Consider the following 72,089-nt stretch of genomic DNA (forward strand, 5'->3'; position numbering starts at 1 on the left):
GTTCTCCGACAGTGACAAATGGTGCTACATGGCACTCTTTCTTTCTGAGAGTGTAGGCTACATTGTTTGATCTAGCTGAAAACACAAACCAACAATATACAAAATGGCCATCTGCGAAGAGAACAATTCAGTTACCATTCATCCTCACTCACCCTGTGGGTTGGCCAGGAAGATGAGGCACCACAAGCAGGAGATGTTGCAGAGAATGAGGCCCACGGCCAGCACCAACCTCTCGGCTGTGCTGCGGATCAGTCAGTGGACAAACAGGAAGCCTGTGATCATCTCCATACAGTCACATTATTGTGTCTAATCATGTCGATAGTTTAAAAATACATTTAACAATTTACTATTTTTTAAAGGGGCGGATCAGCTTAATATTGTTGTTTGATATTGTTGTTTCCATCTATTTAATTGTCTGCATCATTTCCAATCCCCCATATTTTGGGGGGGTAAATATATATCCATATACATACATACACGCATGCATACATATACACATATATACATACACATATACATACTTTTTTAAGAAAATACCTTTATTATTCCCTGCCACCCTTCCCCCAATTCCCCCCCAAAACACTTAGGCTTCTACCTTCAGTTTATACATCTTATCCACATTTTACAGACACAATCTATTTTACAATAGTTATATTTGGTTTGTTTTTAATCCTTCCTCTGCTGGTCTATTTCTGATGTCCACTCCAGTTTGATTTCTATTTGCAACTGTGCTTTTTCATAAAACCTCTGACCCTATATACATTTTACAGACCCCTTATGTTTTACATTGGGTATCTTGTTATTAGTTCCACCCTTCAGCTCCATTCAACCCCTCCCATCTATCTCTCAAGATAATCCATTTTGGATTTCTATTTGCCATATATTTTTTAACTATACTGTGATGTTTCACAAAAGTACTGAACCTTTCTATTCTCATAGCTTTCGCTTTAGATGGTAGTTCTCTCCCCAAGATTCAGCGTGAGGCTGCCTTTAACCCTCACTGTCTCTGGTAATCAGATCAGATTGTAAATAAAAAATACAAAATGTTGCAAAGATAATTATTATACTATTGACCATGGTTTTTAAATCACCCAGTATTGCTATCTGCAGCGTTAGTTCTAGGCAAATGTTGCAATTCTTCAGCCATTCCTTATTCTATTGGTTGCAAGAATTTTGTAAAGTAATTTACATTGAAAAATTCAAAGTTTTGAATCCGGCGTTGTTTTGCATATCAATTCATAAAACATGTGCCATGGAATGGGTACATTGATGTCAGGTTCCTCTCCTTGTTCGGGCGGCGTTCGGCGGTCGGCATCACCGGTCTTCTAACCATCCTCGATCCAATTTTCATTTTCCATTTGTTTTGTCTTGTCTTGTCTTCCCACACACCTGATTTCAACTCCCTCATTACATGTTGTGTATTTAACTCTCTGTTCACCCCATGTCGATGTCCTTGTCCGGAATAGTTTTTTCTAAGTGCATGTTTATCTGGTGTGCGACGGGTTTTGAACCCATTGATTGTTTTTTCTGGATGCCGGTGGTTTTATGTTGTCACGTTCTGACGTTAGTTCTTTTGTTATGTCTTTGTTTTAGTGTGGTCAGGGCGTGAGTTGGGTGGGATGTCTATGTTTGTTTTTCTATGAGTTGGTATTTCTGTGTTTGGCCTGGTATGGTTCTAAATCAGAGGCAGCTGTCAATCGTTGTCCCTGATTGAGAACACGCACCAGCCCTCTGGTGGCAGCCCCCCGCACCAGGCTGTCTCTACATCTCTTCCCTACAGGTGCTCCAGCCTGCTCAGCGCTATCAGTCTCCCGTCTGTCCTGAGCTGCCAGAGTCTCTCCCGTCTGTCCTGAGCTGCCAGTCTTCCGTCTGTCCTGAGCTGCCAGAGTGGCCCGTCTGTCCTGAGCTGCCAGAGTGGCCCGTCTGTCCTGAGCTGTCAGGAGCTGCCAGAGCCGCCGGTCAGTCAGGAGCTGCCAGAGCCGCCTGTCAGTCAGGAGCTGCCAGAGCCGCCTGTCACTCCGGCGCTGCCGGAATAGCCCTTCACTCCGGAGCTGCCGGAGTCTCCCGCCTGTCCCGTGCTGCTGGAATCTCCCGTCCATTCGGGAACCATTGCTAGTGTCCCCAGTCTGAGGTCGACGGCGAGGGTCGCCGCTCTAAAGAGGCCACGGAGGCGGATAAAGAGGCGGCAAAGACTATGGTAGGTTGGGGTCCACATCCCGCGCCAGAGCCGCCACCGCGGACAGACACCCACCCAGACCCTCCCCTATAGGTTCAGGTTTTGCCGCCGGAGTCCGTACCTTTCAGGGGGGGGGGACTATCACGCTCTGACCTTAGTTCTTTTGTTACGTCTTTGTTTTAGTATGGTCAGGGCGTGAGTTGGGTGGGTTGTCTGTTTGTTTGTTTTCCTATGAGTTGGTATTTCTGTGTTTGGCCTGGTATGGTTCTCAATCAGAGGCAGAACCATACTTAGGCAGCTTGTTTTTACCTGTGATTTGAGGGTGATTATTTTCTGTTCTGTGTTTCGCTTCACCGTTCAGGACTGTTCGTTTTGTCGTTTTATTGTTTTTGTTCAGTGTTCAGCATTCGTATTAAAACAATATGGACACTTACCACACTGGTCCTCCTCTTCTTCCATCACAGATGAGCGTTACATATAATTGGGTTGTCATCCCAATGCCTGGCAGATAACCCCCGACCCCCCGTATCCCATAGCCCTGAATAGACCGGGATCCATCCTTCGAAAAGAGCACACAGTGCCATTTACAGAACAGAAGTAGATTAACTGCCAAATGCATTTCCATCGCCCTCACCTCGATTTGTATTATATAAAGCCATCAATATATATATATATGCACACTGCTAAAAAAAATAAAGGGAACACTAAAATAACACATCCTAGATCTGAATGAATGAAATATTCTTATTAAATACCTTTTTCTTTACATAGTTGAATGTGCTGACAACAAAATCACACAAAAATGATCAATGGAAATCAAATTTATCAACCCATGGAGGTCTGGATTTGGAGTCACACTCAAAATTAAAGTGGAAAACACTACAGGCTGATCCAACTTTGATGTAATGTCCTTAAAACAAGTCAAAATGAGACTCAGTAGTGTGTGTGGCCTCCACGTGCCTCCACGTGCCTGTATGACCTCCCTACAACACCTGGGCATGCTCCTGATGAGGTGGCGGTTGGTCTCCTGAGGGATCTCCTCCCAGACCTGGACTAAAGCATCCGCCAACTCCTGGACAGTCTGTGGTGCAACGTGGTGTTGATGGATGGAGCGAGACATGATGTCCCATATGTGCTCAATTGGATTCAGGTCTGGGGAACGGGCGGGCCAGTCCATAGCATCAATGCCTTCCTCCTGCAGGAACTGCTGACACACTCCAGTCACATGAGGTCTATCATTGTCTTGCATTAGGAGGAACCCAGGGCCAACCGCACCAGCATATGGTCTCACAAGGGGTCTGAGGATCTCATCTCGGTACCTAATGGCAGTCAGGCTACCTCTGGCGAGCACATGGAGGGCTGTGCGGCCCCCCAAAGAAATGCCACCCCACATCATGACTGACCCACCGCCAAACCGGTCATGCTGGAGGATGTTGCAGGCAGCAGAACGTTCTCCACGGCGTCTCCAGACTCTGTCACGTCTGCCACGTGCTCAGTGTGAACCTGCTTTCATCTGTGAAGAGCACAGGGCGCCAGTGGCGAATTTGCCAATCTTGGTGTTCTCTGGCAAATGCCAAACGTCCTGCATGGCGTTGGGCTGTAAGCACAACCCCCACCTGTGGACGTCGGACCCTCATGGAGTCTGTTTCTGACCTTTTGAGCAGACGCATGCACATTTGTGGCCTGCTGGAGGTCATTTTTCAGGGCTCTGGCTGTGCTCCTCCATGCACAAAGGCGGAGGTAGCGGTCCTGCTGCTGGGTTGTTGCCCTTCTACGGCCTCCTCCACGTCTCCTGATGTACTGGCCTGTCTCCTGGTAGCGCCCCCATGCTCTGGACACTACGCTGACAGACACACAAACCTTCTTGCCACAGCTCGCATTGATGTCCCATCCTGGATGAGTTGCACTACCTGAGCCACTTGTGTGGGTTGTAGACTCCATCTCATGCTACCACTAGAGTGAAAGCACCGCCAGCATTCAAAAATGACCAAAACATCAGCCAGGAAGCATAGGAACTGAGAAGTGGTCTGTGGTTGCCACCTGCAGAACCACTCCTTTATTGGGGTGTCTTGCTAATTGCCTATAATTTCCACCTGTTGTCTATTCCATTTACAGAACAGCATGTTACATTTATTGTCGATCAGTGTTGCTTCCTAAGTGGACAGTTTGATTTCATAGAAATGTGATTGACTTGGAGTTACATTGTGTTATTTAATTAAGTGTTCCCTTTATTTTTTTGAGCAATGTATATATTTTTTATCTTGATTCATATTTTCCGTAATTAACTATTAATATTTGTAGAAATGTATACAATTTAAGCAAAGGATTTTACCACAGCAATACATTGGTTCTGGTATATACAACCATTTCATTTCTCACCCAACACCACACTTTCCCAAACATAACACACAAAAAAACACACCACACCATTCACACATACTGTGCCTTCTGTTTACTGAGTTTTGATCTTCACCATGTTGAATTAGTGCTTGTGTGTTCCAATACGTTATATTTGAAGACATAGAAAAGCTATATTTTTTATTGTACAATCCATAACCGGGCTAGAATTGTGATTCATTATTCTCCTCGTCTATAAGAACTTTAATTTTTAAAATAACCATGGAGTACACCTATGTGGCTCTGAACAACTGGTTATCAATACATAGTTTATCGACGACAAGAGCTACTCGTTTCCCTTTTAATCTATTTTCCTTGACAATTGGATACAGAACTTTACGCCGTTCTGCAATTTCCTTCGGGAACTGGTCATTCAAGCCAATTTTGGTCCCAGCAAGTCTTTTACCAAGGCTTTTAACCATTTTTTAAAATCTTTAACTTGTTATGGCTGCAATCCCACTAACGGGATAAGTGTCATCAACAACCGTTGAATAGCATAGCGCTACATTCAATAAATATTACTACAAATATTTATATTCATGAAATCACAAGTGCAATATAGGAAAACAACAGTTTAGCCTTTTGTTAATCCACCTGTCTGGCAGATTTTGAAATTATGCTTTACAGCGAAAGCAATGCAAGCGTTTATGTAAATGTATTGATCGCATGACAAAACATTAAGTTCACTTAGCATCAGGTCACGAAAATCGGAAAAGCAATCAAATTAATCGTTTACCTTTGATGATCTTCGGATGTTTTCACTCACGAGACTTCCAGTCACACAACATGTTCCTTTTGTTCCATAAAGATTATTTTGGTATCCAAAATACCTCCGTTTGTTTGCCGCGTTATGTTCAGAAATGTCCACAGAAACATGTCCAACATTTTTAATAATCAATCCTCAGGTTGTTTTCAAAATATACAATCGATAACATATCAACCGCAAATGTCTTTCACAGTAGGAGAGGGAAAAGCAATACCTATCCAAACTCTGTTGCGTGAGCGAAACTCATGTGACCACTTGACTCAATGTTATCGTTCTGGTTGATTTTTCAAAATAAAAGCCTGAAACTATGTCTGAAGACTGTTGACACCTTGAGGAAGCGATAGGAAAAGGAATCTGGTTCATATCCCTTTAAATCCAGCAAAGGGAGGCTATGGAACATGAATTTGTCAAAATAGAAGCCACTTCCTGTTTTGATTTTCCTCTGTGTTTCGCCTGCAATATCAGTCCTGTTATACTCACAGACAATATTTTGACAGTTTTGGAAACTTTATAGTGTTTTCTATCCAATACTAATAATAATGTGCATATATTAGCAACTGAGACTGAGGAGCTGGCCGTTTACAATTGGCACCTTTTCATCCAAGCTACTCAATACTGCCCCTGCAGCCATAAAAAGTTAACGGAAGCACATTTGGCAACGATTTGTCATTCATACTTTTGCCCTCTCTGTCCGAAGAGGTGTACATGTTTGTCGATAGCTTCGCGTGGAATCTGAAGTGCTATAAGGAGGAACTCTAATTACAGATTCAGGTTCTTCTCCTTCTATCCCTTGGATACCTGTAAGTACCAGATTCTCTCTCATGGATCCTGTCTGTTTGTCAAGTAAGGCTTCTCTAAGAACGGTGTTCTCTTTAAGTTAATTCACTTCGGTTTCAATCTTATTGACTGTCCCTTTTAACTTTGTGTTTCCTTCTCCAATGTCGCAGCTTTTTCATCATCTCGAGGCTTGCCTTCAACTCTTTTATATCTTTACTGACTAATTCAAGTATACCCAGTTTGTAATTTATTGATATTAACAGATCGGTTTTAACCTTTACCATTCCCGTTGGTGAAAATATTAAATCGTCAGTGTCCGTAGAAGAGTCATGTTATCATTTTGAAATTGGTTCCCCTGTCTTACTCTGTCATGTTTGGGTGTTTCTTGTTTTTGTTATCCACACCTACTAATCATATGCATATCATATATTCCTGGCATGAGTAGCAGGAAGTTGAAATTGGGCAAGCCATTGATTCAAAAGTTAAAATGCTGCCCCCTATCCCAAAGAGGTTATTAATGCAACCGCTGTGTCCAATAAAAAAACGTTACGAAAAAAGTATACCATGCAATAATCTGAGATGGCGCTCAGAAGTAAATATATTTCTCCACCATGTTGGGGTCAACAGAAATATGAAATTAAGTAGAGAATCAATCTTCACGATGTTATTATCATATATATCCAATAATGTTCCAACCGGAGCATTCGTTTCTGTCTACAGAGTAATGGAACGCAAGACGATATAATAACTTCTGCGCGTAGCCAGGAACTGGCATTCTGCCAGACCAGTGACTCAAATAGCTGCCATCCGGTCCCACATCACACTCATTCCAGGTTCTACTGACTGTTGACATCTAGTGGAAGGCGTAGGAATTGCGAACAGATCCATATCTTATTTGGATGTGAATAGGCGATGAGTTGAAAATCAACCAGCCCCAGAATTTCCACTTCCTGTTTGGAAGTTTGCCTGCCCTATGATTTTTTTTATACTCACAGACATAATTCAAACTTCAGAGTGTTTTCTATCCAATAGTAATAATAATAATAATAATATGCATATATTAGCATCTGGGACAGAATAGGAGGCAGTTCACTATGGGCACGCAATTCATCCAAAGTGAAAATGCTGCCCCCTATCCCTAAAAGGTTTCAAAGAGATCACAGTTCCAATCCCCTTAAAGTTGGAATCCTTAGCGGTGAAACTGCCACGTCTGTTTACGATATCAAACAACAAAGACGTTACTTCAAACAACGAATACAGTTTTTTCCCCTCTGACATCATTGTACATCATTGCATCCACAATAGAACAGCACAGTATGTAATAATTGTTTTTTAACATGATGCTATATACTCATCTCTTCCATTTAAAAAACAGAACAATGGGCCTCCCAAGTGGCGCAGCGGTCTAAGGCACTGATCAGTGCCACTACAGTGTGTCACTACAGATCTGAGTTCCAACACGGGCTGTGTCGCAACCAGCCGTGACTGGGAGACCCATGAGATGGGGCACAATTGGCTGTCTGGGATGTCCTTGTGTCTTCCTCTGACAAATTGGTGTGGCTGGCTTCCAGGTTAACTTCTTGATACTACCCATCCCGCATGACGGAGCGTAATTATAGCTTCAAACTAATTAGCATAACGCAGCGGCCATAAATATCCCTAGAAAATGTTCCTATTCATGAAAATCACAAATGAAATATATTGAGACACTTTTGTTAATCACACTGTCATCTCAGATTTTCAAAATATGCTTTACAGCCAACGTTAGACAAACAAGTTTATCATGACATAATGCTATGCTAGGCTCTGCTACCAGCAGGCAACATTTTCACGAAAATAAGAAAAGCAATCAAATTAAATAAATTTACCTTTGAAGAACTTCGGATGTTTTCACTCAGGAGACTCCCAGTTAGATAGCAAGTGTTTATTTTTTCCAAAAATATAATTTTTGTAGGCGAAATATCTCATGGCTCTCGACCTTCGCCTCTCTCAAGTCCTTATGGGAGTTGCAGCGATGGGACAAGACTGTAACTACGAATAGGATATCACTGGATATTTCTACTCAATAATACGTTGTTCCACTACTGAGTAGTAAGTCAGTACTGAAGATTTTGTAATTTGAGTAGTGATGAGAAGAGTTTTAGGACATGCCTACTGGTGAACACACATTTCCTATTCGCATAAGAACACAATTCCAGCTTATTGGCTGTTTTTATTGGGTATTTTGGAATCTAATACTTAATAGCTATGAAAAAGCATCTTGCTTCAGATTAGCAGCTTTAGTTTCGCTGGTCGGGAGAAGGGTGGGTGGGCTGTGTGAGGACAATGGCATATGAAGGCCACCAGAACATCAGGAGCACAGCTACTGCTTGATAAAGCGGAATATTGAGGGCTCCCGTGAATGATGTGATTGGCAATAAAATCTCTGGAGGTTGTTGCAGAGAAAAAGTCACAATGTAGAACTTGCGCCAATGCAGGATGCAGCGTTGTGTCTTTCCCCCTTCATGTGTGTAACGGCTTTCGTCTGGTGGAAGAGAAGCGGACCAACATGCAGCATGGTGGTTATTGATGTTCTTTAATAAATGACTCGACATTAAATAACTAAACAAAACAATAAACGACTGTGAAAGCCTATACAGCCTATTTGGTGACCATAAACACAGAGACAGGAACAATAACCCACGAAATACTCAAAGAATATGGCTGCCTAAATATGGTTCCCAATCAGAGACAACGATAAACACCTGCCTCTGATTGAGAACCACTCCAGACAGCCATAGACTATGCTAGATACCCCCACTAAACCACAAACACAATCCCTAACAAAACCCCAAGACAAAACACACCACAATAAACCCATGTCACACCCTGGCCTGACCAAATAAATGCAGACAAACACAATATATTTCGACCAGGGCGTGACAATGTGGCTCTTCAGTGCTGATTCACCCATGCTCGTAAAGTGTTGGTCCCATGTTCTGAAATAAATATCCCAGAAATGTTCCATACGCATAAACGGCAGGCTTGAATTTGCCCAGCATTTTAGCTATTGGTGTGATGTTTAGCAGAGCTTAATCAGTCAGTTCTGTACCTTCCTTGCTGAGTGGCAGTGTGGGTGGAATGAGCGAGCTCGTCTGGCAACCACGAGACGCAAAACACTTGAAAAAATAAAACTCAGTAGTCTGCCTGGAAATAAATAATCGCAAGCCCAATCCATTTTTCGAAAATGTTTCATAAACACATTTGATCATTGCCTTTTCTCCTCTCATTTTAATTCAAGTACTTTTCGTAGTAACAACTTGAGAAAATGTCTTATTTTCAAGGTATTTCAGTACTTGAATTCAAGTACCTTGTGCGAATCTTGATTAAGACAGAATAGGTATAACAGATTAGAGTCATGGGAACTCTGTTGAAAAACAAATTGGTTATGGCAAAGTCACAGTTGTTCACTTGAAACATAGTTGTCAAGGAGAAGCAGTACAAATACCTTGTCTCAAAGTCATGAGCAGCTGTCCGGATCTTTCTCAGGCAGAAGGCAATGTTTTGCTGGGTCTCTTCACTGATGATGAACGTTGTCACCACGAAGGCATGCCCACTTTCATTCCTGACAACTAGTTCGTAGACTGCATAAACATATGCCGTGAGGCCTGAACTATCATGGTAATATTATTGATGCATCTGTAATGTACTGTATAATACAAATTGTTTTACCTTTTTTGGAAGTTTAGGTGTAAAGATATAGCCATACTCACCCGAATTTGAAGCGTCCATGAAAAGTAGATTCTGCCCCACACTAACATTTTCTGCCTCTGCTCTGCATTTTTAAGTACAAGTATCAGTGGTGACCTGTTGCTCTGCAGACAGGCTGATAGTACAATGTCTCACTCTTAAGATTTGTTTTCACAAGTGAGTCGACACTCAAGGGGTAATTTTCATGATGCCTGTCCAGGGTTTTCATTCGATTCTTTAGGTGCAGGATGTCCCTGAGAGATGGGAAGAGTCTCATGTCCACCATGTCAGGGTACCTGCCGCTCTTCACCATGTTCACGATACTGTTGGCAATTTCATGGCATGCCTTGAATAGCCAAGATCTCAATATTTGCGACCAGGTCTGGGTGGATGTGGTGTGTCACATTCTGAGTGTGAATTCTCATGGCCCTTTTGCTCCAGCATCTTTCTGATGATACATACTTTTGAAGTGGGCCCATCCATGAAGGACTCATAGGCTTTACACCTGGTTGCCCTGGTGTCCTGTGGCTGCCGTGTTGACTATTGCCTTGCTGTGTTGTTCACAGTAAAAATGAAAGGGTTGTGTACATATGACATATGTACCCATCAAGATCACTGATGTAGCTTTCAATATACTCTTCCATCTCAGCCACCTTCACCTCTGCCCAACGACTCCTTTTGATAATGCTCTCTCTTAATTAATAAAAAAACATACTCGTCAAGTAATCCATTCTAGAAGATTATAACAAATACAGCATATCATTTCACTCCTCTACCTTCCCCATGTCCTTAACCTTATAAACCTCCTCTACCTTCCCCACAATCCTATTTGTCTTCAATGTCCAATTTGGGGTTAGTAGGGCCCCTCAACAGTATTTTTGAAACGGCCTCCCAAATCACTATTAAGGTCTCAACCAAAAGCTACTGTAATGCTTCCCATTATATATCAGTCCATTGTAATGATGGGTCATAAATCCTAGACAATCATATTTTCAAACTATTATAACTATTTCCATCAGTCACTGAGACTTCACTTACGTTCTCCAATAAATATATTCTTACACAAGTCTCACTACAAGTGCACTTCTGAGTGGAAGACACAGGGGGCAGCTGATTGGTAGATTATTATTATTCAAAACCCATACCAGGAAGTTATTAAGGTACACCCTCTCTAACCTGTGAAAAACCCACCTAAATCAAATGAAAAGACCCCATACAATAAATCAAACATAGTATTAACACTACTAAAAAACCTTTCATAAAAGGTGGGTTGTGTGTGTGTGTGTGTGCTGGTGTATGTGTGGTAAAACATAGGACAAAACAAATAGCCAGGCCTTACTTAATTGGGAGCTCCCTTTATGACCAGATGTGCGTACATTTATGCCTAATAGAACTGCAGAATTTCACTAGGCAACAGCCTCCGGAAACTTTTCAAAGGGAGAGATTTGGACACCACATCCTATCCTAAAGAGAAAATAAACATTTTGTGAAATCTTAATCAGTCTAAACAATTCAACATTGTAATTCTTACTTTCCAACTAACTTCCCATTTCCTTTCTTTCCCAATTTCTTTGTTACTTTCACAAGTCTACGTATCTGTTTACTTCAACTCAGAAGCCCTCTCTTCCACTCAAATACTTGTTTCCATCTACAAACTCTCCGTCGAAGGTTACTTAACCAGGTGAACAAAAAGTTTTAAATTATAGACAAAACAAAACATGACACTTCTGTTAACAGGGAGGCCACTGTCCTCCCCCTTTAAAAATGTATGTCTATTATTTTAAGATGAACATGTAATGCGCCAAATTTATAAAATACATTTGCCAATTTCAGAAGGGAAAATATAAACTTTGGTGGGAGCTTACTTTCTAATGTAACTCTCGAGACTAGGTTTCTTTCTGAATATAACTTTCACTATAACTGGCTTTGCACTGTCCATCAGTCCCCTGTAGATGGCGCTCTTTGTCCATAATAAGGCTGGTGCTTGAGATGGTGTAGACATGAAATCAGACACATGTTCAACATTTCAATGATTCCATTTAACAGGGCATATGTTTTTTCAAAATGTGTTATCAGGATGGAGGAAATACTATAAGCATTTATAGTTTTATAGGTTAGGGGTATGTGCAAGTTTGCATATTATTATTATTATTACTTAATATCTCCAGTAAACAATTATACACACATACAATTTCATTTCTTTCTTCATGCCTACACAGAATCCATATATAACGTTATAATCTTAGCTACTTACGTCAACACCACTCCATGTGCATTCCAATGACTCTCCACTGCTGCAAAGTTTGAGCTGTGCAACCATAATTCCCCCAGGAACCCAAAGACTTTGGTGTCCCGGACGGTGCCCGGCTGGTCATCGGAATAATGCACCACGTACCATGATATTACTAAAATGGGCAGTGATGGATGGAAACCCCTAGATAACCATCATACAGTGGGGCAAAAAAGTATTTAGTCAGCCACCAATTGTGTAAGTTCTCCCACTTACAAAGATGAGAGAGGCCTGTAATTTTCATCATAGGTACAATTCAACAATGACAGACAAAATGAGAAAAAAAAACAGAAAATCAAATTGTAGGATTTTTAATTAATTTATTTGCAGATTATGGTGGGAAAAAAGTATTTGGTCAATAACAAAAGTTTCTCAATACTTTGTTATGTACCCTTTGTTGGCAATAACAGAAGTCAAATGTTTTCTGTAAGTCTTCACAAGGTTTTCACACAGTGCTGCTGGTATTTTGGCCCATTCCTCCATGCAGATCTCCTCTAGAGCAGTGATGTTTTGGGGCTGTTGCTGGTCAACACGGACTTTCAACTCCCTCCAAAGATTTTCTATGGGGTTGAGATCTGGAGACTGGCTTGGCCATTCCAGGACCTTGAAATGCTTCTTACGAAGCCACTCCTTCATTGCCCGGGCTTTGTGTTTGGGATCATTGTCATGCTGAAAGACCCAGCCACGTTTCATCTTCAATGCCCTTGCTGATGGAAGGAGGTTTTCACTCACGATACATGGCCCCATTCATTCTTTCCTTAACACGGATCAGTCGTCCTGGTCACTTTGCAGAAAAACAGCCCCAAAGCATGATGTTTCCACTCCCATGCTTCACAGTAGGTATGGTGTTCTTTGGATGCAACTCAGCATTCTTTGTCCTCCAAACACGACGAGTTGAGTTTTTACCAAAAAGTTCTATTTTGGTTTCATCTGACCATATGACATTCTCCCAATCTTCTTCTGGATCATCCAAATGGTCTCTGGCAAACTTCAGACGGGCCTGGACATGTACTGGCTTAAGCAGGGGGACACGTCTGGCACTGCAGGAATTGTGTGTGTTACTGATGGTAGGCTTTGTTACTTTGGTCCCAGCTCTCTGCAGGTCATTCACTAGGTCCCCCCGTGTGGTTCTGGGATTTTTGCCCACAGTTCTTGTGATCATTTTGACCCCACAGGGTGAGATCTTGCGTGGAGCCCCAGATCGAGGGAGATTATCAGTGGTGTTGTATGTCTTCCATTTCCTAACAATTGCTCCCACAGTTGATTTCTTAAAACCAAGCTGCTTACCTATTGCAGATTCAGTCTTCCCAGCCTGGTGCAGGTCTACAATTTTGTTTCTGGTGTCCTTTGACAGCTCTTTGGTCTTGAGGTTGTGGACAGGTGTCTTTTATACTGATAACAATTTCAAACAGGTGCCATTTATACAGGTAACGAGTGGAGGACAGAGGAGCCTCTTAAAGAAGAAGTCAGGTCTGTGAGAGCCAGAAATCGTGCTTGTTTGTAGATGACCAAATACTTATTTTCCACCATCATTTGCAAATAAATTCATTAAAAATCCTACAATGTGATTTTCTGGATTTTTTTTTTCTCATTTTGTCTGTCATAGTTGAAGTGTACCTATGATGAAAATTACAGGCCTCTCATCTTTTTAAGTGGGAGAACTTGCACATTTGGTGGCTGACTAAATACTTTTTTCCCTCACTGTATATAGAAACTTATTATTCAAATTTCAATCAGTTTATTATGCAAATGTAAATCTCTTGTTATCCAAAATTCAAATTCTCTCACATATCACATTCACAATAGTACTGTTCCCAAAACACACTAATCATTTTGTTGTTTTATACAATGTATTTTTTTTTATAACAAGCAGGAATATTTTCTAATTTTTATCTCAGGGTTAGATCCTGGCATACCGTAACTCATACATTTACATTACCTATATTTGATCTAATCACTGATAATATCCTACACCCTAGGGTTTTAATCAGTTTCAGCATCACTAGTCATAAACCCTTGTGAAACAATTCACACCAAAGGCTTTTGGCTTAACCTCACTAGTCATACATGTTCACAGAGTAGTCTCACTAGTCATACATGTTCACAGAGTAGTCTCACTAGTCAAAGACGACCCTTTTACAGAACTTCAGAACTCTGGGGGACCTTTGTCTTGTTCCCTGTTAGTTACAAGGATGACACTGAGGACTATTTCAGGATGTTTTGTGGACATTTTTAGGACATGAAATGTACTCGTCCTTAGGATGTCGCGTGATGTTCTCAAGGGAACGTTCTCTGAGAGACCTATGTCTAGTTCCCAGTAACTTACAAGGATTTCACTGAGGACCATGTCAGGACATATTGAGGAAAATCTCAGGACTTTTATTTTACTAGTCCTTAGGACATGGGACCATCATTCAAAGGGAAAGTTCTCTGGGGATGTTTATTTATTTCCCTGTAAGTCAACATGATGTCACTGACAACCATATCAGGACCTTTTTGAGGACGTTCTCTGGACTTAAATTGTACAAGTCCTTATGACATTGCCTGATGGTCACAAGGGAATGTTCTCTGAGAGACATTTGCCTAGTTAACTTCTTATGGCTGCAGGGGAAGTATTGAGTAGCTTGGATGAAAAGGTGCCCATTTTAAATGGCCAGCTCCTCAGTCCCAGTTGCTAATATATGCATATTATTATTAGTATTGGATAGAAAACACTAAAGTTTCCAAAACTGTCAAGAATATTGTCTGTGAGTATAACAGAACTAACAGGAAGTGGCTTCTATTTTGAAAACTCCATGTTCCATGGCATCCCTTTGCTGGATTTAAAGGGATTTGAACCAGATTCCTTTTCCTATTGCGTCCTCAATGTGTCACCAGTCTTCAGACATAGTTTCAGGCTTTTATTTTGAAAAATGAGCCAGAACGATAACATTGCGTCAAGTTGTCACAAGAGTTTTGCTTGCGCAACAGAATTTGGACAGCCATTGTTTTCCCCTCTCCTACTGTGAAAGACATTTGCGGTTGATATATTATCAATTATATATTTTAAAAACAACCTGAGGATTGATTATAAAAAATATTTGACATGTTTCTGTGGACATTATGGAAACTATTTGGAATTTGTCTGCGTTGTCGTGACCACTCTTTTCTGTGGATTTGTGAACATAATGTGCCAAACAAACGGAGGTATTTTGGATATTAAAATAATCTTTATGGAAGAAAAGGAACATTTGTTGTGTAACTGGGAGTCTCGTGAGTGAAAATATCCGAAGATCATCAAAGGTAAACGATTAATTTGATTGCTTTTCTGAAATTCGTGACCAAGCTACTTAATGCTAACTGTACATAATGTTTTGTCGTGTGATCAATAAACTTACACGAACGCTTGGATTGCTTTCGCTGTAAAGCATAATTTCTTGGGACCATCTGACATGACAGGTGGATTAACAAAAGGTTAAACTGTGTTTTCCTATAAATGAATATAAACATTTTTAGTAATATTCATTGAATGTAGCGCTATGCTATTCAGCGGTTGTTGATGTCAATTATCCCGTTAACTTGCTATGGCTGCAATCCCGTTAACTGTAGGTTCCCAAGACATCACTTAGGACCATGTCAGGACCTTATTAGGATGTCCTCAGGATTTTCATTTTACTAGTTTTTAGGATGTTGCGGGATGGTCCAATGGGAACGTTCTGTGGGGGACCTTTATTTTGTACCCTGATAGTCACCAGAATGTCACTGAGGACCATGTCAGGGCCTTTTCAGGACTTTCTCTGGACTTCAAATGCACTAGTCCTTAAAACATTGCGTGACAGTCCCAAGGGAACGTTCTCTGTGGGACCTTTGTATAGTTCCCTGTAAGTTGCCAAGATGTCACTGAGGACCATGTCAGTACTTCTGAGGACATTCTCAGGAATTTTATTTTACAAGTCCTTAGGACATTGAGTGACGGTCCCAAAGGAACATTCTCTGGGAGACCTTTATTTTGTTCCCTGTAAGTCACCAGGATGTCACTGAGGACCATATCAGGCCCTTTTCAGGACTTTCTTAGGACATAAAATGTATTAGTCCTTAAGACACCATGGGATGGTCCCAGGGTTACGTTCTCTGGGCAACCTTTGTCTAGTTCCCTGAAAGTTACAAGGACGTCACTGAGGACTATGTCAGGATCTTTTGAGGACCTTCTCTGGACATAAAATGTACTAGTCCATAGGACGTCGCGTGATGGTCCCAAGGAAATATTCTCTGAGAGACCATTGTCTAGTTCCCAGTAAGTTAACCTTTCTAGCGCAGGGGTACCGCTAGCGGAACACCTCGACAACATTCCGCTGAAAAGGCAGTGCGCGAAATTCAAAAAAAATTTTTTGAAATATGTAACTTTCACACCTTAAGTCCAATACAGCAAATGAAAGATAAACATCTTGTTAATCTACCCATCGTGTCCGATTTCAAAAATGCTTTACAGCTAAAGCACAACATATGATTATGTTAGATCACCGCCAAGTCGAAAAAAACACACAGCCATTTTTCCAGCCAAAGATAGGAGTCACAAAAAGCAGAAATATAGATCAAATTAATCACTCACCTTTGATCCTCATCAGATGGCAGTCATAGGACATCATGTTACACAATACATGTATGTTTTGTTCGATAATGTGCATATTTATATCAACAATCTCAGTTTACATTGGCACCTTACGTGCAGTAATGTTTTGATTCCAAAACATCCGGTGATTTTGCAGAAATACTAATAATAAACATTATTATATGTCTATTACATGTTTGAATTGATACAGTTCAGATTATATATGAATTATATTATATTATATGAATATGCATGACTTGAGACTGATGCATTTATTTACTGAGTTCTATTAGGTCTAGATGCACGGTCAAGAGGGCTTGCAGAGGATGAGAGACATTTGGAGAGGAAGAAAGCAATGGTCACTCTGACGGAGCTCTAGAGTTTCTCTGTTGAGATGGGAGTACCTTCCTAAAGGACAACCATTACTGCAGCACTCCACTAATCAGGCCTTTATGGTAGAGTGGCCAGACGGAAGCTACTCCTGAGTAAAAGGCACATGACACGATGCTTGTAGTTTGCCAAAAGGCATCTAAAGACTCTCAGACCATCAGAAACCAGATTCCCTGGTCTGAAAAAAACAACATTGAACTCTTTGGCCTGAATGCCAAGCATTACATATGGAGGAAACCTGGCACCATCCCTAAGGTGAAGCATGGAGGTGGCAGCATCATGCTGTGGGGATGTTTTTCAGCGGCTGGGACTGGGAGACTAGTCAGGATCGAGGCAATACGAAGTGGGCAAAGTACAGAGAGATCCTTGATGAAAACCTGCTCCATAGTTCTCGGGACCTCAGACGGGGATGAAGGTTCACCTTCCAACAGGACAACAAACATAAGCACACAGCCAAGACAATGCAGGATTGGCTTCAGAACAAGTCTCTGAATGTCCTTGAGTGGCCCAGCCAGAGCCCGGACTTGAACCAGATCTAACATCTCTGGAGAGACCTGAAAATGGCTGTGCAGCAACGAGTTTGAGAGGCTCTGCAGATAAGAATGGGAAAAACTCCAAATGTTTTACATTTTACTAGGCAAGTCAGTTAAGAACAAATTCTTATTTTCTATGACGGCCTAGGAACAGTGGGTTAACTGCCTGTTCCTGGGCAGAACGACAGATTTTGTACCTTGTCAGCTCATGGATTTGAACTTGAAACCTTTTGGTTATTAGTCCAATGCTCTAACCACTAGGCTACACTGTCGCCCCAAATACAGGTGTGCCAAGCCTGAGGAGTCATATCCAAGAAGACTCAAGACTGTCATCACTGCCAAAGGTGCTTCAACCAGGTACTGAGTAAAGGGTCTGAATACTTATGTGAATGTGATTTTTCATTTTTAATACCTGTTTTTGCTTTGTCATTGTGTGTATATTGATGAGAGGTGGAAAAACAATTGAATCCATTTTAGAATAAGGCTGTAACATAACAAAATGTGGAAAAAGTCAAGGGGTCTGAATGCTTTCTCCTGAATGCACTGTACCTATCCAGGCGTTGTAAGATCTGGCAGGTTTCAGGGTCTGGGCAGCGGAACACCCCAGTAATTCTGCTCATAGATTATGCATGCATGAAATACACACTGACACAAACACCCAGCCCAAAACGTGAGGTTTAAAAAACACTGACATAGTTTAGCACAGTTTTCCAAAGTCCCAGGGCATGTGTTTAACTATTTACTATAGTAAAGTAGTCCGAACTTCTTTTTAATTAATAATTAGTGCAATAATCGACGGTTGCAGAACTAAAACCTAAAGTTTAAGCAAATCCAGAATGTGCAATTAAATACCCACACCTATCAGCTAACCTGCCATTTGACCACATATTTGACCCTGCAGTTACAATTACATTCCCACTACTGTATCGGTATATGAGTGTGGATTGTTCTATATCCAAGCATGAGTGGCCCATTGGACATACATATTCGAGTATGTATTATTGTATGCCCGTACATAAATACACAGATTCCATTTACGGAAAATGCTCGTTTATTATAGCCTAGCAAATGCCACTCAACGGCAGCTAAACTAAATACGACTGCAATTTGTTGGAACCGCCATCCCCCACCAGGGAACTGGGCGAGTCCGGTGAAAGCCGAACAGCCGTGCAATCGAATCTCTGTAAAATGATGAAACTGCGCTGCATGAAGAACGATGAATTTTATGCCTATCTCTGAATATATTTGAAAACTTCCTTCAAAGATAGTTGTATAAGGTTGCTTATACCATCTCAAGGTAATTGGGTAACCTTACTTTACTTTTGCCAATAGCTTAAATGGAGTTTTCTATTGAAGCGTTAAAAATAAACGTTAACGGTATTGAGCAGCATCTTGGACACGACAGGACTGGATAGCCCTAACCGTCTTCAAAGGATAATACAACTTCGAAAGCCAGGACCAAGTATAAAACTTTGAATTTGTTGACAGTTCGATATCTATTTTTGTCGGTTTATGTACTCGATGTTGGTTCAATCAGATGACTAATTTGGCGATGCATTTACGTGCGTAATTACGCGTCCTTCAGACTAGTTTAAAAAATTGAAACTTTCTTGCCATGGTGAGAAACAGTATCTGATATGCGTATGTAGTTTATCTTGGCACAGTGGTGTTTTTGCCTGGAGCAGAGAGAATCTCATATGGGGTTATGGGCCAGGAGAATAGAATGGCATATTATCTGTTGTGGCAATTGTCAAAATGTATGTTATAGTTTTTTCAGGAATTATAAAGTGATGTAAAATCCAAAAATGTGGGAAGATTATGGATGAAGTCAGTGGTGTAGTGGAGGGTAAATGAAGTTTACACACTTTTTTGACCTACCATTTATCCACCTTTTGGGGAAAAATGCTTTGAAACGAGGTCTATAGGGAGCGATTTTTTCTAAAATCCGCGACCCGTGATCAGAGTTTAACCACCTACGTTTTTTTACCACTTCACTGATGAAGATGTCGTATTCTAGCATATATTGTCACATTGTGTCATATCTGACAGTATTTTTTTCAAGTCACTATAATTTATTTGGAGACAGTACAGGTATAATTTATAGAAATAACACACTTAACTACTATGCGGTTCTAAACTCTCCATTTCTGTCTGCAGTGAATTGAACGCTGTGCCCTGTTGAAGTTGTGCTCCAGTTGGGTAGTTACTGCCTCTTACCCTACATAAACCAGCCTTAGAACTGCTGGTGTTTCCGTGGAGACGGGTGTGTCAAGGGACTATAGGCTACTCCCGATTCTCTGACACTGCCTCAGTAAACCTCACACTCACGGATGGAAGTGAGAATGATTTGGAAATGCCTTTTCTCCTTCTCAACCAAATACTGGGTCACCTCCTTCCCTAGTTTTTCTCAAAAGTCTCTTCACAGTCAACTTTGATGGAGAGATGTGACCAAGTCACTTTGAAGTTAATCCACCATATCAGTGGAGGCTGCCATGGGGAGAACGGGTTCATAATAATGCCCAGAATGGAGCTAATGGAAAGTAATAGCATTAAACACATGGAAACAGTGGGTTTAAGGTATTTCATACCATTCCACAAATTCCACTCCAGCCATTACCACGAGCCCGTCCTCCCCAATTAGGGTGCCACCATCCTCCTGCTCCATTTACCAGTTCATTAGGCCCCAATTCCGACCTGGTTAAGTGCATGTAAATTGAACATTATTCCTTTTTATGCACCTTTCTCTCTAGGCACGTTCTTACCCACAACTTAAGCATTAGAATAGCATGCTATTCACCCCGCTATTCATTCAGGATGGAGCTCTAAGAAATGAAGGTGTGGTGGAGAGGTGTCTATTCTGACCAAAACTTAATTCCCTGATAACTCCACCACCTTTATGTGCGAGCAAACCATGAATAAGGTTGAGCGAACCTGCCGGTTCCAAGTGGAAAAAGACTTTATTCTTTCTGATAGAAATAACAGCATTATCCATGCAGTGCAATTTATAAATAGATAAGAGCTATTTAAAAGAGCTAGGAAAATAAGTAATCCCTTTGGAGAAGGGGATTGTAAAAACAGCAATTGTTTTATATTATTTTTCCTTATGATCACTGGAGGTGAATGTGAAATCAGCCATATGGAAGCAAACTGAAAATCATATCAACATGACATGTATTGCGGCCCCTTCTCCACAGTGAAATAGGTTCTAAATAGCTGTGCCATTATTTCCTAATTTTAATTGTGTGCCCTCATAATTTGCATGGATGAAATTTGAACACCCAAGCTCTAGGTTTATGTATGGCTGAACCTGCTGAGTTGATGTAAGCTCTTTAGAATGTTTTCATTATAGCCAATGCCTGGGCTTTTCTCCATTTTCTTTTACAATTTGTAAAGCAATCATGTTAAATATTTGCCACTATCGGGAGCTACTGCCAGTAATACCCAAATCCATTTATAACTGTCACTTTAGTATTAGTTTTCTTCCATTTGCATCCTTCCATTACGTTCCGTTCATCTTTCTTCTGTCACGTCCATGCAAGTTGTTCCTCAGGGTTGCTAGAATTAGTGGATCATTTTAGGCTAACGTTGTGCAATAATTTGGCATAAGTAGCCTATTTGAATCATTATGGAACTCAGACCACACGTGGCAGGTTAAACCTGGAGTCTGGTGCACGGTTCATGATGACTGGACCGTTGTCACACAGTTCTATTATTAGTGAGAATTAGGCTAGATTTATAGGACTATTGTTCAACCTCTATTGTACACTTTTTTCCACCTTCAAATATTACATGGCTTGAACTTGAATATGACACATTTCAGGATGAATCAAACCACTGTATTTATTTATTCATTCATATATTTTGCATGTCAAGGCTCTCCAAACTTCTTTTTTTTTAATCTGCATTGTGTAATTTTTTGGGCGACCTGACAAAATTCACATAGAAATGTGATTTATAGATCTGTCATTCTCATCAAAAGCAAGTCTAAGAAGCAGTAGATTTGTTATATGTGCACTATTTATATGCTTCCCGTTCTTTTTGTGTCTTTTACTTTCGGGTTTGTACACCAGCTTCAAACAGCTAAAAATAAAATATTTTTGGTTATGGAAAATATATTTCACAGCGGTTTAGATGGTACAATGATTGTCAACACTATACTTGCTTGATTTGTCACATAAACTGAAATTAGGCAAACTATTAGAATTTTAGCAACCAGGAAATGGCGGGAGCGATTTCTGCATCTTTAATGATTCATACAGTATATACTTTCCTAACCCTAAAACTTGCCTAAATAATCTACAAGATCAGAGTATTTTTTAAATCTACCAGTTGGTGCTGAAATGGAGAAAAAGATGCATAGATGGCATTCTTTCATCGATCCCTATTTTCTGAACCCGTTCTCTCAATGTATTCTAATCTGTCAATAAAATTGTAATTAAATGTACATTGTATTTAAAGGGATGGCAATAAATATACTGAAAACCCTATTGAATGAAAACTCCACAAGAAAATCTGTCGGTCAGCAAGTGGGAGGGTTTTAAGCGATTGAATGACATATATTCAGTGCACTCAAAGCCTGTTACGCACGTTAATGAGGTAAGTCTGAATACCAACCACTGAGAAATGCGTAGGAAAGGTTTGTGTAAGAAAGCCGTCATTTCCTAAGTTGGAATCGGGCCCTAGTAGCCTACACATTACCAATAAAATCCTAGTCCTACATCATTGAAGCACAGTCGGCTTCACAGCACGCTAAAGTAATGAGCTTTTCAATGCTAGAAGGCTGTCAAGTTTAGCCTGTGTACTAGTCTCTTTAGCTAATCCACTCCCTGTACTTCATGCCATTTGCCAAAAAGACTGGCCTATCTGCCATCTTTAAGTATGAATATTATATAATTAATGAGCGCGAGGAGAACCAAGGATTTGATCCTGATTCGATCACCTTTACAGCTATCCTCCAATCACAACGATTATGCAAATATTTTAACTCTGTATGCTAAGCAACCATTTTTCGTTTGTCCAGATGAAACCAAATCTGTCCAAAGTAAATACATACTGCAATTCCAACCTTTTTAGCAATTGCAGTAATTTTGAGGCTCCACATGTTTTCATGGAAAATATGAATGTTATTTCCAACAACCAATCAGCAACTCCACTGTAAATCCAGCGCATATTGAACGTTGAGATTGCTGAAATGGAATGTTAGCTAGAGACTGTTACTCAGAATATTTCAAGCTTGGTTCTCTGCCCAAAGCACATCACATGAAACTACGTCATTTTGCATTCCTATCAAGACGCTACCATAAATACAGACGGCCCAAATATTTTCTCAGTTCAATCCATCTCAGCAGCAGTATTCAGCGATAGGAGATGTACATGTTGACCCCCTTGACAGACATCATTAAATGGAGCGCCATTAACAACAATGCTATTCCGGGGGTATGCAGCCGGCTGTTTGTTTTAACTGGTCATCTGGCTGAATTGAGTTGGAGAAATATGGTGCTTTACGTTGGGGGGGGGGGGGGGGGGATATTTTGACACTGTCATGTCATGATGTCACTAAGCCTACCTGTAGCCAGGGGATATGTTTAGCATAGCAAGCTCTAAGGCAACGATCGCCAATACTGAGGTTAGGGGTTTCTAGAGTCATGTTTAATGTATCATTTACTGGACATGATGATATTTCATATACCTGTCAGTGTGAGAGGATGCGGACACACGCACGTACACAGGCAAACATGCACACTTTTTAACTCAAATTAGGTTTATGGGGTTTTCCTGGATGCATGGATAAATTAGCTCTGGCTGCCTGGACACATGAAGGCTAATGATTGTCTTGTGTGATCCTATTGTTGGTGGCATCCAAGGGAAAAACTATGTTTGTTTGCCTGCGAGTGGAACTTTAGGGGAGTCAGAGGTGGGACAGGGCAAGGACTCCCAGTTGGCCTTAGGGGAAACACATGCCGTGTGAGTGTGTGGAATCTGGAAGCTGTGTGAAATGTTCTCATTAGCTAGTGGAAAAAGTGGAACCATAACAGCCACAGTTATTGGGGAAGAGTTGAGAGGGATGGGGGCAGGGCGGCGTCTTCAGACTACAGTAAGTGGCAGAGCCAGACCGACAAGGGAAAGACTGTTGCAGTGTAACTGAGGGGATAAGCAGATGTTTTCTGTGTCCCAAATGGCACCCTATTCTCTATGTAGTGCACTCCTTTTGACCGTGGCCCATAGGGCTGAGGAAGGAATCTAGGCTCATTAGGGATAACCTGTTTCACAATCTCAAAACAAAGGCCTAATGGATTTCATTGGCGGTCATATGTGAATTTAGTAAGGCCTGTTCTTTTCCCCCTAACATATACAAAGTGTGGTTCTATCCGCAAATAAAAACACACACTAACCAAAAAAAAACAATGAATTGAGTGGAAAAGTATAATCTCACCTCAGATAACGCAACAAACCGTCTGCACGAAATGGAGTCCTACTATATTTAGATAGAGAACATTGAATAGAATAAAGCTATGTCTAACAGAACAAAAATACAGATAGAACCTTATAGTCCCAAGTTCTCTAACAAAGACGGGGATGCCCTTTGGTTTCCATTGGGGGTTGATTATTGTTACAATGTCCGTTGGTGCGTGTGAGTACCTGTGCTGTGTGTTTTGTGCTTTCGTGCCCTTGTGGATTGCGCAGATGATTACGGGTCTCGTCCAGTGTGTTAATCATCGTGCGAGTGTATTATTTATTCAAGGTACTCGTCGCTCTTTTGTTTTGGGTTACTACCCTGTGTTTTTGTTACGTGTTTGTTTGGTCTTCGTCCCCTTGCCTTTACATGGCACACCATCATTTGGGTACAGTAAAAAAAAATATTACGCATTTCTGCGCCTGTCTCCCATTGCTTTTTACAAACCTATGATTATCAACCTTGCGGTTATCTTTTGTCCTGCACTGTGTGTGAACCTGCATTGTTATCAAGCAAATCTCCATCTTTGAAAATACTACATGCTATCTTTGCAATAGAAATGGAATGCATTATCATACAACTGTATAATAAGTGTATAAGTGTATAACGCCATCTTTTGGAGTGTAGGCTACTAAGTGTTCTTCTACACAACTTTAAAATTAGAACAAAAAACCAGCCACCGGGAATATCCCCCCTTTTTGGACGTTCTGTGGGTTTGTGTGCAGGGAGAGAATAAATAGCAACGCCCGTGTTTATGTCTGTCCTGGCCCCACAGTGAGATTTAGTGGAAAACTGTCCATGTGACCATGCGACCCAGTCCAGGGGAGGTGCTGCCAGTTGCATCCTGGTCCTGTTATGCTCTGGGCCAGGGGGTGTGGTCGGGTTCTGGATGGGCGTGTGCTCGTGTGTGTGTTTGTGGCTGTGTGTGGTGTCTCATTCCCAGCTGTGCACTCCTGTAAGCCTGGCAAAGCAAGCTAAGGGTGGTGTTGGTGTGTCAGAGGGAGTGTAGGCTACTCCCAGTCCGCTTTCCCCCTTAGAGCTCTCATCTTGCATTGTGTAATTGCAAGTCAGACCGAGGAAACTGCAGGAAATCACATTAAAGAATTCGGAGTGTGAACTCGACTCTTTCTAGAAAGCTCTTGGAGCACAGTCAGACACAAACTAACAATTAGTTGCTGTCCTCCTTTGTCCTCCACTCCAGTCTCTGATATAATCTGTCCTGGGCCAATAATCTCAGAGAGGAGAGAGAGAGAGAAAAAAGGCAAGCAGAGAGAGAGAGAGAGAGAAAGAGAGGTAAAGCAAGAACAGGGTCACGTGACCGTTTCTCTCTCTGGCCAATAAAACCTTTATGGGTAAAGCAGAGGGAGTGGAAGTGTTATATGACGTGTCATTAAATGTGTGCATGATGGTTTTTCCACCTATGTGTTACTTTTCCAGTAACATTTAACACACGTACAGCTGAAAACGTATGCCTGTGTGTGTGACTGTCTCCCATGTGGCATCCTAACCTAGGTGCCTGGATTTTCTAATGGTTACCTGAGTTCTGAAGTAACAACCTGAGCTTCTTGTGCCGTGCTGACCTTTTGAGGCAACAGACTGAGGTATTGAAGCCTGGAATGATCCCGGACACTCTCCCTCCACCACTTGGCGAACGGTCAATAAATAAATTCTCACATTGCGAGGGGATGTAAATGGTGTCCATGGAGACCAGGTCTCACCCTCCCATGTGGCACTCAGAACATCTCAGTTGTCATCTTATCAGTATCACTCTGCCGCTGCTCATATGCTGTTTAAAGCCTCTACAGTCAAACATTATAATAACCATAATTCAATATGAATCAACATTGGGCTATTTGAGGTGGTTCTTCTACCTCTCGAGTTACAATGTAATGCAACATCCAGATGCGGTGTGGGTTAAACCAATTTATCACTTGAGTGTTTCACTTGATGTTCCTAATAAGAGTGTTCTATCTCCTGTAGGAACAGAGGAAGAGGACGCAGGTTGAGCAGCCAGCAAGCCAGCCAGCAGACAGACATCTTAAGGAGAGCAGAAGGGGACCTACAGTCCTGCGTGGTGGAGATAAGGCTCCAAGACTAATAGCAGAGCTGACTGTGAGAAGCTCCACATTTCATTTCACCTTCCTTTAACCAGAAAAGGCCCTTGAGGTTTGAAACCCCGTTCCAGTGGGCCGTCATGGGGAAACAGAACAGCAAACTGCGGCCTGAAGTGCTGAACGACCTGCGCGAAAACACAGAGTTTTCCGACCATGAGCTCCAGGAGTGGTACCGAGGCTTCCTCAAAGACTGCCCAACGGGCCACCTGACAGTCGAAGAGTTCAAGAAGATCTACGCCAACTTCTTCCCGTATGGCGACGCTTCCAAGTTTGCTGAGCACGTCTTCCGGACGTTCGACACCAACGGCGATGCCACCATCGACTTCCGGGAATTCATCATTGCGCTGAGTGTCACATCGCGCGGCGGCCTGGAGCAGAAGCTGCGCTGGGCCTTCAGCATGTATGACCTGGATGGGAATGGCTACATCAGCCGGGCTGAGATGCTGGAGATCGTACAGGTGAGTTGAGATGAGAATGAGTTGGTTCCGGTGGTTCAATGGATTAGAAACTGAGCACGCTGCAGGTATCATTAAGGGTTTGATTCCTGCATGGACCACATACTATGAATATGTTCACTGTGGATAGCTTACAGTTTTGTAAGTTGCTTGGGATAAAAGTGTTTGCTAACTTCCTGTGGTGGATTTTACAGGTGGATTTAGTCAGAACACCCTCCGATATGTTTTCTGCTCACTTCAGCGTCTTCTTTTTTACTCGTCTTTGTGTTTAATCTAATGAATGATACGTTCTTTATTACTCACGTCCATGATAGCGTAAACATATTTTCACCATGGACATTGGCTGCAACTCATTCTATTTTTGTTTCATATTTGCTCCCCCCCCCCCCCCACCCACTGTGGCCAGAGCAGCATGTCCCGTATCAGTGTTGACTCAGGCGATTGTGTGTGGTGGTGACACAAGTGAACAAATTCTCTTGTTAATGTCCTCAGACCATTTTTTTATGTATTTTCATTTCACCTTTAGTTAACCAGGTAGGCCAGTTGAGAACAAGTATCATTTACAACTGCGACCTGTCCAAGATAAAGCAACGCAATGCGATACAAACACCAACACAGAGTTACACATGGAATAAACAAACGTATAGACTATAACACAATAGAAAATTCTATATACAGTGTGTGCACATGAAGTAAGATTAGGGAGGTAAGGCAATAAATAGGCCATAGTGGCGAAATAATATACATTTAGCGATGGATGTGCAGAAGATGAATGTGCAAGTAGAGATACTGGGGTGCAAAGGAGCAAAAAATAAATAACAGTATGGGGATGAGGTAGTTGGATGGGCTATTTACACATGAGTTTGTACAGGTGCAATGATCTCTGAGCTGCTCTGACAGCTGATGCTGAAGTTAGTGTGGGAGATATGAGTCTCCAGCTTCAGTTATTTTTGCAATTCATTCCAGTCATTGGTAGCAGAGAACTGGAAGGAAAGGTGGCCAAACAAGGATTTGGCTTTGGGGGTGATCAGTGAAATATACTTGCTGGAGCGCGTGCTATGGGTGGGTTCTGCTATGGTGACCAGTGAGCTGAGATACGGCGGGGCTTTACCTAGGAAATATTTATAGATGATCTGGAGCCAGTGGGTTTGGCGACGAATATGAAGCGAGGGCCAGCCAACGAGAGCATACAGGTTGCAGTGGTGGGTAGTATATGGGGCTTGGTGACGAAATGGATGGCACTGTGATAGACTGCATCTTATTTGCTGAGTATGTTGGATGGTCAGTTTTACGAGAGTATGTTTGGCAGCATGAGTGAAGGATGCTTTGTTGCGAAATATGAAGCCGTTCTAGATTTAATTTTGGATTGGAGATCCTTCATGTGAGTCTGGAAGGAGAGTTTACAGTCTAACCAGATGACTAGGTATTTGTAATTGTCCACATATTCTAAGTCAGAACCTTCCAGAGTAGTGATGATAGACGGGCGGGCAGGTGCGGGCAGCGATCGGTTGAAGAGCATGCATTTAGTTTTACTTGCATTTAAGAGCAGTTGGAGGCCACAGAAAGAGAGTTGTATGGCATTGAAGCTCGTCTGGAGTTTAGTTAACACAGTGTCCAAAGAAGGGCCAGAAGCATACAGAATGGTATCGTCTGCGTAGAGGTGGATCAGAGAATCACCAGCAGCAAGAGCGACATCATTGATGCATACAGAGATAAGAGTCGGCCCGAGAACTGAACCCCGTGGCACCCCCATAGAGACTGCCAGAGGTCTGGACAACAGGCCCTCCGATTTGACACACTGAACTCTGTCTGAGAAGTAGTTGGTGAACCAGGCGAGGCAGTTATTTGAGAAACCAAGGCTGTTGAGTCTGCCGATAAGAATGTGCTGATTGACCGAGTCGAAAGCCTTGGCCAGGTCGATGAATATGGCTGCACAGTATTGTCTTTTATCGATGGCGGTTATGATATCGTTAGGACCTTGAGTGTGGCTGAGGTGCACCCATGACCAGCTCGGAAACCAGATTGCATAGCGGAGAAGGTACGGTGGGATTCGAAATGGTCAGTGATCTGTTTGTTAACTTGGCTTTCGAAGACCTTAGAAAGGAAGGGTAGGATAGATATAGGTCTGTAACAGTTTGGGTCTAGAGTGTCTCCCTCTTTGAAGAGGGGGATGACCGTGGCAGCTTTCCAATCTTTGGGGATCTCAGACGATACGAAAGAGAGGTTGAACAGGCCAGTAATAGGGGTTGCAACAATTGCGGCGGATAATTTTAGAAAGAGAGGGTCCAGATTGTTTAGCCCAGCTGATTTGCAGGGGTCCAGATTTTGTAGCTCTTTCAGAACATCAGCTATCTGGATTTGGGTGAAGGAGAAATGGGGAGGCTTGGGCCAGTTGCTGTGAGGGGTGCAGTGCTGTTGACCAGGGTACTGGTAGCCAGGTGGAAAGCATGGCCAGCCGTAGAAAAATGCTTATTGAAATTCTCAATTATGGTGGATTTATCGGTGGTGACAGTGTTTCCTAGCCTCAGTTCTTATTCTCCATGGACTTTACAGTGTCGCCGAACTTTTTGGAGTTTGTGCTACAGGATGCAAATTTCTGTTTGAAAAAAAATGTACACTGCCTGTGTATATTGGTTCCTAACTTCCCTGAAAAGTTGCATATCGCGGGAGCTATTCGATGCTAATGCAGTACGCCACATGATGTTTTGTGCTGGTCAAGGGCAGTCAGGTCTGGAGTGAACCAAGGGCTATATCTGTTCCCGGTTCTACATTTTCTGAACGGGGCATGCTTATTTAAGATGGTGAGGAAAGCACTTTTAAAGAATAACCAGGCATCCTCTACTGACGGAATGAGGTTAATATCCTTCCAGGATACCCAGGCCAGGTTGATTAGAAAGGCCTGCTCGCTGAAGTGTTTTAGGGAGCGTTTGACAGTGATGAGGGGTGGTCGTTGGACCACAGACCCATTACAGAAGCACGCAATGAGGCAGTGATCGCTGAGATCCTGGTTGAAGACAGCAGAGGTGTATTTGGAGGGCAGGTTGGTCAGGATGATATCTATGAGGGTGCCCGTGTTTACGGATTTGGGGTTGTATCTGGTAGGTTCATTGATCATTTGTGTGAGATTGAGGGCATCTAGTTTAGATTGTAAGGCGGCCGGGGTGTTAAGCATGTCCCAGTTTATGTCACCTAACAGTACGAGCTCTGGAGATAGATGGGGGGAAATCAATTCATATATGGTGTCCAGGGCACAGCTGGGGGCAGAAGGTGGTCTATAACAAGCGGCAACAGTGAGAGACTTGTTTCTGGAAATGTGGATTTTTATAAGTAGAAGATCGAATTGTTTGGGCACAGACCTGGATAGTATGACAGAACTCTGCAGGCTATTTCTGTAGTAGATTGCAACTCCGCCCCCTTTGGCAGTTTTATCTTGTCTGAAAATGTTATAGTTAGAGATGGAAATTTCAGTTCCTGTCTCATTGGTGTTAGGCTCAAATACCTTGATTTTTTATAAAGCCAGAGAACCGTGATGAATTTTCCAGGTGGTAACCTGACTGCATAGGGTAACTAGTTGAATAGTTCCATTCTGACAGAGAATATTGTATTATTTGTTAAAGGCACTATTTGGAAGTTACTTTGTTTTTTAATGGTCATTAGTGGTAGACTGTATACACATTCAAGAATGTTGTTTCTAAAACCTTATGAGCTTTGTGCAACTCTCTTACCCAAGGTCAATTGTTCTTCCTTCTGCAGGCGATTTACAAGATGGTGTCCTCAGTGATGAAGATGCCAGAAGATGAGTCGACGCCGGAGAAACGGACAGATAAGATCTTCAGACAGATGGATGTAGACAATGATGGTGAGTCTTGTTTGTTTTTCAACCTCTAATTCGACCTTTTATAGTGACATGAATGATTTACATTCCAGCATGGTAATAACCAGGTAGGAACTATGTAATTACCACTAGTAGTTACCATGTTGTTTCAACCAATCCTCCTTCCTGACATCCCAACCAGCCCATGGTTGTTACCTGGAAACAGAGATGGTAGTTCTATGTAATAACGATGAACAGTGCTGGAAAATGCAACATTACCTGTTTCTCTTTAGTTCTACTGTTTTATCCCTTTAAATATCCCAACCAGCCCATGGTTGTTACCTGGAAATAGTTAAACCATTATATCCCTTCCCCATAACAAACATAACTTAGCAGTTATATATGTCATTGTAAAATGACACACAATTGCTATGACATGACAAACAAAGCACAGTTTACAACCAGGGCCTGGTTTCCCAAAATAATCTTATAGTTAACGATGAACTTATAGTTAACAATGAACTTAAGATGCTTTTAGGAAACAGGGCCCTTGGAATGGTGAGTTGGATGATCATTCAAAACGATGTTTCCCAGTTTGAGCTTGTTTTATTTATTATTATTATTTATTTTAAACAGTGTCGCTAGAACACGTTTATGTATATTTCAGGAATCCTTTCCTAATGTTGTGATTGTAGCATTATGTAAGGGAGAATCAACAAGGGGCTTACCTTCCACAGAGCTGCATTATTTTCCAGAGAACATCAAGAGGCCCGGGTTGATTATCTTTCATATCAGGCTATAATTTAACACATTTCCCACTAGAAATGTGTTCATTTGCAGGTAGAAATGTGTTCAACATCCACTGAAGTAGCTAGCAAGTTTACTTGATTGCAACAGTAGCTAGTTGCTGTAACGACGGGTGAATGAGCGAAGAGTCAGATGCAGAGAGATGCAGAGAGCGAAATGAACGGGAAAACGCTTTAATGTCCTTCAAATCGTAACAGGTCCAAAACATGGGTGAATGCCCAAAACACTGGCGCTAAACCAACCCAAAACCTAGACGCACACTGGACAGCGAAAAACCCAAAACACTGGAGCTAAACCAACCCAAAACCTAGACACACACTGGACAGCGAAAAACCCAAAACACTGGCGCTAAACCAACCAAAAACCTAGACGCACACTGAACAGCGAAAAACCCAAAACACTGGAGCTAAACCAACCCAAAACCTAGACACACACTGGACAGCGAAAAACCCAAAACACTGGCGCTAAACCAACCAAAAACCTAGACGCACACTGAACAGCGAAAAACCCAAAACACTGGAGCTAAACCAACCCAAAACCTAGACACACACTGGACAGCGAAAAACCCAAAACACTGGCGCTAAACCAACCAAAAACCTAGACGCACACTGGACAGCGAAAAACCCAAAACACTGGCGCTAAACCAACCCAAAACCTAGACGCACACTGGACAGCGAAAAACACAAAACACTGGCGCTAAACCAACCAAAAACCTAGACACACACTGGACAGTGAAAAACCCAAAACACTGGCGCTAAACCAACCAAAAACCTAGACACACACTGGACAGTGAAAAACCCAAAACACTGGCGCTAAACCAACCAAAAACCTAGACGCACACTGAACAGCGAAAAACCCAAAACACTGGAGCTAAACCAACCCAAAACCTAGACACACACTGGACAGCGAAAAACCCAAAACACTGGCGCTAAACCAACCAAAAACCTAGACGCACACTGAACAGCGAAAAACCCAAAACACTGGAGCTAAACCAACCCAAAACCTAGACACACACTGGACAGCGAAAAACCCAAAACACTGGCGCTAAACCAACCAAAAACCTAGACGCACACTGGACAGCGAAAAACCCAAAACACTGGCGCTAAACCAACCCAAAACCTAGACACACACTGGACAGCGAAAAACCCAAAACACTGGCGCTAAACCAACCAAAAACCTAGACGCACACTGGACAGCGAAAAACCCAAAACACTGGCGCTAAACCAACCAAAAACCTAGACACACACTGGACAGTGAAAAACCCAAAACACTGGCGCTAAACCAACCCAAAACCTAGACACACACTGGACAGCGAGAAACTCAAAACCAAAACATGATACATCAAATGTAACAACCAACAAGCCCGCACAAACACCAGCGGGCAAAACGAACTTACATAACATAACACCCATCCCAAAACCCCAACAATCAACAGGTGAAAACAATTAGACAAAAACAAATGAAAAGGAAAAAGGGATCGGTGGCAGCTAATAGACCGGCGACGACGACCGCCGAGCGCCACCCGAGCAGGAAGGGGCGCCACCTTCGGTGGTATTCGTGACAGTACCCCCCCCCCCCTGACGCGCGGCTCCCGCAGTGCGCTGACTACCGGCCTCGGGGACGACCCGGGGGACGAGGCACAGGGCGATCCGGATGCATGCGATGGAACTCCCTTAGTATAGTGGGATCCAATATATCCCCGACCGGGACCCCGAACCTCTCCTCCGGCCCGTACCCCTCCCAGTCCACGAGGTACTGCAGGCCCCTCACCCGGCGTCTGGAGTCCAGAATGGACCGTATCGTGTACGCCGGGGACCCCTCGATGTCCAGAGGGGGCGGAGGGACCTCCGGAACCTCACTTTCCTGTATGGGACCAGCTACCACCGGCCTGAGGAGAGACACATGAAATAAGGGGTTAATACGATAATATGAAGGGAGTAACAATCGATATCACACCTCGTTTATTCTCCTCAGGACTTTAAATGGCCCTACACACTGCGGACACAGCTTCCGGCAGGGCAGGCAGAGGGCCAGGTTTCGGTTCGAGAGCCAGACCCTGTCCCCCGGTGCAAACACGGGGTCTCACTGTGGTGACGGTCAGCGCTCTTCTTCTGCCATCCACTCGCCTGATGCAATGACTCCTGGATGGCTCTCCAGGTCTCCTTAGAGCGCTTATTCTCCGGGTGATAACCCGAGGTCAGGCTGCCAGAGACCCCCAGCCGCTCCATAAACGCCTTCCATACTCTGGACGTAAACTGGGAACCCCGATCAGAAACGATATCCGTAGTGCCGAAAGACATGGGTGAATAGTGCCTCCGCAGTCTGCAGGACCTTTGGGAGTCCGGGCAACGGGATAAGACGGCAGGACTTAGAGAACCGATCCACAATGACCAGGATCGTCGTGTTCCCCTGAGACAGGGGAAGATCCGTAAGAAAAATCCACTGATAGATGGGACCACGGCCAGTGTGGAACGGGGAGGGGTTGTAATTTCCCTTGTGGCAAATGTCTAGGAGCCTTACTCTGAGCGCATACCGAACAGGAGGATACATAGAATCGCACGTCTCTCACCAAGGTAGGCCACCAGTACTTCCCTCTAAGACTTCGCACAGTCCTCGAAATACCCGGGTGACCTGATGAGGGTAGACTATGTGCCCATCGAATCAATTGATCACGAACAGCGTGCGGCACGTACCTACGACCCTCCGGGCACTGTGGAGGCGCAGGTTCCTCCCTTAGTGCCCGCTCGATGTCCGTGTCCACCTCCCATACTACTGGTGCTACCAGCTTGGCAGCCGGAATGATGGGAGTAGGATCGATGGACCGGTCATCAGTGTCGTATAGGCGGGACAGCGCGTCGGCCTTAGTATTGAGGGAACCTGGTCGATACGAGATCGTAAAACGAAATCGGGTGAAATACATGGCCCACCTTGCCTGACGAGGATTCAGTCTCCTAGTTCAAATCAAAATCAAATCAAATTTATTTATATAGCCCTTTGTACATCAGCTGATATCTCAAAGTGCTGTACAGAAACCCAGCCTAAAACCCCAAACAGCAAGCAATGCAGGTGTAGAAGCACGGTGGTTAGGAAAAACTCCCTAGAAAGGCCAAAACCTAGGAAGAAACCTAGAGAGGAACCAGGCTATGTGGGGTGGCCAGTCCTCTTCTGGCTGTGCCGGGTAGAGATTATAACAGAACATGGCCAAGATGTTCAAATGTTCATAAATGACCAGCATGGTCGAATAATAATAATGCAGAACAGTTGAAACTGGAGCAGCAGCACAGCCAGGTGGACTGGGGACAGCAAGGAGTCATCATGTCAGGTAGTCCTGGGGCATGGTCCTAGGGCTCAGGTCCTCCGAGAGAGAGAGAGAGAGAGAGAAAGAGAATTAGAGAGAGCATATGTGGGGTGGCCAGTCCCCTTCCGGCTGTGCCGGGTGGAGATTATAACAGAACATGGCCAAGATGTTCAAATGTTCATAAATGACCAGCATGGTCGAATAATAATAAGGTAGAACAGTTGAAACTGGAGCAGCAGCACGGCCAGGTGGACTGGGGACAGCAAGGAGTCATCACCTTGCCTGACGAGGATTCAGTCTCCTAGTTCAAATCAAAATCAAATGAAATTTATTTATATAGCCCTTTGTACATCAGCTGATATCTCAAAGTGCTGGCCCCCCAATGGTGGAACAAACTCCCTCACGACGCCAGGACAGCAGAGTCAATCACCACCTCCGGAGACACCTGAAACCCCACCTCTTCAAGGAATACCTAGGATAGGATAAGTAATCCCCCCCCCCCCCCTTAAATGATTTAGATGCACTATTGTAAGTGGCTGTTCCACTGGATGTCAGAAGGTGAATTCACCAATTTGTAAGTCGCTCTGGATAAGAGCGTCTGCTAAATGACTTAAATGTAAATGTAAATGTAAATCATGTCAGGTTGATCAGATATACTCCAGGTTACGATGGTCAGTCCAGATGAGAAAAGGGTGCTTAGCCCCCTCAAGTCAGTGTCTCCACACCTTCAGAGCCTTAACCATGGCCAACAACTCCCTATCCCACACATCATAATTCCGCTCCGCTGGCCCGAGCTTCTTCGGAAAAAAAAGCGAAGGGGCGGAGCTTCGGTGGCGTACCCGAGCGCTGGGAGAGCACAGCTCCAACCCCAGCCTCGGATGCGTCCACCTCAACTATAAATGCCAAAGAAGCGTCCGGATGCTCCAACACTGGCGCTTCGGTGAACAGTGCCTTTAAACGGCGGAACGCTCCGTCCGCCTCTGTTGACCACTGCGAATGCACCGGACCCCCTTCAGCAGTGAGGTAATAGGGGCCGCCACCTGGCCAAAGCCCCGGATAAACCTCCATTAGTAATTGGCAAACACTAAGAACCGCTGCACCTCCTTTACCATGGTGGGAGTCGGCCAATTACGCACAGCCTTGACGCGATCACCCTCCATTACCACCCCCGAGGTGGAAATGCGATAACCCAGGAAGGAAACGGCTTGTTTGGAAAATTCACATTTCTCTGCCTTCACATACAAGTCATGCTCCAGCAGTCGCCCAAGAACCTTGCGCACCAGAGACACATGCTCGGCGCGTGTAGAGGAGTAGATCAAGATGTCGACAATATACACCATTACACCCTGTCCGTGCAGGTCTCTGAGAATCTCATCAACGAAGGATTGAAAGATGGCTGGAGCATTCTTTAACCCGTACGGCATGACGAGGTACTCATAATGGCCAGATGTGGTACTAAATGCGGTTTTCCACTCATCTCCCTCCCGAATACGCACCAGATTATACGCGCTCCTGAGGTCCAGTTTCGTGTAGAATCGCGCCCCGTGAAATGATTCCACCGCCGTAGCGATGAGAGGTAGTGGGTAACTAAAACCCACAGTGATGGAATTTAGACCTCGATAATCAATAAACAGACGCAAACCACCCTCCTTTATCTTCAGGAAAAATAAACTTGAGGAGACGGGTGACATGGAGGGCCGACTGTACCCCTGTCCCAGAGCCTCTGTGACATGTATTTATTTTATTTTTATTTATCCGTTATTTTACCAGGTAAGTTGACTGAGAACACGTTCTCATTTGCAGCAACGACCTGGGGAATAGTTACAGGGGAGAGGAGGGGGATTAATGAGCCAATTGTAAACTGGGGATTATTAGGTGACCATGATGGTTTGAGGGCCAGATTGGGAATTTAGCCAGGACACCGGGGTTAACACCCCTACTCTTACGATAAGTGCAATGGGATCTTTAATGACCTCAGAGTCAGGACACCCGTTTAACGTCCCATCCGAAAGACCATAGCCAACGACTCCTCCTCGGACAACGGATACACGTGACTCCTGGGGAGTGGAGCGTTTACCTGGAGGTTTATCACGCAATCCCCCTCTCGATGGGGTGGTAATAGGGTCGCCTTCTTCTTATTGAAGGCGATAGCCAAATCGGCATACTCAGCAGGAATGCGCACGGTGGAAACCTGGTCTGAACTCTCCATCGTTGTCGCACTGATGGAAACTCCTAAACACCTGCGTGAACACTCATCAGACCACCCCTGGAGAGCTCCCTGTCTCTACGAAAGTTTAGGATTGTGAATAGCCAGCCAGGGAATCCCCAGCACCACTGGAAACGCAGGTGAATCGATAAGGAACAGACTAATTCGCTCCTTATGATTCCCCTGCGTAATCATCTCCAAAGGAATTGTGGCTTCCCTGACCAGCCCTGACCCTAACGGTCGACTATCTAAGGAGTGCACGGGAAAGGGGGGGGGGGTCTACCTTAACTAACTGAATCTTCAACCTCTGAGCAAGTCCGCGATCTATAAAATTCCCCGCTGCGCCTGAATCGACTAGCGCCTTATGCTGGAGAGAGGGGAAAAACATAAGGAAACAGATTAACAAAACCATGTGTCCAACAGGAAGCTCTGGGAGAGTGTGGTGTTGACTCACCTGGGGTGACCGAGGAGTGTTCCGCCTGCCCTCTCGACTCCCAGATGGACTCCTCCAGCACCGACCGGAAGTGTGCCCTCTCCGGCCACAATGGGTACAGGAGGACCTCCTCCTCCGGTCTCCCTAGACGCAGCCCCTCCTAGCTCCGTCGGGATTGGAGCGGGGGGGGGGGGGCAGGTGGTGGAACTGACAGGACCCTTTCAGAACGTCCGCGAGCAGCCAGCAGATGGTCTAGCCGGATAGACATGTCGATCAGCTCATCCAAGCTGAGCGTAGTGTCCCGACAAGCCAGCTCCCTGCGGACGTCCTCTCTTAGGCTACACCTATAATGGTCTATCAGGGCCCTGTCACTCCACCCAGCGGCCAAAGTCCGGAAATCAACGGAAAGTCCTGCGCGCTCCTCGTCCCCTGCCGGAGATGGAACAACCTCTCACCCGCCGCTGGGCCCTCCGTAGGATGATCGAACACAGCCCGGAAACGGTGGGTGAACTCCAGGTAGTGGCCCCTCGCTGAGTCGGGCCCGTTCCAAACGGCGTTGGCCCACTCCAGGGCCCTACCCATCAGGCAGGAGACGAGGACACTCACGCTCTCCTCGTCCGAGGGAGCAGGCCGAACGGTGGCCAGGTAGAGCTCTAGTTGTAGCAGAAATCCCTGGCACCCCGCCGCCGCTCCATTGTACTCCCTAGGAGGCGTGATGCGCAGAGCGCTGGCATCGGATCCCGCTGGAGGAGATGGTAGAGTTACTGGTGGGAGGGTAGGTGGGGTAGTAGGGAGACCACTCCTCTCCCAACGATCCATCCTCTCCATCATTTGGTCTATTGCTGATTCGATGCGATGGAGGATGGACATATGCTGAAGGTGGGGAGAGGGGTGGTCGCTGCTCCTGCTCACTCCATCTGGTGGTGCGGGCTTCTGTGACGACGGGTGAGTGAAATGAGTGAGGAGTCAGATGCAGAGAGCGAAATGAATGGGAAAACGCTTTAATGTCCTTCAAATCATAACAGGTCCAAAACATGGGTGAATGCCCAAAACACTGGCGCTAAACCAACCCAAAACCTAGACACACACTGGACAGCGAAAAACCCAAAACACTGGAGCTAAACCAACCAACAACCTAGACACACACTGGACAGCGAAAAACCTAAAACACTGGAGCTAAACCAACCAAAAACCTAGACACACACTGGACAGCGAGAAACCTAAAACATTGGAGCTAAACCAACCCAAAACCTAGACACACACTGGACAGCGAGAAACCCAAAACACTGGAGCTAAACCAACCCAAAACCTAGACACACACTGGACAGCGAGAAACCCAAAACCAAAACACGATACATCACCAAACGTAACAACCAACAAGCCCGCACAAACACCAGCGGGCAAAACGAACTTACATAACATAACACCCATCCCAAAACCCCAACTATCAACAGGTGAAAACAATCAGACAAAAACAAAGGAAAAGGAAAAAGGGATCAGTGGGAGCTAATAGACCGGCGACGACGACCGCCGAGCGCCACCCAAGCAGGAAGGGGAGCCACCTTCGGTGGTATTCGTGACAGTTCCCTTGTTAACCAAACAACGACTTGCTAGTTTAGCTAATTAAACCATCAGTCTTAGCTTGGTAATATGAAAATTTAATTCAGCTATGCCAATAATGTTTTCAATTCAACTTTTGCTTTCAAAAGCAGCTTAAATGTAAAACATGTTAGAACTATAGCCATTGAAAAATTGGAGTAATCAAGGTGACAGACAGTGACACATTCAATACCACCTTGCACACTCTTGCCTGCATGTAGGGTGTAATCATTATAACAGTTGCAAACGAGAGTTTCTATTGGACAAATTAAAGTTTATCCCCATTTCATTCTGTTTTCTTCCATTTAAGAAATGTTTTTCAACAGAATTGGTGTAATGAATACACCCCTGATCATACGCAAACACACTTTCAAGGCAGCCACATACAAACAGCATGATCACTTTTCTTGTTCTATAATTCCTTCTTGCATCTACACGCTCTGCTCCTCTCACCTTTACTCTTTGCTTGTGGACTTCAGTGCACAACACATCAGTTGTCTGTGACCAAGCAAAAAAAATATTCAGAGCAAAACCTATCATAACCGCTAAACACTTCACACAGCCATATTTAGATAACGTCATAGTCAACATAGCTACTAGAGATAACACGTTAGTAAACCCGCTATAATCATGCTGTAAGTGTTACACACCTCAGAAGTGGTCAGAAAATAATAAACATGAATTAACAGGAAAAAGTTATGAGACGGAGAAACGGTAGTGGTATTCAATAGTAGGCCTTCTCCAAGATTTCAAATATTGTTCTCTTTTTTAAATATTTTTGTTGTCAAAATCAATTACACATTACAATTGCATTGTAGTATAACGTCGTAACATTCCACATTTCAGTATAAAAAAAGGTCACAAGTTCAAAAAACAATTGCCATACATCTACACATTCACATATTACCTATCACTATGTTCAAATCAATATTCCATATAATCTGAGGTTATTCAATCAGTAGTATTTAGCAGAAAAATATATTTGCATTGTAAAAACCATCAAGAGGCTACATATACATATATATATATTTGCAAATAAATTCATAAAAAATCCTACAATATGATTTTCTGTATTTCTTTCCCTCATTTTGTGTCATAGTTGAAGTGTACCTATGATGAAAATTACAGGCCTCTCATCTTTTTAAGTGGGAGAACTTGCACAATTGGTGGCTGACTAAATACTTTTTTGCCCCACTGTACATTTTTTGCCCCACATTGTCTTGAATGGGTATTTCACTTGGGCTCTTATGACATTTCTGGTGTCCCTCGTTCAAAATATTCTGCCTGTAGCTATGCAAAATGAGATTGATGTCCATAGTCTATTGTGTGTTGCTCACTCGGGGTCTCTTCTGGAATGCAGGCAAACTCTCTCTGGAGGAGTTCATCAAAGGTGCCAAGAGTGACCCTTCCATCGTCCGGCTCCTGCAATCTGACCAGGGAACCTCTCACTAGTTCTGAAGACAAAATGGACAACCACACACAGTTCTGAACACAGGAAAGCGGACAGATGGACCCTGTATCATCCCCCATCCAACACACACAACCACACAGTTCACACGAGAAAGAGGTTCAGTTGTCATTACAACACTCATACCTTATTCCATGTATTATTGTTTACATTAGCAGTAGTTCCCTAGCCTGATTCCAGATCTGTTTGTGCTTTCTTGTCATCTCCATGCAAACACATCTGAGACCAAACTAGCAGTTTCCCATATCCCAATACAGCAGTCTGAAAAATGCTTCCTACAGCGAATGTTTTCCGTTATGAAACATCCCATTCTGCATCCACAGTACCACTGATAGACTCTTACATTTCCTTGCAAATGTTTAAATGCTTAAGGTTTTATTTTTACTTGCCTTACTTCAGTCAACGTGAAGTGCTTAATAATCTTTATTTGTACTGAATGTATTACACTTGTATGTATTATGGACGTGTTACGGTAAGAAGAAATCAACCAAAACTAATATTTTGTATATTAACCATCCTGAGTCTTATTGTAATATTAGCTAGGAACAAGAGTTTTTCACAATGTACAGGTATTTCGAAAATTAACTTTTTATTGCCCCCAACTGTACAGGCAGTTCCAGTATCTTGTCATCTTTTGCAGTCACTGGTTTGTTTAACTCCAAAGGAACTAACTTCCAATAAGGAAACACTGGGGATATGCACCCTGAAGACTACACTGCAAATGTGTGCGTTCCCTTAGCGCCGTTTTTAGCTTGCTCCACCAGAAGCATCAGAAGAGGGAAGAAAAAACAATCAACTATCAGTTGTTCACTTCTCACACACGTCTTTGTGCTAGAAGTAGACTTGTACTGTAAAGAGATTATGCAACACAAGCCTCTGTGAAATGCTGCTTCTATGGTTTCTGTAGCTAGCGTGTCCATTACAGGCGACTAAAGTCCGAAGAACATATGCAACCTTTGCAGTCTAGTTTCAGGGTTAGAGATTCACTACGGCCATGGCTGTGAATGACCTCTATCCCTGTGGAGTTAAACGAACCGGTATCTGCAAAAGATGACAACATACTGTTTTTAATACACTGGAACTACCAGTACAGTTGGGGACCATAAAATTGTATTTTTCAAAATACCTGTGCTACAGCAATGGTACATTGTTAAAGTGAGAAACTCAATTATTTTGTGTTCCTAGCTAAAATGACATTGACAGTGAAGCTGGTCATTTCCCAACACAGAATACACATACATAATGATGAAACAGTATTCTCTTTTTATTTTGTAACAAAAATGTCATTTTGTTTTCACACAATCTAAATAAAGTTTTGTAAGAAAAACAAGAAGTCCCACGGTATTGCCCTTTGTCCTGCACAGACACCGACGTTCTCACCGACAGAATAAAATACAAATACGACAACTAAATCCACCAAATATATATAGTCACATCAGGCCGGGCATGAAAGTGAAATCGAATACAACCATGTCTGATTAGCTTGACGTCAAACAAGGAAGAGGGGACGGTTGCAAAGAGGAATGTTCCAATTGGACAGCCATATCCAGAAAACCCTCAACTCTTTCCAAAAAGGTAGGGCATAATTAATGCAGTGACTAATATTCAGCAGGTCTGTGAGGCGGAGTCTTAGACATCGACAGCTCATAAGTATTTTACCTATCCAGGCGTTGCAATATCTAAGCAGTGGAACTCGGCCGATGTGAGAAGCTGCAGGTGACTTTCTGACCCTGTTCAATTCACAGGAGGTTGGTGGCATCTAACTTGGGGAGGACGGGTTCACAGTAATGGTTGGAACGTTATAAGTCGAATGGTATCGAACTCAAAAACATGGTTGTAACGTTACAGCTATTATTATGAGCCAACCTCCCCTCAGCAGCCTCCTGTGGTTCAATTACTTCAGCAATGCATTCTTGCGTCTTTCCAACCTTCTTTGAAGTACTCACAGATCTGAATTTGTTGGACTGATGAAAGTAAACGGGTGGTAAGCTTCCAAACACCTCTAATCGCTTATAGATCTGTGTTAACTGAAGGAAACAGGGAAGAATGCATTTCTCAACAGGGCCACACTCTCTTAAATTTCTTTTATCTTCTGGGATATTTCAGTAACAGGGCGACCCAGTCTCCAACTTGCTCCACGGGAGAGAAGAGACGGGCCACGCCGAGGTAGACCAGACAGACAAGATGTCGTCAAACCGGAACGCTGGGCTCACAACTCGTCCTTGCCAAAGTTGTCGTCTAGGTCCACGTCACTCAGGTCGTAGTCATCCTCCACGGGAAGCTGGGGATAAAAGAGGAGAGAGAGAGGGAGAGAGAGGATTGAGGACTGGGCAGGCAAACAATAACATATTCATTAGAAACCAAACATAAGAAAGCGAACCAAAACTTGAAGGGGTTAACTTTTTTGCACAATTTATTCTGTTCCTATTCTGTTCCCAAATATTCCCAATGATGTGCATAAATGAATAAGACCCTGTGGTGTATTCATTGGGGTGAAACTATTATCTTGGACATACCATCATAATGGTTCTACACTATCTCTATCTGGATGTTCTGTAACGTTACATCGTCATGAACTGGCCCGAGGCAAGACTTGGGTAAAGCTCAAATCACCTAGTCCAGCCAAAACTGTATTATTGTACGAGGACCTCGGAGGATCACATACACCCTGTGACCTTTGACCACTCCCACTCACCTCTCCGTCTTTGCCGTCCCAGGCTTCGACAGAGTTGATATTAGGCAAAGCCCCGCCCCCGACGGTAGCAGTGGAGCCGCGGCCTACAGACAGATCCCTTAAAAAAAAAAAAAAAAAAAAAGAGAAAAGATTCCTTAGAATGATACTGTGCTGCTCACCAATTAGCTGAATCAAGTTGGAGCAAAGGCCTTTGTGACCCAGTAGCTCTCCAGGAAGAGGGTTGGGTATGGGCTACGTCCCAAATGGCACCCTATTCCCTTTATAGGCACCATTAAAGTAGTGCATTATATAGGGAATAGGGTGCCATTTAGGATGCATCCATGGTCTATACTATACTGTGTAAAACACTAAATGGGCGCCCCTACCTGAGGAACTCGTGAATGCCAGTCTCGCTGAACGAGCCCTTGAGCAGGGCGAACTTCATCTTGCGGGCGTTGATGGCCGCCATGGCAGGGTAGCCGAACCCTCCAATGCCCAGTGACGCCTCCAGCTCCATCTGAACACCAGCCTCAGTCCACAGCCAGCTAGAGAGAGAAGACTTGCATTGCTAATCGGCAAATCCACAAATCCTATTGAGTACTAACATAGGATAAAATAACTTGTATATCAGTCAGTCTGCTCAGTCGGTGATGCAAATGCAACTCAAATGCAGGCTCTTTCTATATACTGACCCCCACATCTTCTTCTTGTACTTCTCTGCCATCTTCATCATCACTTCCAGGTAGCCATTCCTGCCTGCTGCACCTGCAACGAGTCAAGAAAGGGACAGGTCAGTTTTGTACAGATCCAAAACGGCAAATATCAATGAACCGTCATGAGGTACAACGCCACGTGCCATATCAAACAGCCTGAGAATAAAAGCATGAACGTGAGCAGGTGACTAACTGAAGAGAGTAGTTCCATCTAACCTGTGTCCAGGATGTGGGGCAGCACAGCAATGACACAGAGCTGGTAATCATCACAGGTCTTCTTCAGGACATCTGCATTAAGGATCTGAGAGTCACACACACACACATTCAGAATCTGTCTGTCAGAAGAAAAACACACTAAACGTCAAAGTTAGAAGACATCCATTTAAAATATGTTATTGTTCTAATTAACTTTCAGCCGGAGAGCATAAAACAATAACGGTGTAACGGTTCACCAAACCCACAGTTCAGTACTTTGATGTTCTAGGGGTCACGGTTCGGGTGTGGTACAGCGGAAAAATGAAATTCCAACAGTTATTGTAGTTAATTGTAGTTTAGTTGGCTAAATTAAAAAGCACCCTATTTCTGGCCCAAGTACAGTTTCTGTGATATCATTCACGAAGTCACCGGCATTGTCTGTTGTGACAGGGGTCATTAAATTGGGCCTCTGTTAAAGTTTATAAAGTTGGACCCGTTCCGAAATGGACGTCGGGCTTTCCCACCAGAACAAATATGCATTAATACATTTTTCAATATAGAGACCCGTTCCGAACAGGCCCGAGGACGACCAGTTTCGTATAGACATGTTGTGTCGTCAACATAGCATTATAAATATTCACTTACCTTTGATGATCTTCATCAGAATGCACTCCCAGGAATCCCAGTTCCACAAAAAAATGTTTGATTTGTTCGATAAAGTTCATAATTCATGTCCATATACCTCCTTTTGTTAGGGCGTTTGGTAAACAAACGCAAACGCGTGTGTGTTTCCAGCGGAAAGGTCGGACATAAAGTCCAAAAAGTTATATTACTGGTCGTAGAAACATATCAAACGAAGTATAGAATACATCTTTAGGATGTTTTTAACATAAATCTTCAATAATGTCCCAACCGGAGAATTCCTTTGTCTGTAGAAAAGCAATGGAACGCGAGGTAACCTTCACATGACTGCGCATCACAAGCTCGTGGCTGCTGGCATACCTCTGACTCATTCCCCTCTCATTCAGCCCCCCTTCACAGTAGAAGCCTGAAACAACATTCTAAAAACTGCTGACATCTAGTGGAAGCCTTAGGAAGTGCAAGATGACCAATATCCCACTATCTTCAATAGGGGCCATGTTGAAAAACTACAAACCTCAGATTTCCAACTTCCTCATTGGATTTTTTCTCAGATTTCTGCCTGCCATATGAGTTCTGTTATACTCACAGACATCATTCAAACAGTTTTAGAAACTTCCGAGTATTTTCTATCCAATACTACTAATAATATGCATATATTAGCATCTGGGACTGAGTAGCAGGCAGTTTACTCTGGGCACGCTTTTCATACAAAAGTGAAAATGCTGCCTCTATCCCAATGAAGTTAACTAACCTCCAGATGAGCTTCAATGCCATACAACTCTCTTTCCGTGGCCTCCAACTGCTCTTAAATGCAAGCTAAACTAAATGCATACTCTTCAACTGATCGCTGCCCACACCTACCCACCCATCCAGAATCACTACTCTGAACGGTTCTGACTTAAAATATGTGGACAACTACAAATATCTAGGTGTCTGGTTACACTGTAAACTCTCCTTCCAGACTCACATGAAGCATCTCCAATCCAAATTTAAATCTAGAATCGGCTTCCTATTTTGCAACAACACATCCTTCACTCATGCAGCCAAACATACCCTCGTAAAACTGATCATCCCACTGATCCTCAACTTCGACGATGTAATTTACAAAATAGCCTCCAACACTACTCAACAAATTGGATGCAGTCTATCACAGTGCCATTCGTTTTGTCACCAAAGCCCATATACTACCACATATTACCCACCACTGCGACCAGGTCGCAGTTGTAAATAAGAACTTGTTCTCAACTGACCTACCTGGTTAAACAAAGGTGAAAAAAATAAAATAATTACAAAATGACTGTAGTGGCACTTTGATGACTTGTGATTGGCGTCAACAACAAGCTGCATCTTGTTGAACAGTGGAGAACATACTATTATCTTATCTACAACTCTGTCCATCGCCATTGTAATTGACTGTGCAGCCAAAATGTTCCCAAAAGGGTGGTAGGGTAAAATAATTACGTAAAATAATAAAGGACTATTTTTATAAAGGATCTATTTTTCTCTATTTTTTTTTTTTTTTTAATATGGGGGATTGTGAATGATGCAGAAAATGACATTAATGGAAGGCACAATCTGCAATATTAAAGCTGATATACCCCCTAAAGAATATATGTTCCCAAATATGGAGATTTAAACAATTATGTAGGATCCTCTCCAATTCTGGTTTATCAATCCCACCATCTACTGGTCCCGGTTGCACCTCACAAAAGAATAGTTGGAAATCACCAATTAAGATTAGAATTTTGATTACAACGTGCGCATAGGCTGTAGTTGTTTTAACAGAACACCCTACAACGTTTTCAGTTCAGAATTTACTCATGAGGCAATGGCATACAACGCAGCGTAGGCATAGCCTATAGGCCTCGTGTTTAGATTTATATACTGAACAATAATATAAATGCAACATGTAAAGTGTTTATCCCATGTTTCATGAGCAGAAATTAAAGATCCCTGAAATGTTCTGAATGCACAAAAAGCATTGTACACAATGGGCTTACATCCCTGTTAGTGAGGATTTCTCCTTTGCCAAGATAAACCATCCACCTGACAGGTGTGGTATATCAAGAAACTGATTAAAAAGCATAATCCTTAGACAGGTGCCGGGGGCTTTACTTGCCTCATCGCACTCTAGCGACTCCTTGTGGTGGGCCTGCAGGCTGACTTCGGTCATCAGTTGTTTTCTCCGATACATTGGTGCAGCAGGCTTCCGGGTTAAGCGAGATAACTTTTTATGGCTGCAGGGGCAGTATTGAGTAGCTTGGATGAAAAGGTGCCCATTGTAAACGGCCAGCTCCTCAGTCTCAGTTGCTAATATATGCATATTATTATTAGTATTGGATAGAAAACACTAAAGTTTCCAAAACTGTCAAAATATTGTCTGTGGGTATAACAGAACTGATATTGCAGGCAAACCCTGAGGAAAATGAAAACAGGAAGTGGCTTCTATTTTGAAAACTCCATGTTCCATAGCCTCTGCTGGATTTAAAGGGATATGAACCAGATTCCTTTTCCTATTGCGTCCTCAATGTGTCAACAGTCTTCAGACATAGTTTCAGGCTTTTATTTTGAAAAATGAGCCAGAATGATAACATCGCGTCAAGTGGTCACAAGAGTTTTGCTCGCGCAACAGAATTTGGACAGCCATTGTTTTCCCCTCTCCTACTGTGAAAGACATTTGCGGTTGATATATTATCGATTATATATTTTAAAAACAACCTGAGGATTGATTATAAAAAAAAACGTTTGGCATGTTTGTGGACATTATGGAAACTATTTGGAATTTTTGTCTGCGTTGTCGTGACCGCTCTTTCCTGTGGATTTCTGAACATAACGCGACAAACAAACGGAGGTATTTTGGATATAAAAAATAATCTTTATGGAACAAACGGAACATTTGTTGTGTAACTGGGAGTCTCGTGAGTGAAAACATCTGAAGATCAAAGGTAAACGATTCATTTGATTGCTTTCTGATTTTCGCGACCAAGCTTCCTGATGCTAAGTGTACTTAATGTTTTGTAGTGCGATCGATAAATTTACACAAACGCTTGGATTGCTTTCGCTGAAAAGCATAATTTCAAAATCTGACACGACAGGTGGATTAACAAAAGGCTAAGCTGTGTTTTCCTATATTGCACTTGTGAATTCATGAATATAAATATTTCTAGTAATATTTATTGTATGTAGCGCTATGCTATTCAGCGGTTGTTGATGACACTTATCCCGATATCGGGATTGCAGCCATAACAAGTTAAGAAGCGCAGTTTGGCGGGTCATGATTTTTCGGAGGACGCATGACTCGACCTTCGAGCCCATTGGAGAGTTGCAGCGATGAGACAAGATCATAATCACGAAATTGTGGAGGAATGAAAAAAACATATACATTTGTTTTTATGCTCTCCATCAGAATAAATTATCTTATTGTACGTGCAGACACGGACTCGCAGACACGGACCTCGAGCAGTTCCGGAGGAGCTGCATTGTCGGAGAACAGGTCCAGAGCCCCGGCAATGATGTCACCTCGGGTCCTCCCCCCCTGGTAGTCCTCAGGCTCCTCCCCCTTCTTGAAGATCTTAATGGTGGGAAATCCACGGATCTGCAGATACGGAGAGAGAAACAGGACAAACCTCAGTCCATGGCCACGTTCAGTTGGCAAACTTGGTGGAACATTGCCGATAGAGATGTCATGAATAGGCGAACGTGATTCCTTAATTTCTAGATCTTTCATTCCATCTAAACTTTCTGCTGTTGTGTACAGATGAACAGACAGTGGTGCACGGCTCATCAGTGGTAAGGCTGACTGGTGTGATGTTTTGGTGGGTGTTTTCTGCTCACCCCATAGCGGCTGGCCAGACCTTGGTGCACGGTGGCATCCACTGCTCCAAGGTGGACCTTGTCCTTGGTCTGCTCCTTGACGGCCGAGGCTGCAGCCGCCCACTCAGGCTCCAGGCTCTTGCAGTGGCCACACCAGGGGGCAAAGAACTCCACTAGCCACACTTCACCACTGTTCAGAACCAGCCGGTCAAAGTTGTCGTCGGTCAGCTCCACAACATCTTTCTTACTGCCGCCGCCGCCACCACTCTAGAGAAAGACAACCACGAAGATACGTTCATTTAGACGCACCGCTTACACTCTGCTCAAAATATACATATATACAGCCTTCCGTAATTATTGGGACAGGGACACGTTGTTGTTGTTTTGGCTCTGTACTCCAGCACTTTGGATTTCAACTGGCACAATGACTGGGGTTAAAGTGCAGACTGTCAGCTTTAATTTGAGGGTATTTTCATCCATATACAGGTGAATCATTTAGAAATTACAGAACTTTTTGTACATAATCCCCCAATTTTAGGGGAACAAAATAATTGGGACAAATTAAAATATGTGTATTAAAGTAGTCAAAAGTGTAGTATTTGGTCCCATATTCCTAGCACGCAACAATTACATCAAGCTTGTGACTGACTCTACAATCACATTAAATGCATTTGCTCTTTGTTTTGGTTGTGTTTAGAAACATCTATTCTTATTTACAATAATAGTGACTCCAAAATGACACATTATTTACCATTCCTTTCTTGGGCACTAAAAAGTGTGTAGAGTCACAAGCTTGCTGTAATCATTGCGTGCTAGGAATATGGGAACAAATACCAAAAGTGGACTACTACAATACAGATAAGTGAATTTGTCTCAATACTTTTGGTCCCCTAAAAACAATGGGGGGGGGGGGGCAGTGCTGTAATTTTTATATGGTTCATCCCCTCAAATTAAAGCTATTATTAAAGATATTTTGCACTTTACCCTCATAGGCATTGTATCATTTCAAATATGAAGTGCAGAGCCAAAACAACAAATGTTTCACTGTCCAAATAATTACAGAGGGCACTGTATGTTTCAACAAAAAGAGACTTGACATGATTCTTAAAACCCACACTGTCATTTTAAAATTCTTTCAACAGGTGGCTAATTGTTGTAGGACACTGGAGTCATGTGCAATAGGGTACAACGTAGCAAAATGTTTTGTGACGGAAAAAAACAATCTGTTATTATTGGACGAGATCAGATAGTACCTCCCCATTTCTAAACATTTTCTTCCTACTTAACATGACCCAGCCTAGGTGTAAGTAGTAGTTACCTGTCTACTGTAGTCAGAGCCACCTGACCTGCCACTCATCCTGTCCTTCACCAGAGTGTGAAGAGCATTCAGGGCCCCGTCCACAATGGCCTGGCTATTGCGCCCACCTGAGGGAGGGAGAAAGATTATTAACACCAGTTTCCTAAACGCCCCACAGTTTGAAAACCACTACACTAGACACCAAAATAAAAAACAAAATAGGGATGATAAACTGAACTCGTTTCTGTTTTCCATTGCAAAACTTTTTGCTATGGGTGTGCACTAATGAATACAAACCCAGGATTGTGTTTATTAGGCACAAAAAGAAAGAAAATGGGACTGAAACAGGGAGGGACTACCTGAACCAATAAAAAAATGCAGATTTATTTATTTTTTAATTGAAAAGCTATTAGACGTGCCTTGGTAATCGTCGGGCTTGTTCTTATTGGCACCAAAGATCTTGATGGTGGGGAAGCCTTTGACACTGTACTGACCACCCAGGGAGTTGTGCTGGTCGGCGTCCACCGCACCGACCTTAACGATCCCCTGAGGGAAGAGAAAAAAGCGAGAGGTTACTGTCATTGGTATAGCTCATAGAGTGCTAGTGAGTTCCATTTGTTTTGTACTCAAAACTAGAAAGATATACACCCAGGCCATAGCAATCTCACAAAGTTATCATGAAAAGGTACACTCCGCTTATTGTGAATTCAGTTATAGTGATCAAATTGTCCTGCACAGCTGTGATCACTGTATGTGGAAAGCACTGTAATAAAACATCTTAAGTTGATCTCATTTTGGTGTAATTAAACCAAAAGACAGTGTCATAACACTGCAATAACAAATGTGCAGTTTACCTTCAAGGCTGTAGCTGTTTTCTTCCAGTCAGCAGTCAGACTCTGGCAGTGGCCACACCTGTGGAGAGAAACAGTTAAGTCTGCGGCACCAGACTACACACAGCCTGATGTAAAGACTACACACAGCCTGATGTAAAGACTACACACTGCCTGATGTAAATGGACAAAGTGAAGTCTACACAAATCCCATGCAAAGACTTTCATAACAGTCGGAGGGATAGTGAGTAATTCTGGTTTTGCATAGCCCTCCAACAGATGTTTGTTGAGACAGGATGCAATGGCTTCAAGATCATGTCAAATGGAATGTGGGTTTACTAATATATCAACTTCTTTATCATTGTCATAATTGACCCCTATAACCTGGGGGTTATTCAGTGAGGTGCCGTGATCAGAAAGCTGCAGAAATGTAATTGACACAATTCCCTATTCTGCCTGACAGACAATGTAATCCATTCTACACCAGACATTTCTATCTAAACATTTTCTAATGTTACACCCTCCTGAATGCTCCTCGGGTCTACAGTTTTGGTTGTCCCTACTTGACAGGATATTGGGATAGGGAGATTACATACAACACTAACTACTGCTTGGTGACAATTTCACTCTCGAGCAAGTGCTCAGTATTTCATTGGGCACAGGGAAGACTTGACCACTCACCAAGGTGCGTAAAATTCGATGAGCCATAGGCTGTCGCTCTGAAGAACCTCCCGGTTGAAGTTGGAGGGGTTGAGTTCAACCACATCATCGCTAGCAGAGTAGAAGCCTTGGACCATAAAGACCAGGGAACACCCCAGCAGAGCTGCTGGGAAATAGGAAGGAGCTGAATGTGAGATGCGTCTGTTCACATTGGCATATTGCATACATAAGCAAACTAACACAACAGCACAATTCCATTGTCTACAGTTCAGCAGAAAAAAATAAGTATCTATCTAGCTAGCTAGTTGGCATAGGTAGCTAGCGCTACAAAAGTTGGCACATCAAGCCAAACTGCAAATAACTATTTAACTGGTTAGTTAGCTTACAATACAGGAGCTGTTTGAGCCGTCATCAGGTATTCATTTTGCTGGTCGTCTTTTAAGCCATCCTGTAGCTGTCATTACTGTTAGTTCGTTTACAAGGCCACGAACATTCATATGGTTAGCTACAGTGAAGCAAACTGTAACCTGATTCAATAGCTAGCTAACGTAAGCAAATCTTGCACACATCGTATTATGGCCACCATGATATTAACCTAGTTATAATACAAAAACATCCGAACACAAGCTGTTTAGACTTTCTTACCAAGTAAAAGTCTCATGGTTCTCTGTGCACCTCTCCAATTTCTTGTCATGCGCACCGCTAGAAGAGAGGGCGACAAAATCTTACCGTGGCCCACGCTGATTGGTTCTCCGCAGGCTGTGTCGCTCTACGTCCAATCAGAACTCGCCGTGTAGTTCTTACCAACAGGGGGGGAAAAGGAAGGAAAATCATATTTTTTTTAAGGAACGAAGATGCTTGCTTTGCCAAAATGCTACCAGTGCAAGTCATTTAATACAATGATTTTTATTATTTTGCTGCATAAGCCGTTATCAATAAAACGTCACAATACAGTGCATAGATTTCGATTTGGGGCTGTGGGGAGCAAGGAGCCCCCTGATCTGCGAAAACCATTTTCAAGCATTGGCGGTCTGGCAATTCTGGCAAATGCCAGAAGGGCCGGACCATCTTCTATTAAGGTGGGCTGGTCAAAAATATGTATAAAAAACGTTAATTCACATTAAAAGTAAAACACCCATCATCAAAGAGAATGAAACCCGCTCTGATTCTGCCAGTCACTCAGTCAAAATCGGAAAATGGAAAGGTGATGCCTAATAAGTTAGAGACCAAATAAGTGCTTGAGGCTGATGCTGCTAAATGTGTGAAATTAACTGACTTATTTGCTAAAATGTCTGGTTCTGCTGGTTCAAGTGCTTTTTATGTCTGTGACAAATGACAGATCATCTTCTGTGGTGCAGTCGGGGTAGGAAGAAAACCACAGAGAAAGACACACTCATGCACAATGACACAGATCATGTAGCCTACTACTACTAGTTCAAATCAAATGTATTTGTCACATGCGAGTGTAGCGAAATGCTTGTGCTTCTAGTTCCGACAATGCAGTAATAACCAACTAGTAATCTAATCTAACAATTCCAAAACTACTACCTTATACACACACAAGTGTAAAGGAATAAAGAATATGTACATAAAGATATATGAATGAGTGATGGTACAGAACGGCATAGGGAAGATGCAGTAGATGGTATCGAGTACAGTATATACAGTGGGGCAAAAAAGTATTTAGTCGGCCACCAATTGTGCAAGTTCTCCCACTTAAAAAGATGAGAGAGGCCTGTAATTTCCATCATAGGTACACTTCAACTATGACAGACAAAATGAGAAAAAAAATCCAGAAAATCACATTGTAGGATTTTTTATGAATTTATTTGCAAATTATTCTTACATACAAACAGACAATGAAAGCTCTTACAATATTCAATGATTGCATTTCTCTAAAACTAGTTATTGGCAAACAAACACACACTGGCCACGAACAATGTGTTTACAATACCACGTTGGTGAAAATAGACCCAAATTATTAGGGTGAGGCACATGGGCTACTAACTGCTTACTACACAACATACACTTCATATTACTTTAGCTACAGTATACATACAGTGGGAAGAAAAACTATGTGAACCCTTTGGAATTACCTGCATTTATGTAGAAATTGGTCATAACATTTGATCTGATCTTCATCTAAGTCACAACAATAGACAAACACAGTCTGCTTTAACTAATAACACACACAAAATTATACGTTGTCATGTCTTTGTTGAACACACCATGTAAACATTCACAGTGGAGGGTGGGAAAAGTATGTGAACCCTTGGATTTAATAACTGGTTGACCTTTCTTTGGCAGCAATAACCTCAACCAAATGTTTTCTGTAGTTGCGGATCAGACCTGCACAACGGCCAAGAGGAATTTTGGACCATTCCTCTTTACAAAACTGTTTCAGTTAAGCAATATTCTTGGGATGTCTGGTGTGAACCGCTCTCTTGAGGTCATTTCACAGCATCTCAATCGGATTGAGGTCAGGACTGACTGGGTCACTCCAGAAGGAATATTTTCGTATGTTGAAGCCATTCTGTTGTTGATTTACTTCCGTGTTTTGGGTCGTTGTCCTGTTGCATCACCCAACTTCTGTTGAGCTTCAATTGGTGGACAGATAGCCTTACATTCTCCTGCAAAATGTCTTCATAAACTTGGGAATTAATTTTTGGTGTGATGTGCCTTTTTTCTCCACACTTAGTTCCATCTGTCCACAGAATATTTTGCCTGTAGCGCTGTGGGACATCAAGGTGCTCTTTTGCTGTCTTCAGACGTGCAGTAATGTTTTGTTGGACAGCAGTGGCTTCTTCCGTGGTGTCCTCCCATGAACACCATTCTTGTTTAGTGTTTTACATATCGTAGACTTGTCAACAAAGATGTTAGCATGTTCCAGAGATTTCTATAAGTCATTAGCTGACACTAGGATTATTCTTAACCTCATTGAGCATTCTGCGCTGTGCTCTTGCAGTCATCTTTGCAGGACAGACATTCCAAGGTAGAGTAGCAACATTGCCGAACTTCTTCCATTTATAGACAATTTGTCTTAACGTGGACTGATGAACATCAAGGCTTTTAGAGATACTTTTGCAACCCTTTCCAGCTTTATACAAGTCAACAATTCCTAATCTTAGGTCTTCTGAGATGTCTTTTGTTCAAGGCATGGTCCATATCAGGCAATGCTTCTAGTGAATAGAAACTTCAATTTTGTGATTGTTTTTTATAGGGCAGGGCGGTCTAACCAACATCTCCAATCTCGTCTTATTGATTGGACTTCACGTTAGTGGATTCCTGACTCCAATTGGCTTTTGGAGAAGTCATTAGCCTAGGGGTTCACATACTTTTTCCAACCTACACTGTGAATGTTTAAATTATGTATTCAATATATAGTTTAAGCACACTGTGTCTGTCTATTGTTGTGACTTAGATGAAGATCCGATCAAATTTTATGACCAATTTATGCAGAAATCCCAGTCATTCCAAAGGGTTCACATACAGTGGCAAGACAAAAGTATCTCTCTGGCATCCTATATAATTTATGAAGCAGCACAAAACATTTTTGGACTTTGTGGGCAAGTTTTGTCATCAAAGAGAATTTACAATTCCGAGTTGAATGACTGTTCAAAACGTATTTTCCCAGTCGTAGCTCGTTTTTTCCCCTGAGTTCCCAGTTGTCTTGAACTCACAGTTAGCCACTGATTCCTTCCCAAATCATTCATTGTTGAATTTGAGATTTACAACTTGTTGTGTTATTTTTATGTCCAATGGCCGATGAGCACCGATACGTTTTATCTCTAATTTCTCTTCATATGACAAGGATTGAAAAGTATTTGATTCTCGACTTGATTCATGGTGATGACTGCTAGCTTGCTAGCTAAGATTTTGAAATTCCAATCAAAGCTACTGTCGATATATAACGAGATTTGATTCTATCTGTGGCCAATGACCTTGAGCCTTCTTGGATGGGCACTTCTAATATAAGTCAATGGAGGTGTCACGCCCTGGTCAAAATGTATTATTTTTATCTTCATTTATTTGGTCAGGTCAGGGTGTGACATGGGTTATTGTGGTGTGTTTTTGTCTTGGGGTTTTTGTGGGGTGTCTAGCGTAGTCTATGGCTGCCTGAGGCGGTTCTCAATCAGAGTCAGGTGATTATCGTTGTCTCTGATTGGGAACCATATTTAGGCAGCCATATTCTTTGAGTGTTTGGTGGGTGATTGTTCCTGTCTCTGTGTTTAGTTTCACTAGATAGGCTGTATAGTTTTTTCACGTTTCCATCTGTTGTTTTTTGTACATTTTGTTTTTTTCATGTCAAGTCATTTTCCATCATTAAACATGAGTAACCACCACGCTGCATTTTGGTCCGCTCCTTCATAAAACAGAGGAAAGTCGTTACAGAATCACTCACCACAACAGGACCAAGCGGCGTGGTAACAGGCAACAGCTGCAGCAGGAGCAGCGTAACAAAACTTTCTGGACTTGGGAGGAAATCCTCGACGGGAGAGGAACCTGGACTAAACCAGGGGAGTGTAGCCGCCCCAAGGTGCAGCGAGAGAAGGAATGGACATGGGAGGACGAACTGGACGGTAAAGGACCCTGGGTTCAGCCTGGAGAATATCGACGTCCCAAGGAAGAACTGGAGGCGGTAAAAGCGGAGAGGCGCTGGTATGAAGAGGCAGCATGGCGACGCGGTTGGAAGCCCGAGAGTCAGCCCCAAAAATTTATTGGGGGGCTCACAGGGAGTAGGGCTACGCCAGGTAGGAGACCTGCGCAAACTTCCTGTGCTTACCGGGGGGCTAAAGAGACCGGGCAGGCACCGTGTTATGCTGTGGAGCGCACGGTGTCTCCAGTGCGGGTGCATCGCCCGGTGCGGTACATACCAGCTCCTCGTATTGGCCGGGCTAGAGTGGGCATCGAGCCAGGTAAAGTTGGGCAGGCTCTGTGCTCAAGAGCTCCAGTGCCCCTGCACGGTCCGGTCTATCCAGTGCCACCTCCACACACCAGTCCTCCTGTGGCAGCTCCCCGCACCAGGCTTCCTGTGCGTGTCCTCGGCCCAGTACCACCAGTGCCAGCACCACGCATCAGGCCAACAGTGCGCCTCGCCTCTCCAGCACTACCGGAGCCTTCCTCCTCTCCTGCGCTGCCGGAGCCTCCCGCCTGTTCTGCGCTGTCGGAGCCTCTGGCCTCTCCAGCGCTGCCGGAGTCTCCCACCTGTTCAGCGCAGCCAGAGCCTTCCTCCTCTCCTGCGCTGCCGGAGTCTCCCGCCTGTTTAGCGCAGCCAGAGCCTTCCTCCTCTCCTGCGCTGCCGGAGCCTCCCGCCTGTTCAGCGCTGTCGGAGCCTTTCTCCTCTCCTGCGCTGCTGGAGTCTCCCGCCTGTTTAGCGCAGCCCGAGCTGTCAGTCTGCATGGAGCAGCCAGAGCTGCCAGTCTGCATGGAGCAGCCAGAGCTGTCAGTCTGCATGGAGCAGCCAGAGCTGTCAGTCTTCATGGAACAGCCAGAGCTGTCAGTCTGCATGGAGCAGCCGGAGCTGCCAGTCTGCATGGAGCTGGCAGTCTGCAAGGAGCTGTCAGTCTGCAAGGAGCTGTCAGTCTGCAAGGAGCTGCCAGTCTGCATGGAGCAGCCAGAGCTGTCAGTCTACATGGAGCAGCCAGAGCCGCCAGTCAGAATGGAGCAGCCAGATCCGTCAGTCAGCCAGACTCTTCCAGATCTGCCAGTCAGCCAGACTCTTCCAGATCTGCCAGTCAGCCAGACTCTTCCAGATCTGCCAGTCAACCAGATTCTTCCAGATCTGCCAGTCAACCAGACTCTTCCAGATCTGCCAGAACCGTCAACCAGCCAGGATCTGCCGGATCCAACTACCTGGCTGAGCTTCCTCTCAGTGCTGGGCTTCCTCTCAGTGCTGAGCTGCCCCTCTGTCCCGAGCTGCCCCTCAGTCCCGAGCTGCCCCTCAGTTCCGAACTGCCCCTCAGTCCAGTGGGGTTCTGGGTGAGGACTACAAGGCCATGGTCGGCGGCGAGGGTGGACTATCCTAGGACGCGAGGAGGGGGGACTAAGACATTTATAGAGTGGGGTCCCGCGCCGGAGCCGCCACCATGGACAGACGCCCACCCGGACCCTCCCTATTGTTTTGATGTGCGTCCGCACCTTAGGGGGGAGGTTCTGTCACGCCCTGGTCAAAATGTATTATTTTTATCTTCATTTATTTGGTCAGGCCAGGGTGTGACATGGGTTATTGTGGTGTGTTTTTGTCTTGGGGTTTTTGTGGGGTGTCTAGCGTAGTCTATGGCTGCCTGTGGCGGTTCTCAATCAGAGTCAGGTGATTATCGTTGTCTCTGATTGGGAACCATATTTAGGCAGCCATATTCTTTGAGTGTTTGGTGGGTGATTGTTCCTGTCTCTGTGTTTAGTTTCACTAGATAGGCTGTATAGTTTTTTCACGTTTCCATCTGTTGTTTTTTGTACATTTCGTTTTTTTCATGTCAAGTCATTTTCCATCATTAAACATGAGTAACCACCACGCTGCATTTTGGTCCGCTCCTTCTTCAACAGAGGAAAGTCGTTACAGGAGGAACCCAAGGTGGCTAAACTTTTCGAGCTCTTACCTTAGAATTGGGGATGATGTACTCTCCCATGAGTGACAGAAAACTGAGCCAATCCTGACAGAAAACTGAGCCAATCATGACAGAAAACTGAGCCAATCATGACAGAAAACTGAGCCAATCATGCTCAATGCTCTGTATTTTCTGCTCGGTAGCCCCACCACCACAGAAAGCACAGAGCTAAGCTGAAACACTTGCATTTTGGAGCTGCATTACTCAAGAAAGCAAAAAAGAGACCATGTTTGTATGCATCTTTAACTTCTTGGATATAGTGGGCGCTATTTTAATTTTTGGATGAAAAACGTTCCCGTTTTAAACAAGATATTTTGTCACGAAAAGATGCTCGACTATGCATATAATTGACAGCTTTGGAAAGAAAACACTCTGACGTTTCCAAACTGCAAAGATATTGTCTGTGAGTGCCACAGAAATGATGTTACAGGCGAAACCCAGATAAAAATCCAATCAGGAAGTGCCACATTTTTTGAAATCGCCTCATGCCAATGACTCCTTATATGGCTGTGAATGGGCCACAAATGAGTTTAGGCTTTCTGTCGCTTCCCCAAGGTGTCGACAGCACAGCATCATTGGAAGATTGACCATAAGAGACTACATCTACCAGGTGGTCGCTTGGTGTCCTCTGTTGCAATTATTGCGTAATCTCCAGTTGCAGTATTTTTCCGTTCGCTTCTGATGAGAAACCAACTGTCATGACTGATATGTTATCGAATAGATATGTGAAAAACAACTTGAGGATTGATTCTAAACAATGTTTGCCATGTTTCTGTCGATATAATGGAGCAAATTTGGAAAAAAGTTTGGCGTTGTAGTGACTGCATTTTCCGGTCTTTTTCTTAGCCAAACTTGATGAACAAAACGAAGCTATTTCGCCAACACAAATAATATTTTGGGAAAAAATGAACATTTGCTATCTAACTGAGAGTGTCGTCATTGAAATCATCTGAAGTTCTTCAAAGGTAAATGATTTTATTTGAATGCTTTTCTTGTTTTTATGAAAATGTTGCCTGCTGCCAGCACAGCCTAGCATAGCGTTATCACATGCTAAACTTACACAAATGCTTGTCTAGCGTTGGCTGTAAAGCATATTTTGAAAATCTGAGATGACAGTGTTGTTAACAAAAGGCTAAGCTTGAGAGCAGACGCATTATTTATATATTTATTTCATTTCATTTGCGATTTTCATGAATAGGAAACGTTGCGTTATGGTAATGCGCTTGAGGCTATGATTACGCTCCCGGATACGGGATTGCTCGTCGCTAGAGGGTAACTCAATTACATTGTTTGCAAACTGATATGTGACACGTATTAACTTCTTGAAACTCCCCATCCCGGATCCGGGTTTGTGACTAAAGCCTCAGGCACATTAGCATAACGCAACGTTAACGATTTCTGAAAATCGCAAATAAAATGAAAATAATGCATCTGCTCTCAAGCTTAGCCTTTTCTTAACAACACTGTCATCTCAGATTTTCAAAATATGCTTTTGAACCATAGAAATGGACTAATTTGTGTAAGAGTATGCAAAGCTAGCATAGCATTTTGAGTAGCATTTAGCACGCAACATTTTCACAAAAACCAGATAACCAAATAAATAAAATCATTTACCTTTGAAGAGCTTCTGATGTTTTCAATGAGGAGACTCTCAGTTACATACCAAATGCGCAGTTTTTCCTGAAAGCGTCTGTGTGTAGGAGAAATCGTTCCGTTTTCTACATTGCGTCTGGCTACCGAAACGAACCGAAAATTCAGTCACCTACAACGTAAAACTTTTTCCAGATTAACTACATAATATCGACCGAAACATGGCAAACGTTGTTTGGAATCAATCCTCAAGGTGTTTTTTCACATATCTCTTCATTGATATGCAGTTCGTGGAAGCTTGCTTTCCTCTCTGTATCGCATGGAAAAATACTGGCAGGTGACTTTTGCGCACCAATTTCGGCGCAGGACACCGGGCGGACACCTGGTAAATGTGGTCTCTTATGGTCAATCTTCCAATGATCTGCCTACAAATACGTCACAATGCTGCAGACACCTTGGGGAAACGACAGAAAGGGCAGGCTCATTCCTCTCACATTCACAGCCATATAAGGAGACAATGGAAAACAGAGCCTCAAAAATCCTTGTCATTTCCTGGATGCCATCTCATCTTGGTTTTTCCTGAAGCTCATGTTCTAGGGCACGCACAGATAATATCTTGGTATTTCTGGACACGTCAGAGTGTTTTCTTTCGAAAGCTATCAATTATATGCATAGTCGAGCATCTTTTTTGTGACAAAATATCTTGTTTAAAACGGGAACGTTTTTCATCCAAAAATGAAATAGCGCCCCCATAGATGTAAGAGGTTAATGCCAAAATAACAAGCAACCCCCCACCCCCCCTTGTAGAGTCCATACCCTGACGAATTGAGGCTCTTCTGAGGGAAACCAGAAACCCAATATTAGGAAGGTGTTCTTAATGTTTTTATTTCATAACTACAATAGTAGGCCAATTAGGGAAGGGGGATTTTGGGAAACATTTAGACACTTGTCTACTTGCAATATAGCCCAACACGTTGTTAAATTAGCTTTTATAACACATAGGTAAGGCAATAGCCATCTACTAGTCATTTACACAGTGCTTTTTACGAAACACAAGTCATAATTTATTACAATTAATGTCAATTCGGGGACTGTCTATGTATTTTAATTGTTTTATCAATGTTTCTGAATCTCAGTCTCTTCAGCCCAGCAAGTGAGTTTATGAGCTGTAGTAACAAGGGACTCTGCTGTCCCACCTATCTCCAGTTTATTTAATTCACTGAAAAACCTGTCACTTCTTGGCAGAAAGATATGAATACAAGCACGGCACTGTCAATCAAATTACAACTCTGGAAACCTATCCACATAAACTAGTCCTGGGCATCGTTCTTTGACAAACACAGAAGGTTGTATATTGAACAGAAGAAAACAGAGAAAGGGAGGGAGAGAGACTGCCAGTTCCTTAATGTAGCCTTTTGGCTACAACCAAAACATGGCCCGTGGTCATATTAACAACACTACGTTTTTGACATAAACATCAATATTATCCAAACCACAAGCTAGAAGGAACGCATTTTAATTTCACTGGTAGAATTCGGACGTTTTGACTTCCTGTGTATTCGTCTGCTTATAGTGAACCACAAAGTCTGGCATTCATAGCGAAGGCAGACTCAGCCCCGCTAAGTAGATGGGGCGTGCCCACCAACTTGGTTTGATGGCGGTCAGCCTCTATTATGGGAGGTGTCGATTGATGAGGATTTTTTCTCGGTTGACACAGAAATCCGGTGGAGGTGGTTAAGCAACACTGGGCTGTGACTGGAGCAGAGATGGATGGAAAGGTAAGGGGGTTAGGAGTTGAGGAGGACGGAATGGAGCGTATTGGTGGAGTGGAAAAAGGTGGAGGTATAGTAAGAGTAAAGGATAAGAAGAAGATGAAGCCTGAGGAGCATTTGCAGGTCTTGTCAGAGGAGAGTAGTGATGAGGGAGGTTTGGTTCGCAGTGTTGTACCTACATGTTTCAAACCGTTCACTATAGTCCCTGTGCCCAAGATAGCGAAGGTAACCTGCCTAAATGATTACTGCCCTGTAGCACTCACGTCGGTAGCCAAGAAGTGCTTTGAAAGGCTGGTCATGGCTCACATCAACATCATCATGCCAGAAACCCTAGACCCACTTCAATTCGCATACCGCCCCAACAGATCCATAGATGATGCAATTTCAATCACACTCCACACTGCCCTTTCCCACCTGGACAAAATGAACACCTATGTGAGAATGCTGTTCATTGACTACAGCTCAGCATTCAACACCATAGTGCCCACAAAGCTCATCACTAAGCTAAGGACCCTGGGACTAAACACCACCCTCTACAACTGGATCCTGGACTTCTTGATGGGCCACCCCCAGGTGGTAAGAGTAGGCAACATCACATCTGCCACGCTAATCCTCAGGGGTGCGTGCTTAGTCCCCTCCTGTACTCCCTGTTCACCCATGCCTCCGTGGCCAAGCACGACTTCAACACCATCATTAAGTTTGCTGACAACACAACAGTCGTAGGCCTGATCACAGACAATGATGAGACAGCCGATAGGGAGGTGGTCAGAGACCTGGCAGTGAAAATTGATTTTATCAAACAAAACTATGCTACCTTTAATCTCTGGGACCCCCAGGATGACAAATCAGAGCAAGATTACTGAATGTAATTCACATTATTATGATAACATTATTTACTTTCAGAGGTGAATGTATTAAACCAGTTGCCGTGATAAAAGTGCAATTAATTGCACAGAAAAATTACAATCGAGGCCTAAGAAGGTAAAGATCATAGTGGAGCAGGCAGTGAGGTATATTGGGATTACAGGACTGACATGGGGAAATGTACAGGATGACCTCAATAAGATTCTGTTATAAGACAAGTCTGTCCCGAAACCAATTGATTGGCAGGTTTTAAGCATTAAACTTTCAAATAGCTCTTCGTTGACTGTCTCTGTGTGTTATCGTCCTCCATCAGCATCGGCATGTACCCTACCTGGCTTAAGCTTCTCCTGGCCCCTTACACTAAGTCTGAATGTGTCCTGCTAGGTGTCCTAAACTGGGACATGCTGAAGCACCAACTGTCAGAGCAGCTCACAGATTACTGCACCTGTACATAGCCCACCTATAATTTAGCCCAAACAACTACCTCTTTCCCTACTGTATTTATTTTATTTATTTATTTTGCTCCTTTGCACCCCATTATTTTTATTTCTATTTTGCACATTCTTCCACTGCAAATCTACCATTCCAGTGTTTTACTTGCTATATTGTATTTACCTTGCCACCATGGCCTTTTTTTTGCCTTTACCCTTACCTCCTTTACCTCCCTTATCTTATCTCACATCGTATATGACTGTATGTTTGTTTTACTCCATGTGTAACTCTGTGTCGTTGTATGCTTTTCTTTATCTTGCACAGGTCGCAATTGTAAATGTGAACTTGTTCTCAACTTGCCTACCTGGTTAAATAAAGGTGAAATAAAAAAATAAATAAAATAAACCACCTGACCAAGTCCTAATGCAATGGGACCCCCTATATCCTTCTCAGATTATTACCAAACCCACAAGGTTTGACTCCAAAAACCCAGAAAAGGCTACTCTCCTTGATGTTATCCTCACAAATGATCCTGATAGATATAAGTCTGGTGTTTTCTGTAATGACCTTAGTGATCACTGTTTTACAGCCTGTGTTCGTAATGGCTGCTCAGTGAAACAACCTGTCCTGATTTGTCACAGACGCCTGCTAAAACACTTTAATGAGCAAGCCTTCCTTCATGACCTCTGTAAATTGGTATAGAATCAGCCTGATCCTCTCTGTCGAAGCTGCTTGGACCTTCTTTTATTATATCAACAGTGGTATTGTTAACAAACACGCCCCCATAAAGAACATTTGAATTAAAACAGGTTCAGCCCCTGGTTTAACTGTGATCTTGCAGAGTTACTCAACCTCAAGAAATCAATATGGCAAAAGGCTCGGGACACCCATAATCAGGCTGACTGGCTCTCATTCAGACAAACGTGCACTCAGGCTATCCGGAAGGCCAGAGTTAGTTACTTTAAGGAGCATTTCTCTCTCTGTGGGTCTAACCTCAAGAAGTTCTGGGAAACGGTTAAAGACCTGGAGAATAAACCCTCCTCCTCACAGCTGCTGTTGATGATGTGGTTGTTACTGTAAGGTAGCACATGGCTGAGCTCTTTAATCACCACTTAATTAAGTCAGGATTTATATATGACTCAGCCATGCCTCCTTGCCCATCCAAAATTTCCTCATCTCCCACCCCTTCTAATGCGACTAGCCCCTATGCTTCTCCCTCCCTGCAGGCGGTCACTGAGTCCGAGTTGCTAAATGAGCCCCTTAAACTTGACTCCAAAAACAATCTGGGTTTAGACACTTTCTTCTGTAAGATTGCTGCCCCTAGCATCGCCAAGCCTATCTTTGAACTTTTAACATGTGTCTCCTCCCTGGGGAGGTTCCCATTGCTTGGAAGGCAGCCACAATGCGTCCTTTTTTTAAAGGGGGAGATCAAGCCGAATCTAACAGTTATAGGCCAATTTCTATTTCACTATGTTTATCAAAAGTGTTGGAAAAACTTGTCAATAATCAACTGACTGGCTTTCTTGATGTCTATAGTATTCTCTCTGGTATGCAATCTGGTTTCCGCTCGCTCAGGTTATGGATGTGTCACTGCAACCTTAAAGGTCCTCAATGATGTCACCATTGCCCTCAAGTCTAAACAATGTTGAGCTGCTATTTTTATTGGCTTCGCCAAAGCTTTTGATATGGTAGACCATTCCATTCTTGTGGACAGGCTAAGGAGTATTGCTGTCTTTGAGGGGGTCTTTGGCCTGGTTTCCTAACTACCTCTCTCAAAGAGTGCAGTGTATAAAGTCAGAATATCTTCTGTCTCAGTCACTGCCTGTCAACAAGGGAGTACCCCAAGGCTTGATCCTAGGTCCCTTGCTCTTCTCAATTTACATCAACATCATAGCTCAGGCAGTAGGAAGCGCTCAGCCATTTATATGTAATTTATACAGTCTTATACTCAACTGGCCCCTCCCCGGATTTTGTGTTAAACACTCTATAACAAATCTTTCTTAGTGTCCAACAAGCTTTCTCTGCCCTTAACCTGGTTCTGAACACCTCCAAAACAAAGGTAATGTGGTTTGGTAAGAAGAATGCCCCTCTCCCCACCGGTGTGATTACTACCTCTGAGGGTTTAGAGCTTGAAGTAGCCACCTCATACAAGTACTTGGGATTATGGCTAGCATGTACACTGTCCTTCTCTCAGCACATATAAAAGCTGCAGCCTAAGGTTAAATGTAGATTTGGTTTTATTGGAAATGTTCCAATACATATGTGTCCATTATACATGTCAAAGGAGTCAGCAAGGTGAGTGTACTCTATATGTGCGTCTGGGTCATCAGACACCATTAGACATGCACCTGTCTGGGGAGTGGACATGACTATTTATTTTTGAACCATTACTATGGCTCTAAAGTTTCCATGCCCTAATGTGAAACCAAACTAAAATTAGTGCAAGGCAAAAAGGATAACGGTGGCTAAAGGCCAGGGGGGATTATCCATTAACATAAAGAGGAGTTACTATGTGTGTGATGTAAGGATGAAACCTGAAAAAGATAGTTGTTTTCATGAACCAGCTCTGCTTATATTACTCTGTAATAAAAGTCTATTTGAACTCACAGGCTATTATTGACTGAATATTTCCACGACAGTTTCCTCTATCGTAATCACTCCTCTTTCACCCCAGCTGCCAAACTAACCCTGCTTCAGGTGACCATCCTACCTATGCTAGATTATGGAGACATCATTTATAGATCATCAGGCTTGTCGTCTGGGGAAGGAGAGGAGGACCAAGGTGCAGCGTGGCAAGTGTTCATATTTTAAATATTTTAATGAACACTGAAAACAAAACAATAACCAACCAACGAACAGTCCTGTAAGGTACAACACTAAACAGAAAATAAACACCCACGAAACACAGGTGGAAAAAGGCTACCTAAGTATGATTCTCAATCAGAGACAACTAACAACACCTGCCTCTGATTGAGAACCATACTAGGCCGAACACAGAAACCAACATAGAAAAACAAACATAGAATGCCCACCCCAACTCACGCCCTGACCATACTAAAACAAAGACAAAACAAAGGAACTAAGGTCAGAACGTGACAAGGGTGCTCTCGAGCGGCTAGATGTTCTTTACCATTTGGCCATCAGATTTGCCACCAATGCTCCTTATAGGACACATCACTGCACTCTATACTCCTCTGTAAACTGGTCATCTCTGTATACACGTCGCAAGACCCACTGGTTAATGCTTTTTTATAAAGCCCTCTTAGGCCTCACTCCCCCCTCCCCCCTATCTGAGATACCTACTGCAGCCCTCATCCTCCACATACAACACCCGTTCTGCCAGTCACATTCTGTTAAAGGTCCCCAAAGCACACACATCCCAGAATCAGTCCTCTTTTCAGTTCGCTGCAGCTAGCGACTGGAATGAGCTGCAACAAAAACTCAAACTGGACAGTTGTATCTCCATCTCTTCATTGAAAGACTCAATCATGGACACTCTTACTGACAGTTGTGACTGCTTCGCGTGATGTATTGTTGTCTCTACCTTCTTGCCCTTCATGCTGTTAATCTTGCCAAATAATGTTTGTACCATGTTTTGTGCTGCTACCATGTTGTGCTGCTGCCATGTTGTTGTCATGTTGTGTTGCTACCATGCTGTGTTGTCATGTGTGGCTGCCATGCTATATTGCTGTCTTAGGTCTCTCTTTATGTCATGTTGTCGTGATGTGTGTTTTGCCCTATATTTTTATTTTATTTTTAATCCCAGCCCCCTTCCCCTCAGGAGGCTTTTTGACTTTTGGTAGACCGTCATTGTAACTAAGAATTTGTTCTTAATTAACTGACTTGCCTAGTTAAATAAAGGTGAAATAAAAAAAATTAAAAAAAATGTGTACTGTAGCGTTGAGGGAGGAAGATTCAGTAGGAAATGGATTGAGGAGATGTTATATTTGGGAAAGCGGAGTGGCGTCAGTTTCAGGAGTTGAGTGAACAGGAGCTGTCTCAGGTAGATCTTAATTCAGATATAGAAAGTCAATGATTGAATAAGAGGAGCACAAGGCAGGTGATTCCTATGGGTACAGGGGGGAGAAAGAGTAACGCAGTCCCCTGGTGGAGTGAATAGTGTAGAGAAGCAGTGAAGAGAAGCAACAGGGCTTACAGAATGTTGAAAAGGTCCCATAAATACCAACACCTGATTTAGTATAAACAAGCACACACAGTAGTAGTAAGGAGGATCATAAGGACAACTAAGAGGAAGTACTGGTGCTGGTTCTATGGAAACATAGGCAGGACCACTCCTTTGGGAGAGGTATGGGGGATGATGAGTGGGGACAGAAGAGACTGGGATCTCCCTGTGCTGAATAGTGGGGAGATTGTTGCGTTGAGAGATATGGAGAAGGCAGAGATGTTAGCCCATGCATTTGTGAAGGTGCACAGCTCAAATAATCTGACAGAAGAGGGGCAGCGTGGGAAGGAGAGGGTCAGAGGAGAACATCCGGGGGTCCTGCATCAGAGAGAGATGGTGGGGGATACATTGAATATGCCCTTTTATGTGTGCAGAGATGAAGAGAGCTTTAGCTAAAGCTGGGGTAACATCTCCTGGGAAGGATGAGATGTGTTACATCATGATGGCTCATCTCAGTGACACTGCAATGGGGAAAGTATTGGGCCTTTAGAATAAGGAGTGGAAAGAAGGGAAACTGCCTGGAGGGTGGAAGCAGGCGGGAGTGGTGCCGGTATGGAAACCAGGGAAAGACTCTACTAGTCCATCAAGCTATAAGCCAATAGCGTTGACTCTCACGTATGTACATTTATGGAAAGGATGATAGCAGAAAGACTGACATACATCCTGGAGAGTAGAGCGTCACCAGATCAAAGTGGGTTCAGGAAAGGCAGGGGAATGATGGATCCTGTACTGTGCCTTGAGTCAGTCATACGGAAGGAACAGGCAAATAAGGGGGTGGTGGTAGACATTTTATTTGATGTAGAGATGGCTTATGATATGATGTGGAATGAAGGCTTATCAAGATGGATAACATGGGGGTGGGAGGAAGTGTCGTTAACTGGATAAGGGATTTTCTTTTTTGGTGATCAATACAAGTGAGGGTGGGGAGCTCTACGTCAGAAAGCATTGAGGTACATAATTGTACCCCCCCCAGAGAAGTTTCATTCGTCTTTTTTTTCTCCATTATGATTGACAATGTATTCTCTCAGGTGAGACCTGATATTGGGAGGTCAATGTTTGAGGATGATGAAGCGAAGTGGAAGAGAGGGAGAAATATTACCCATACATCCAGAAGAGTTCAAGAGCGATTAGTGAAGTAGAGCAGTGGTCCCTCAGATTTTTTTCTAGAAGGAAGTTTGGGGAGGAATTATACTTGAAGTTGTTCTGGAAGGAATCTGGAGAAGGTGGGAGGGTTTGACACTCGAATGACATGGGCGGAGTATATTAGCAGAGTAGTTATCAAAGGAAATAAAATATTGAATGTGATGCTTTGCTTGTCTGGAATGGAGTGAGGGGCAGATATAATGGTGTTGAAAATGATATATATAGCACTGTTAAGGGAATCAAAGGATTATGGAATTATAGCATATGGATCAGCAGCTCAGACATCTTTAAAAAAGCTAGATGTAATCCAGGCCCAAGCCCTAAGAATATGTTGTGGAGCACTCAGGACCTCCCCGGTGGCAGCGATGCAGGTAGAGTTGGGAGAGATGCCATTAAAGTTAAGAAGACAACAGCTAGCCATGACATATTGGGTAAATCTACAAGGACATAACCTACCAGAATTAATCCTACCTTTGAACCACCCAATCCTCCTGGGGTGGTTGTAAAGGTGGTTGCACTTGGCTGGCAAAACGGAAAAGCGGTCTCTTGTGTTTTCATGGTTTGACATGACTTAGTCGTTTGCTGGTGATGATGAATGAGAAGTTTTTCATATAGTAATTGGCATATAGTAATATATATAGTAATATATATATAATATAATATAGTAATTTGCATATAGTTTACATATTGTTATTTGACACGTGAAATAGTGTTAATTCCATAGAATACAAGCTTTGGGTGGATAGGCAAGAGAGATTGCATGGCGAGAAAGATGGGGTTGTTTGGGAGGGAGTTAAAGCCCCTCTGTGGTTTTCCTGCTATTCCACCTAGGTTTCTCCCTCAGCCAGTGATAAATCTAAGGTTGCTTAAGAGGGTAAGATATGTTGAGGAAGGAGTAGATTCAGTAAGTGAACAGTTAAGAACACAATACAATTTCTTGAATATATTTACGGATGGATCCAAGGACCCTAAAACAGAGAGGACAGGAGCAGCTTTTAAGGTCTAAATCCTACCCAATAATCTCGTCTCCCTAAGGAAACAAAAAGCATAATTAAATTCTACATCCCCTGAAGATTTCCCCAGTAGTTCACTTAATCCTGGCTCTTCAACTCCGTTATTAATCTAATAACAATCACTCCCTTTCTCTCACATATTTCTGGCACTGGAATAGAACATCCACTGTCTCCAATGATCACACCTCCCAGTCGGATGTGTCCCCACCAATTTCAATGTACTATTGAGCCTTGTGTGTCCCAGTCTCAGCCTTGTGACTACTCTTTCCTCCCTTCTCTCTCGGCCTGAGGACCTCCCTGCCCCCATCTTTTCCTGGATCTTATACAGGGGTCTTCCCTTTGTTCCACATCTAATGCAACTTATTTTTAACCACTGTTCTTATTACGCCTTTGGCTTCTGCTTTACTGATTGACAATTCCATCTCAACATTAGGATATGTAAGAGCCTGCTTGGTGATAATATCCACTTCCTCATCCCCCTCTACTCCCACATGAGCTGGTACCCAGAGGAACATAACAAATACTGCATCAGTTTCACCCTATACAAGCACTGCAAAACCTCACACAATACATCCTGTCTGCTCTTAGACACACGTGAATTTAAGCTCATCGGTGCTTCACAGGAGTCAGAGCAGATGCCTACCCTGTCTGGCCTCACCTCCTCCACCCACTCGGCAGCCAATAGTATGGCCAACAACTTTATTGTGTAAACGGATAAATAATCCGTTGCTCTTTTCGTCACTGCCACCTTAAATTCTGAGACCTTCTCTGGTCCAGTCCAGTTGGTGGCGGTAATGCACCTTAAAAAGTTGCTTGCTAACCGCCATATAAAATCCACAAAAGAAGAATTGGTTGATGGCGTTGTTTACTTCTAACAATCAACACACAGTAATCTTAGAACTTCTCTTGGCACACAAATTTTTGAAACATGTATTTTCACTAACATTTATCATCATGCATGTGTGGTGCTCTGTGTCAGGCTGCGCTAATTTCAACCAATTGCAAAAACGTGTTCTCTTTCACCGTTCTACCAACCAGAGATTTGCCCCAAGGCTGCTAGTGACTTGCGGCTATCAAGAATGATGTTTACTGTGACCAAAGATCAGAGGTATTTTCAGGCTGAATGGATGGGGAATCCATTTCGACGACAGCTGAGAAGTTATGTTATACCATCGTTTTTATATTTCACAACAAAACGGAAGATTCTCGATTAGAGGTAACGTAATGCTAGCTAGCTGAACTAGGTAAATTAGCTAGCTAACTAACGTTATAGTCCTGTATTGAACTCTAAAATACATCAGCTAAATCATACAGCTAGCTAGCTATCTTTTGGCTACAAACTGACAATCAATTTCACCTATGCCATGGTAGCCACTGCTAGCTAACGTTGCCAAATAGGAGTAACTCAATATGGTAGCCAACTATTCAAACTTTGACTAGAAAACACAGGTTACTAAAAATAGAATTTATTAATAATTTTTGCACGCCCAATTTTTCAGTTTTTGATTTGTTAAAAAAGTTTGAAATATCCAATAAATGTCGTTCCACTTCATGACTGTGTCCCACTTGTTGATTCTTCACACAAAAATACAGTTTTATATCTTTATGTTTGAAGCCTGAAATGTGGCAAAAGGTTCTCAAAGTTCAAGGGGGCCGAATACTTTCGCAAGGCACTGTAGCTATATATTTTGAATCAAGCTGCAATAAAACAGCTGAGGATAAATTGTGCCTTTCAGCACATATTAAAGGCATGTTTTAAATAAATGTTATTTTTTCAGAATTTTTACAGATACTATAAGTTGACTGCAGTTATACAAGGTACATAGTAAGGCTCCAAGGAAGAAGAGGTGTGGTGGTTGTCTTGCCAGCAAATGGATACTCTCCTCTGAGGACATTTAGCGAATCGTCCACTATGTCAACAAATTCGCCGATGTCCACGCGATGCTGCTTCCTGGACAGATCCCTGGATTTAGGAGGGCTGGCATCTGGGTGCTACCAATATTTGAGACCAAGTCCTCTTTGCTACGTCATCATGGTGTTTCCTAAATCTTGATACTTACATTTGTATCAAATGTTGGTCAGCTCAAGTCAGTGGACTAGTGGCAAAGATTCTAACCAAAGCCCACACGTGTTAGATCCAAAGAGACTGTTAGTCCTTACTGGTGAAGTTTGTGTGTGGGGTCATATTTTCTTGAATGTTTCCCATTGCTTAGGGCGGCAGGGACTTGTAACCGGAAGGTTGCAAGTTCACATCCCCGAGCTGACAAGGTACAAATCTGTCGTTCTGCCCCTGAACAGGCAGTTAACCCACTGTTCCTAGGCCGTCATTGAAAATAAGAATTTGTTCTTAACTGACTTGCCTAGTTAAATAAAGGTAAAATAAAAAGAGAGACCAGAGCTTACTCTGTCCCTTTTTAGCTCTCACCCCCTCCATCCCCTTTCCTGTTTTCGCTCTTTTCAGATGTTGTTTACTCTGTGTCTAGTGTCCTTTCAGACAGAAAATATGTTTGAGTATAGCCTTTGCACATTCTCTGTGTATTTATAAGATATTATTTAAAATAAATCTTCTTAAGGCTAGGCATCCCACTAACGGGACAACTTCCGGTGAAACTGGAGGGCAAATAAATAATCATACAATTTTTGGATATTAAAACATTTATGTACATACAAGTGTCTTATATTGGTTAAAAGCTTAGATTCTTGTTAATCTAACTGCACTGTCGGATTTACAGTAGGCTTTACAGCGAAAGCATGACATAATTTGAGTTTGAGGACGGTGCCCCACATCAAAATATTTTTCCACTGGCACAGGTTTCATAAATTCACAAATAGTGATTAGATATTCACTTACTTTTTGAAAATCTTCCTCTGATTTGCAATCCAAAGGGTTCCAGCTACAACATGTAGTTTCGTTTTGTTAGATAAAATCCTTCTTTATATCCCAAAAGGTCAATGTAGTTGGCTCCATCAATTTGAGTAATCCACTCGTTCAACCTGCAGAGAAAGGAATCCAAAAAGCTACAGCTAAACTTTGTTAAAACAAGTCAAAATACATTTCTATCAAATCCTCAGATACCCTAAAATGTAATTAAACTATAATATTTCATAAGGAAAGAAATATGTTCAATAGGAGAATGATATTAGAAAGTGCGTGTCCTCTTTGACGCGCCTACATACACGAATTTCCAAGTCTGTGTCCCTGTACTAAAACTCATTATTATTCCTCGTTTTGGAAGAAACAAGCCTGAAACCTTGAACAAAGACTACTGACACCCAGTGGAAACCATTGGAATTGCATACTGGGAGCTAGATTTAATTTTTTACCGATACATTCCATTGGAAGAGCACAGGCTCTCAAAAAAACAAAAC

The 72,089-nt window shown here is 43.0% G+C and overlaps 2 protein-coding genes across 3 annotated transcripts; one reads left to right on the forward strand and one right to left on the reverse strand.

Annotated features, from left to right (window-relative positions):
• Positions 1-18,784: 18,784 nt before the first annotated feature.
• On the forward strand, positions 18,785-41,856 carry LOC135557362 (hippocalcin-like protein 1). Its single transcript, XM_064990574.1, has 4 exons — positions 18,785-18,943; positions 26,081-26,672; positions 30,423-30,528; positions 40,187-41,856. The coding sequence occupies exons 2-4, from the start codon at positions 26,295-26,297 to the stop codon at positions 40,276-40,278; spliced, it is 576 nt and encodes a 191-aa protein (XP_064846646.1). The 5' UTR covers positions 18,785-18,943; positions 26,081-26,294; the 3' UTR covers positions 40,279-41,856.
• On the reverse strand, positions 41,541-51,843 carry LOC135557360 (protein disulfide-isomerase A6-like). 2 transcript variants are annotated; one of them, XM_064990572.1, is made up of 12 exons: positions 51,764-51,843; positions 51,140-51,281; positions 50,483-50,540; positions 50,048-50,174; positions 49,650-49,756; positions 48,353-48,598; positions 47,973-48,113; positions 43,898-43,982; positions 43,661-43,733; positions 43,355-43,513; positions 42,990-43,086; positions 41,541-42,575 (listed from the first exon to the last, which is right to left on the reverse strand). In XM_064990572.1, exons 1-12 carry the CDS (start codon positions 51,810-51,812, stop codon positions 42,504-42,506), a joined length of 1,356 nt encoding a protein of 451 aa, XP_064846644.1. In that variant the 5' UTR covers positions 51,813-51,843; the 3' UTR covers positions 41,541-42,503. The 2 variants fall into 2 exon arrangements, with proteins under 2 accessions (XP_064846644.1, XP_064846643.1); XM_064990571.1 differs by having other exon boundaries at positions 51,140-51,284.
• Positions 51,844-72,089: the final 20,246 nt, after the last annotated feature.

Source organism: Oncorhynchus masou, chromosome 16 (assembly GCF_036934945.1).
Source record: "Oncorhynchus masou masou isolate Uvic2021 chromosome 16, UVic_Omas_1.1, whole genome shotgun sequence".
NCBI classification, from domain to species: domain Eukaryota; kingdom Metazoa; phylum Chordata; class Actinopteri; order Salmoniformes; family Salmonidae; genus Oncorhynchus; species Oncorhynchus masou.

Bases quoted from the DNA above. Each gene is read 5' to 3' on its own strand.
- LOC135557360 (XM_064990571.1), bottom strand. From the start codon at position 51,812: ATGACAAGAAATTGGAGAGGTGCACAGAGAACCATGAGACTTTTACTT. The intron at 48,114-48,352 runs GTGAGCAGAAAA...CCGTATCTGCAG, and splicing joins GTCTGGCCAGCCGCTATGGG to ATCCGTGGATTTCCCACCAT. The intron at 42,576-42,989 runs GTGAGTGGGAGT...TTTTATCCCCAG, and splicing joins GGGACGGCAAAGACGGAGAG to CTTCCCGTGGAGGATGACTA.
- LOC135557362 (XM_064990574.1), top strand. From the start codon at position 26,295: ATGGGGAAACAGAACAGCAAACTGCGGCCTGAAGTGCTGAACGACCTG. The intron at 26,673-30,422 runs GTGAGTTGAGAT...TTCCTTCTGCAG, and splicing joins AGATGCTGGAGATCGTACAG to GCGATTTACAAGATGGTGTC. The intron at 30,529-40,186 runs GTGAGTCTTGTT...TCTGGAATGCAG, and splicing joins GATGGATGTAGACAATGATG to GCAAACTCTCTCTGGAGGAG.